This window comes from Oryza sativa, chromosome 3 (assembly GCF_034140825.1).
Source record: "Oryza sativa Japonica Group chromosome 3, ASM3414082v1".
NCBI classification, from domain to species: domain Eukaryota; kingdom Viridiplantae; phylum Streptophyta; class Magnoliopsida; order Poales; family Poaceae; genus Oryza; species Oryza sativa.
Genome location: NC_089037.1, coordinates 33389574 through 33458741, shown reverse-complemented (window position 1 = coordinate 33458741; position 69168 = coordinate 33389574). Strand labels below are relative to the sequence as shown.

The 69168-nt window shown below is 46.3% G+C and overlaps 7 protein-coding genes, 1 long non-coding RNA gene and 4 other non-coding genes across 19 annotated transcripts; 6 read left to right on the top strand and 6 right to left on the bottom strand.

Moving 5' to 3' along the window:
- Positions 1-15038: 15038 nt before the first annotated feature.
- Positions 15039-17060, bottom strand: LOC136355695 (uncharacterized). The gene has a single exon (XM_066308518.1). It carries the CDS (start codon positions 17058-17060, stop codon positions 15039-15041), a length of 2022 nt encoding a protein of 673 aa, XP_066164615.1.
- Positions 17061-18641: 1581 nt separating this feature from the next.
- Positions 18642-18780, top strand: LOC112938391 (small nucleolar RNA Z247). The gene has a single exon (XR_003241590.1). It is a non-coding gene; the product is annotated as a small nucleolar RNA Z247 (small nucleolar RNA).
- A 12363-nt stretch (positions 18781-31143) lies between these two features.
- On the top strand, positions 31144-33651 carry LOC136355710 (uncharacterized). Its single transcript, XR_010739989.1, has 2 exons — positions 31144-33034; positions 33254-33651. It is a non-coding gene; the product is annotated as an uncharacterized lncRNA (long non-coding RNA).
- A 4095-nt stretch (positions 33652-37746) lies between these two features.
- On the bottom strand, positions 37747-43107 carry LOC9266759 (actin-related protein 7). 2 transcript variants are annotated; one of them, NM_001424208.1, is made up of 8 exons: positions 42800-43107; positions 42488-42700; positions 41405-41546; positions 39793-40037; positions 39388-39571; positions 38572-38639; positions 38294-38488; positions 37747-38189 (listed from the first exon to the last, which is right to left on the bottom strand). In NM_001424208.1, the coding sequence occupies exons 1-7, from the start codon at positions 42875-42877 to the stop codon at positions 38336-38338; spliced, it is 1083 nt and encodes a 360-aa protein (NP_001411137.1). In that variant the 5' UTR covers positions 42878-43107; the 3' UTR covers positions 37747-38189; positions 38294-38335. The 2 variants fall into 2 exon arrangements, with proteins under 2 accessions (NP_001411137.1, NP_001411136.1); NM_001424207.1 differs by having other exon boundaries at positions 38298-38488.
- A 146-nt stretch (positions 43108-43253) lies between these two features.
- LOC4334328 (pentatricopeptide repeat-containing protein At5g14080) lies at positions 43254-46362 on the top strand. The gene is made up of 3 exons (XM_015776872.3): positions 43254-44802; positions 44881-45513; positions 45704-46362. The coding sequence occupies exons 1-2, from the start codon at positions 43263-43265 to the stop codon at positions 45186-45188; spliced, it is 1848 nt and encodes a 615-aa protein (XP_015632358.1). The 5' UTR covers positions 43254-43262; the 3' UTR covers positions 45189-45513; positions 45704-46362.
- Positions 46363-46803: 441 nt separating this feature from the next.
- TRNAV-AAC (transfer RNA valine (anticodon AAC)) lies at positions 46804-46877 on the top strand. Its single transcript has one exon. It is a non-coding gene; the product is annotated as a tRNA-Val (tRNA).
- Positions 46878-47738: 861 nt separating this feature from the next.
- Positions 47739-47812, top strand: TRNAV-AAC (transfer RNA valine (anticodon AAC)). Its single transcript has one exon. It is a non-coding gene; the product is annotated as a tRNA-Val (tRNA).
- Positions 47813-48702: 890 nt separating this feature from the next.
- On the top strand, positions 48703-48776 carry TRNAV-AAC (transfer RNA valine (anticodon AAC)). The gene has a single exon. It is a non-coding gene; the product is annotated as a tRNA-Val (tRNA).
- Positions 48777-51402: 2626 nt separating this feature from the next.
- Positions 51403-55265, bottom strand: LOC4334324 (transcription factor PHYTOCHROME INTERACTING FACTOR-LIKE 13-like). 7 transcript variants are annotated; one of them, XR_010740237.1, is made up of 10 exons: positions 54518-55265; positions 54250-54396; positions 54045-54127; positions 53365-53938; positions 53178-53279; positions 53035-53095; positions 52788-52853; positions 52408-52695; positions 52190-52327; positions 51403-51652 (listed from the first exon to the last, which is right to left on the bottom strand). XR_010740237.1 is itself a non-coding variant. In XM_015777833.3 (10 exons), the coding sequence occupies exons 1-9, from the start codon at positions 54794-54796 to the stop codon at positions 52205-52207; spliced, it is 1728 nt and encodes a 575-aa protein (XP_015633319.1). In that variant the 5' UTR covers positions 54797-55265; the 3' UTR covers positions 51403-51652; positions 52190-52204. The 7 variants fall into 7 exon arrangements, 4 of the variants coding, with proteins under 4 accessions (XP_015633319.1, XP_015633324.1, XP_015633322.1 ...); XM_015777833.3 differs by having other exon boundaries at positions 53035-53100; XM_015777838.2 differs by having other exon boundaries at positions 53035-53100; positions 54362-54396; positions 54518-54888.
- Positions 55266-58353: 3088 nt separating this feature from the next.
- Positions 58354-59253, bottom strand: LOC4334323 (vegetative cell wall protein gp1). Its single transcript, XM_015774463.3, has one exon. The coding sequence runs from the start codon at positions 59159-59161 to the stop codon at positions 58676-58678; it is 486 nt and encodes a 161-aa protein (XP_015629949.1). The 5' UTR covers positions 59162-59253; the 3' UTR covers positions 58354-58675.
- Positions 59254-60831: 1578 nt separating this feature from the next.
- On the bottom strand, positions 60832-61619 carry LOC4334322 (uncharacterized). The gene has a single exon (XM_015774491.3). The coding sequence runs from the start codon at positions 61531-61533 to the stop codon at positions 61084-61086; it is 450 nt and encodes a 149-aa protein (XP_015629977.1). The 5' UTR covers positions 61534-61619; the 3' UTR covers positions 60832-61083.
- A 1084-nt stretch (positions 61620-62703) lies between these two features.
- On the bottom strand, positions 62704-64078 carry LOC4334321 (vegetative cell wall protein gp1). The gene has a single exon (XM_015774602.3). The coding sequence runs from the start codon at positions 63904-63906 to the stop codon at positions 63196-63198; it is 711 nt and encodes a 236-aa protein (XP_015630088.1). The 5' UTR covers positions 63907-64078; the 3' UTR covers positions 62704-63195.
- Between the last annotated feature and the right edge of the window lie 5090 nt (positions 64079-69168).

The window sequence follows — 69168 nt, the reverse complement described above, 5'->3', positions numbered from 1 at the left end:
TTATCTTCTACTATTTATGACTCTACATTTAATTTTTTTAATGCTTGTTAAACAGTAAGGCAAACCTGGATATTTATATATATTCCTTTCACACTGTTGGCTTGTTCTATCGGCCACTTCTTTTATAAAAAAAAATCCCAAAAAATCACCTATACAGCATTGACAAATAGTCCGCAATTTTCGGGAGTATGATCTAATCCATCAGGAGCCTTGTTATGAACACATTAGTGCATTGAAGCCTTCCTAGTAGCACCTGTTCGGCCTGGTGATCTGCAATGCACGCACTGGACTTTACGTCTTCGTGGCTTAATTCTCGGTCTGGGGGTACACATACGTGAGCCAAGGGGGTGCCCACATAGTCATTAGGGGGTATTAATCACTAATTTTACTTTCCTAGTCGGGTTCCTAGGAACACCTGGGGACTACATAGCTTTGCCCCTGGACAGCAGGGTGACGTGGTTGCACGCGATCATCGAGCAACACAACGGGCAATTCTACCATGATCAAACAAGGCCTTACAGAAAAAAAAAGTTATTTCGATAATAACGCTTGAATTTTCATCAAATTTAAATTTTTTTAGCAAAATTTGCTACAGTGCATCGAAAAAACGTGTAATTAGCTCATGGACACCGCAAAAATGAGAATTTGCTATCGGGCATAAAAAAAACGTGTAATTAGCTCCTAGACACTCGGACGTTATTTTATTATTTCCTGTGAATTTGCTATCGGGTATAAAAAAACGTGTAATTTGCGATCGCGTCCTCGACGGCTGCTGTCTCTTCCACCGGCCAACCACACCACCCTGATGTGGACCAGGATGCGTTCTGTCCGGCCTACTCCACAAGTTGTGCTATTGACTGATGCACCTGTGCAAGTCCATGAGATATTTCGTTCTTCCTGCGGAGAAAACAATATTAATTAGATGATCAGTAGTTTGCCTGGATGAAAATTTTGAAATTTGTATTCACAGAACATTGGTAAAAAAGAACAAATCTGATTAAATATTTATATTTTGCTGCAAAACTCTTAATCAATTGATAATTTTTCCTAGTCAGAAAATGCATGATGGTCTGCTTCGGATCCACATCCTTTCAACTGATTAATTAGTGTCAAACTAACGAATTTCTCTTAAGTGCTTAGATCTCATGGTCTAACATTTTAATCAGGGGCGGAGGAGTCGGTATGGCGCTCGCCATACCTTGATCTCCCGCCGGACCCCCCCCCCTCCTGCAGCGAATCCCAGGTCCCAGGGCGGTGACTCACATGGCGATGGCGGCATCGCTCCGAGCCGGCGGCGAGGCATCCAACTGCCGATTGCCGAAGCCAATCCTGCCCACAGCCCACGTGCGAACAGGCCAACCAATTAGGCTTTTTTTTGGTGTAAATGGGCCTTTTCACCTGTTGAACATGAAACCCTAACTCCAAAATTCCCCATCCCCCATTCCCCAATCCAATCCGGGCATCCGACTGAGGAGGCAAGCGCCGACGGCCGACGACGACACTGTGACTCTGCGACAGGGAGCTGCGATGGCCGGTGGGGGCTCGGCAGCTGGCGGGGTAGGCGGGTGCGCGGCCACGCTGGGAGGCAGGCAGCAGCTAGCCGGCCAGGGCCAGGCAGCGGCGCGGCGGCGTGGGCGTGCTGCGGTGCGGCCGCGGGAGGCAGGCGGCCAGCGCAGCAGGGCAGCCGGCAACAAGCAGTGAGCCACAGAGCCAGTGAGGCAGGCAGAGGAGAGACCGAGAGAGGATACATATTCTTCAAAAGTTCAAATGGATAGAAAGAGAAAAGGAAAAGCATTGTCTTCACAAAGAGGTACATATTCTTCAAATGCTGACAATTTTAGAACATTTTTGCATTTGTTTCATTTGTTTTGCATATTTGAAGAGTTATTGGACCTGGGGCTCTTGTAGTGCATGCCCAAGTACTCATGGAAGCCAAAATGTTGCAGTAGAGATGGAGGAGGAGGAGGGGCAGATGGAGGAGCATGTTGTCCAAGAGCTTGGGGAAGAACGTGTTGAAGAGAATTTTGAAGGTATAACTAAGTTCAACCCAGATTACATTGGCTGTGTTTAGATCCAAAGTTTGGATCCAAACTTCAGTCCTTTTCCATTACATCAACCTGTCATACACACACAACTTTTCAGTCACATGATCTCCAATTTCAACCAAAATTCAAACTTTGGATCCAACTAAACACAGCCATTATGTCTGATCTGGGGCTTCGCGCTAGTCCATGGGTCACACCGCCATATCTAGATTTTTTTCCATCCTCCGCCACTGATTTTAATAGAGGTACATTCTTCCCACATGGTATATATGTACCATGCGCACTCGTGAAAGAGTCGATGCGATAGCAGTTTTTTAGAGTAATTATCACGTACATTTCTCATAGGAATGCTCCTGATGCCTTCCAGTCCCAAAAATTAACACAAAGCTCTCTATCATTTCCTTCGCTATATTGTTCTATTCATGCAGCTTCATTTTCTATGTTAGTGTGAGTGTGTGCAAATGAAGGGGCAAGGATGCAGCAATTGAGCAGAAAGAATGTACTACTCCGTATATATAGAGGCTGAAACTAGCATTAGTGTTAGAGTTTGTGTCGAACATGTGTACAAAATCGGTTACAGTTTAGGACTTAGAGTTGTACTAGGTATAGGAATAGAGTATGAGTCGGACTATATCCTAGGATCTCTCATAAATAGAGGGGCGTGCCTCTTGTAACCGCATGGCGACTTAGCACAGCGAGAGGGAGCGGCTGCCGGCAGTGACCAGCCGTGAGTCGTTGTAACTCTGATACGCTGTAATATGCTAGATCGGGGAGGAACGCCCGCAATCAGTGACCCAGAGATGTAGGCCTCGGCAGAACTTCGTTATCAAATATCGTGCCTCAGTGTCGTCATCGTATTTGGATCTTCTATGGCGTTTCTTCCGCGTTTGGTTTCCGATGTGATTTGGGGGCCGGTTTTATAACAGAGACTTCAAGTTGGCACCTTTTGGGGAGAAAGTAATTTGGTTTTTGTATGGTGTATTGGTGTACACCATCGTCTTCAAGGGCATTCGTAATTTTCAATCACATTGAAAGCAAGCGAAAAGAAAAAAGAATCTTATTTTCCATGAGTGCGTAATAGTAAGTAAATCGTCAAAAAAAAAACTGGAGCGACCTAAGCACCAAGATTCTAGTTTATCTTATGTTTCCATTCAAAAAAAAAGTTTATTTTATGTTCATGTCTGATGATTTTACCGAAGTTTTTTGCGTATGAACTGCTTGATTGAAGATGTAATTACATCATTTTTCTTTTATGCAGGACCAACTAAATCCCTGTAGCACCCGTTCCGTCGTGGCGCCTAGCGGGAAAATTATCTCTTAAAAACCCTAATTGCGAAATTTGTTTCTTTGCTTGTTGTCTAGTGTCCGTGCCATCTCAAGATCTCAATCCCCGATCTATCGTCGAGTTCAATTCCGAATCCAATTCCTTCCAAATCGAATCCCTCCGCAAAAGTCTAGTTTGCCTCCCCCGGGTTCGATGGGCCGAATTCCGCTCGGCCCATCTCTTCCCCGGCCCCCTCTCTCCCGGGCGCTCCCTCTCTCTCTCTCTCTCGCTTTCCCCGGCGCGTTTCCCCCCCTGCTCGCTGCTCGCGCGTGCGAGAGCCGCGCCGAGCGCCCCCTCCTCTCGCGTGAGCTCCCCGCTCGCAAAGCCGGCCCCGCGCGCCGTCGCTCGCGCGCGCGCCCGCGTGGCTTCCCGCCCGAGACGCGTCGTCTGCGCCGTCCGCGTCGCCCGGTCCCGCTGCCCAGCCGCGCCGCCCGTTGTTTCCCGCGCGCGCGTGCCGAGTGGCCGACCGCCCGGTCGCCGCCGCCGTCACCCTCTGCCGCGCCAGCCCGCGCCTGTCGCCCGTGTCGTCGCGCCGCTCCAAACCGCCCCGCCGTCATCGCCGTCGTCATCGCCCGGCCCCCGCCACTCCGCGCGCTAGCCTCCAAGGGGCGGAGGCAGAGAGCCCCTCTCCCTCTGCCGAGTCGCCCCGCTCCCTCCTTTTCCCGAATCGGCAAAGGGGCGAGCCCCCTTTCTCTCCCTCCTTCTCCTCTTTTTCTCCCCTTTTTCCCCTCTCGCCGGCGTCACCTCCTGTCGCCGCTTTGGACGCTAGCCGGAGCGCCAGCTCGCCGGCTTGACCGCCCATGTCGGTTCCCCTCTCTCAAACCGACATTGCCGCCCTTTTAAACCCGTCTTCCCCCTCCCTTCCTTTCCTCTCCCATTCGCCTCCTCACCGTTGCCGCCGCTCCCGTGCTCTGCCTCGCCTCCGCCGTCCATCGCCAAGCGCCGGGAGAGCCGGTTCGTTCGTGGACGCGGAAGGGGACTCCGGGCGCGCCCTCTTCTTCCTCTTCCTCAGCCCGAGGCCGGAGAGATTACTCCCGCGCCGCCGGCCTCTCGTCACAGCGCCCCTCCTCTTCTCGGTAATGTCTCTCTCCGTTCTTCCTCCTCGCTCCATCTCCTCCCCCTAGCTTTCGGTAGTAGCTTGAGTAGACTCCCCGTAGTTAGCCGGCGCCGCCCCGACCGTTGCCGTCGCTCGCCGTGTGCTCGCCGCCGTCGCCGCCCGAGCTCCGTAGCACCCGCTCGTCGCCGGCCTCGCTCGGCGTAGTTCCGTCCAATCCGACGCTAGCGTCGAGTTCCCGACGCCGCGTAGATGCTCTCACCGCTGGGAATCGACCTCTCGTGACCTCGTCGCCGTTTCCCTCTTCTCCCGCCGCCGGTTGCCGCCGCCGCAATCCGCCGCCGTCGAGCAACCTCCGGCGAATCCGAGCCGTTGGCTCGTCTCCCCTTGTCACGTGCAACCGCCCGGTGTGCACGCTTTTGCCCGTATCGCCGTGGTTCGCTCCGCCGCTCGCCGCCGCCGCCCGCCGTCCATTCGAGGCCGGGTCGTCGTCTACCTCCCGCCGGCCCGCGTGGCAGCCACGTAGGCGCCACGTCGGCGCCAGCTCAGCCAGACCGGGTCGGGCCGACCCCGGTCGGTCCCTCCGCGTGCGCGCGATCCACCGCGAGCCGTGAGGCTGCGCGTGGGCCCGCCGCACCTGCGTCCACCGCGGACCGCGCGCATGCACCGCGTCCCGTCCCCGCCCGCGCGCGTGCGTCGCATGCTCCCTCCGCACGGTGAGCCGAGCCGCTGACAAGCGGGTCCCACCCGGGACCGCGCGTGGTGAGCCCGGTCCACCGGCTCTCTATCTCCTCCCTCCCGCGCGCGCGCGAGTTTGGGCCGCCTTGGGCCAGCCGGCCCATTTAGCTCGGCCGGACCGCTCCATTTCTCTTGGGCCGCGCCCTAGCCGTCCGAGAAAAGTCTATATTCCCTCCCTCCCTTCTTTTCTTTTTTCTTTTTCAAAAAGGATTTAAATAAATCCTTTTTCCTTTAGACCAAAAATCCAATAATCTTAGAAATTCAATATCTTCCCAACCGTAAATCCGATTGACTCCGTTCAACTTCCAAAATTCCTCAAATCTCGAGATCTATCTAATGACACGCTTAGAGGTCATTAATAGGGCTTTATTTTCGCCGTTTGTTGAGTTGTCCTGTTTCGCGTGTAGTTTCGGAGCCCGAAGATCCGCAGTGCGAGGATTTCGAGGATCAAGCTCCGGATCTCGAGCAAGGCAAGCCACCTTTGAACATCTTGAGCCTATATTTGAAATTTAATTATATTGCTTGCGAAATATTATTCATTGATAGGATCACACTTAATCTGTTGTCCCGTCTGCAAGGCAGATTGGCAGACCTACCTAATTTGTTACATTTGATCCTTCCTTTGTTAATTGTTATACCATGTCCCCTTGTAACCACCCAGTTGCACCTCGATATTCGTGCACTCTGTGCGAGTATCGACGGTCGCCTTCGAACTTAAAATCTGAGTAACAACTTGGGTAAAACTGGAGTTTTACAAAAGACTTGGAAAACCCGACACCCGGGTCGGTGCTTGCGAACTAAATGAATTTCCAAAACCGCGGACCGGGGAACGTACGGGGTGTACGGTTTCCCGCTCTCGCACTTAAGGACCGATTCCTTGGAATTTCATCCAAACATAAGACAAGTACAACCACATGGGTGGAATGGGACACCCCTGGCTGAGTAACTAGCTTATCAGGGGAGCCTTGATGCCGAGAGACATGTGGATTCGCCGGGGTGGTGTCGGGGAGGACCCCTGGGCTTCCTGGCACAGTATGGTCTGGGACCTAACCTGTTGTTGGTCTGGGACCCCTCTCGTCGGCATATGGTAAACCTGTATCGGCTTTCGAAATGCCTTGTCATGAAAGCTTGGAGGTCTCCCGACGTGGCTGATCCCCACGGGCTGGGTGACCCGGGTTAGTAATGTCGTGTGGGTAAAGTGTACCCCCTCTGCAGAGGTCATTGAACTGTTCGAACAGCCGTGCCCACGGTCAAGCGCGGATGTGAGGTGATTCCTAGCGTAGTTTTGTTTGACTACTGCTTGTGAAATTGCTGTTGTGAAAAGGGGTTCGATGTTTGAAAAATCTGTAGCTGATGGGATCAGCTAGGCCCGGGTGGCCGTTTGAAAAGTTGTTGGCCCGGGTGGCCGTTTGAAAAGTTGTTGGCCCGGGAGGCCGTTTGAAAAGCTGTTGGCCGGATGCCAGCTGTTGGCCGTTTGTAAAACTCCAGTTGCACCTCGATATTCATGCACTCTGTGCGAGTATCGACGGTCGCCTTCGAACTTAAAATCTGAGTAACAACTTGGGTAAAACTGGAGTTTTACAAAAGACTTGGAAAACCCGACACCCGGGTCGGTGCTTGCGAACTAAATGAATTTCCAAAACCGCGGACCGGGGAACGTACCGGGTGTACGGTTTCCCGCTCTCGCACTTAAGGACCGATTCCTTGGAATTTCATCCGAACATAAGACAAGTACGACCACATGGGTGGAATGGGACACCCCTGGCTGAGTAACTAGCTTATCAGGGGAGCCTTGATGCCGAGAGACATGTGGATTCGCCGGGGTGGTGTCGGGGAGGACCCCTGGGCTTCCTGGCACAGTATGGTCTGGGACCTAACCTGTTGTTGGTCTGGGACCCCTCTCGTCGGCATATGGTAAACCTGTATCGGCTTTCGAAATGCCTTGTCATGAAAGCTTGGAGGTCTCCCGACGTGGCTGATCCCCACGGGCTGGGTGACCCGGGTTAGTAATGTCGTGTGGGTAAAGTGTACCCCCTCTGCAGAGGTCATTGAACTGTTCGAACAGCCGTGCCCACGGTCAAGGGCGGATGTGAGGTGATTCCTAGCGTAGTTTTGTTTGACTACTGCTTGTGAAATTGCTGTTGTGAAAAGGGGTTCGATGTTTGAAAAATCTGTAGCTGATGGGATCAGCTAGGCCCGGGTGGCCGTTTGAAAAGTTGTTGGCCCGGGTGGCCGTTTGAAAAGTTGTTGGCCCGGGAGGCCGTTTGAAAAGCTGTTGGCCGAATGCCAACCCTGTTTCAAGATCTAAAGACTGATACATTGCACATACTCCGACCGGACGAGACGCACTGTCCCATCCGTGTCGTTTGAGAAGCACTCACCTAGTCGTTTTAGAAAAAGAGTTCAAATAAAACCAAATTGCAAAAACAACAGCCTTCCCCTGGCTTGCTGAGTACTCCCGTACTCACCCTTGTTCTATATAAATATCCCCCCCCCAGTTGCTGAAGAAGATGAAGCGGATCCTGCTGACGAGGAGTTCTTCCAGGAGCAAGTCGGCTACGATGAGTTTTAGGGTTTCGGCCTAGTTCCCAAGTCGCGCCTGTGATGATTGGTCCAAGTCCTGGCTTCCGCTTTCCTTTTGTAATGCAGTTGTGAGCTCGGGATCAGTCCGCAGCCCAACATGACTGTACTTCTACTCTATAATAAAGAGACCTCTGTTGCTGTGATACTCTGTCTCCCTGTGATACCAGCATTGTTTCCTGGGACTGGTATCGATTAACAGGTTAATTTGGAGCGTCACGGGCTAGTTCCGGTCGGGACTAGTTCGGGGCGTGACAATCCCTTACACAAGGGTAGGATGGTTGATGGAGTTTAGGAATTTGGTTACCGACAGTTCATGTCAGTACTAGGTGTTTTCAGTTTCCTAGGTCATGTTATGCAGGACCGCGGCACCAGTCGTCTCTCTAGATGAGGTACAAAATGCTTAATTTGTGGCACTAACCAGACACCAGCGCGATATAGATTGATGCTGGACTAGTCGATGGCATGATACAGTCCACACTGACGATCAGACTCAGTTCTTGAATCCAAGCTAGACTCTGGAACAAACGTTTTAGATTCTAAGTTTTTTCATAACTAGACGAGTTGATCAGGATTGGGGATTTGCTGGATTAGACTCGGCCATTTTGGCATTATTGGAAGAAACTACGGTTGAGCAGGATGATCTCGTCGTTGCAAAACTTGTAGCCAGATGAGTAAACATTTGTGGTTGATTGCATAGATAAAGCTAGCATTAACGAATGCTTTTAGGAGTAGAGTTCGTCTCAAATACGAAGAGAAGGATGTACAATTCCTGGAAAAAGAAAAGATTTGCAGTTATTTTGGCAGCGTATTCATATGCAGCTATTCAAGTATTTGAGAAATTAAATAGCATAAAAATGACCAATTAGCCAGGCCCAAAATTGGCCATGTATATTCATCTTATAATGCAAAGGCCGGACGCTGCCCATTATATATATAAAAAAAAGCCAGGCCCAAAAAGAAAACGAGCACAACATAAAAGGAACAAAGGTTGCTGTAATTTCAACAATGCTAGCTCTTTTCTGAAACTTTTTCCATCAATTCGATCCTACCAACTCTGCTTAAACTCTTCTTGGATCTCTGACAACTAACGTGCAGCCAACAGGCCAGCCATCTTCTTTATATATACATGGCCTCATTCATGGCTGCTTCTCACCTCATCCTCTGAATCTGATCCATCAAATACCTTGTCTAATGCCTGATAACTGAGAAGTGACAGAAGAAGACGCTGTCATATTGTACACTGATAGAACAGCTGTGCTTGAGTGTAGCTGGGTGAGAAATGTTTGAGCATTGCATTGGCCTCCTACTAGGAGTGGAAGGCATCCGGATAATTTCTGAGAAAGGTGCTTGATCAATCGTTCTCTACTGAAAAATCAAGTACCACCAAACCACACATAAAACTACTGTCATCAAAGATTCTAGCTTTCTCAGACAATGAGAAGCACCACGAATAATTATATATAGTCTATCCTCTATTTTCTTCGTGATAATTTACTAACTGGGTTCCTTTTTTTTTGAAAAAGAATTTCACTAACTCGGTATGCCTGTAAACTACTTGATTGGAGATATAACATCACTATTTTTGTCTCTTTTTGCAGGAGCTGCACATGGGATGTACGTGGCTATATTGGTACTAGCTATGTTAATAAGTGGGACATGATTTCATCGTCCGGGTTCTCCTCGTAGATTATGTCCTCTACATCAAAGTATTCAAGTCATTGTCGTCGAGGCTCTCATCTCATCCTCGCAGTCGATTTCCGCCTCGTCATCGAAGATTTCATCATCCGGATTCTCCTAGCAGATTCTATCATCTACATCATAGCATTCAATGTCACTTAGGCAACCAATAGGACTGTACGATGCCAAGCGTTGCTAGTTTTATATTAGAGCAATTTTACAGTTATTGAGGAGGTATATACCTGCTAAGGACAGTAAAATTTATTTTTTATATTATATTATAAGTAGGGGAAAAACTTTATATAACCACCCAGGGTGAAGAAAAGAAAAAAAAGGAAAAGGAAAGGCAAAACTACATCAGAACATGCTAGGGCGCATTATCTATAAAAAAAAGGGGGGGAGGGCATGCTAGGGCGCTATTCTCGTTGTCTTTCATGGGGTTGTACGTGTCAAGTTAAATGGTTGGGTAACTAGCAAGCTAGCTGTAAACTATGGCTATGGCTAGTTAACGTATATTCACAGTTAAATTTATTTTTACGTTGTAACCTATAGAAGTTAAATTAGATCTTGCATGTTTGTAGAGTGATTTTCACATATTAATATGTCTTGTTGATTTTCTTTTAAAAAAATTTATAATTATTTAGATGACATGCAAACAACGAGTAAATGTCCTCTCGAAAATTTATAATAGTTTACCAAGTGTGATATTATCTTCACTTTCACTGAAGTAGTTTACGTGTATCTGTGTATGCACGGTTTACTGTTTATTTTTCACGCTGCACAGAACATTACTAAAAAAATAACTAATTTGATTAATTATTCATGTTTTGCTGCAGTATGCTGAATTGCCAATCAATTATTTTTTCTGCTTTGCAAATGAATGGCGGGCTCTCTTTCTTGTATCGTCACCATTCCGGCCGCCATCGCCCACATCCCCTCGCCCCTACCGTCGTCGTCTCCACTCCCACCGCCATCGCTGTCCCCGCCGCCAGCTGCCACCCTACCAGGATCTGGCAGTCACCATCGCCGCTGCACTAGAGGCTCCCCTGGCCGCCCGCGCAGGGAGAGGCGTGAAGCCCAACCGCCGCCGCCGTCCTTGCGGCTACGTGGCTCGGCGGCCACTCGGGCGGCGGCGAGGCGGAGGAGGAAGGTGGGGGAGGGGAGGAGGGGGCGGCCGGGTTCGCCTCCCGAGTCGCCCCTGGGGGAGAGCGACGCACATGAATGCTGTTGAAACCTTATTTATGTTTGTGAGTTGGAGACACAATGGACGAATTGTGACGTTCGGGACTTCGGGGTACGCTGTGCGTGTAGGGGTTGTCAATATTCAGTTTTAAAACTTAAGATTCTATATGGACATTCATCCAAAGTTTAGAGGATGCATGCAATTCTTTTTATTATAGTTATGAATATTACATATCATTGACTGTCTGAGCAAGCAATATATTTGTGTGATTAAGGAGAGAAGGATTAGACTGGCCGACATATGTCAAGAAAGGGGATAATGGGGAGTGGATTCTAATCCCTCGAGGGGACATCCCCTCGTATACCTTTTTCTTTCAAATTTGATACAAATAGTTGTGAAAAATTCTAAAAAAAATTGACAATGTAGAGTATAATGATACCTACTAGTCCACCAAAATTCATGTTCCAATTCGATCTACACATCGAGAAAAAAAAAGACAAATTTAGATATAAACAGTACGCTACTATTCATACGCTGAATTTGTCTTTTTTATATCTCGAAGTGTGAGTTGAGTTTGGACTTAAGATTTTGTGAAGTTGTATATATGTGTTGTATGAATGTTGTCAAATTTTTCCAGAATTTTTCATAACCGTTTAAATGATTTTTGAGCAAACGAGGGAACATCCCCTCGAGGGATTAGAATAGTTTCCCGGGATAATGCGCAACGCTACTTGATGGGGGACAAAACTACAGTAAAAATCGAATCGTTCTTGACTATTTTGGTCTTTTGGAGATGTTCGATCGAGCAACCCAATGATGCAAATCCCATGTAAAAAAAACAAATATAGATTTGTTTTTTTCAAAAAGAAGTTAAAATCTTTGTCTCGTATGTATTGATAAAGCAGGAGAAAAACAAACAAAGTAAGGTGTTATTTACAGGCCTTGCCGGAAAAAAACATCACATTATACTCCCTCCGGTTTTATTTTAATTGACGCTTTGGACAATGACATGCTCTACGAGACATACCTTTGACCTTATTTTTCTATTATAATATATACAATAAATAAATGCATGTTTACTTTTATTATAGTGTTTTGAAAGACAAATCTATATATGTTTTTCTAGTTTCTTTGAACTAAATATTTTTAAAGTTATTGATTGTTAAAGTTATAAAAGTTTAACCTCAATCTTGTCTAAAACTTTAATTAATATAGAACCAGAGGGAGTAATGGATACGAAGATTAAGAACATCACGTTAAAAAGTTCCATTATTTCGAAGCAGATATGTTCCAACTTTTCAACCGAAATGATGGTTCCACAGATGACCTTCTAAAGTCGGTCACCAGTCAGCCAGTAACATGGAAGGAGAATGCTGCTGCTAAGTCTGTAAACAGTAAACTGTTTGAGAGATGATGACACGCCGGTGCAGGTAACTGAACTGCGCAGGGACATTTAGTTGATAACGTGAAGGGAAAAAAAACAGATATTTGTCGTTGTTTGTTCCTGCGGAGTGTGCAATCAAGTAGCCCTCCGTTTTAGGTTATAAGATATTTTGACTTTAGTCAAAGTTAGACTATTTTAAGTTTGACTAAGTTTATAGATAAATATAATAATATTTATAATACTAATTTCATTAAATCAATAATTGAATAAATTTTCATAATAAATTTCTACAAACTTGGTCAAACTTAAGTTGAATATATTTTCATAATAAATTAAATATAATTGATTATAGAAAAAATATTATTACTTTTTTCTACAAACTCGATAACTTAAAGCAGTTTGACTTTGATTAAAGTCAAAACGTCGCATAACCTAAAACGGAGGGAATATTTGTTTTCTATTTTGCAAATGAATGGCGGGCTCTTTCTTGTATGCACACCCTATCTCTTGTTTAAGGTGTCAAACAAAAACATTTCTCTTTAATTAAGATCTCTCACACCCTTAACATTTTAATGGCTACACATTTTTTTCCGCATGAGTTGTGCTTTTCACGCCCACTTCTCTCTATCCAATAGCAATTATCACGTACATTTCTCACAAGAATGCTCCTGCAGATGCCTTCCATCCCTAAGAACCCATGCATAGCTCTCTATCATTTTCTTAACCATATTGTTCTATTCATGCAAAAGCTTAGTGCGAGTGCGTACAACGAAGAGACAAATTAAGTTGCAAGTGGTGAGCAGAAATAATATGTATATAGAGTCCAAAGACAACTAGGCAGGTGCTAGATAAGTAATGGAGAGCCTGTGAATTAGTTGAATAACTGATAGATGCACAACCACGATCAACATTGTGTCGAGACGCAATCGAAATTATGGGGGCAAAACATAAAAGGTCTGACAGCTAACGACCGAAAGTAGGGGTAAAAATGCAGAATAATTCGATAATTAGATGCGGCTGTACATGGGATCGATGTACGTGGCTAAATTGGTACTAGCTAGGTTAATAATAAGTGGGACATGATTTCATCGTCCGGGTTCTCCTTGCAGATTATGTCCTCTGCATCAAAGCATTCAACGTCATCAGCGTCGAGGCTCTCATCATCATCATCATCCAATTCTTCCTCGCAGTCGATTTCCTCATCGTCGTCGAAGATTTCGTCATCGGGGTTCTCCTCACAGATTCCGTCCTCCTCATCAAAGCATTGATCAATGTCATCGTCGGTCTCATCATCCAAGTCCTCCTCGCCGGAGAAGGTCGTGTCCTTGGCGGCGGCGATCTTGGAGTCGACGTGGTCATAGTTGCTCTCTGTCGCGTCAGATATCTCTGCGTTCTCGTGCACGACCGCGAAGCTGCTCTCGCTGCCGTCGTGGAGCTCCACGCTGTCGCCGCCGTCGCTGCCGCTGAGGACGACCCAGTCCTCCATGGCCGGCGTGGCGCTCTCCTCCTCCTCCTCGGCGGCTGCTGCTGCTGCGTGCGTAGATCGAAGTATCGAAGCGATCGTGGTGAAGTCTGGTTGGTGGGGTGGTGATCAGATTTCGCTATGAGGTTCAAAGCGGCGAGGCGCGCTGCATATATAGGGGTGGATACGTTACGGGGGGGTAGGATTCGAACTCGGCGATGTCCGTTTCAGTTTCAGAAGCAAGAATCCGAGTTGAGACGGAAATTCGTCGTTGGGAACACCGCTACGACATGAGACGTGAGTCGGAGTTGGGACCGCGTTTGAGGCTGTGACCGTGACCGAGACCGACATCTACTTTCCTTGAGTATTAAGGACTTGTAACCTGTTTGTGTTTGTGTTTTGGGGTTCGTTGCCGGCTCTCTTTGCTGCTGATGATAAGGAGAACATGTATAGGCCTCACGAGTCCTCTCTTGTTACGTTACTTGGTTCATGCGTTTAGTTATTGTAAGTTGCCATCTTATGTACCAAATCCCCTACAAATCGCGCATTTAAAATTTTGTAACTTGAACACGGAGTAGTGCATAACTCTGATGGGGATGTGGACCACGTTTGGTTGGGCCCAGTTTCAGTGAGTTGGGTTTTTACAATGGGGCAGTATTGCCTCGTTGATATCACCATATGTAAACTATTTTTCTTTCTTTTTAAACGTTATATTAATAGTAGTATTACATTGCCTGATTTTTTTTTGCTTTTTAGAAACTTTCATTGCCAAAATAAGACTAGTAAATATAATGGAATATCAACCCCTGTTTTCTTCGATTGAATCTCGACCAAATTTATTCCGACTAAACCCAATTCAAGGATTTTGTTTGTACTTACTACATATATACAACTTGAGAAATTTCAAGAAAAAACAGCCAAATTAGGAGTGACATATACCTGTTGAGTTGTGATCCAAATTCATTTGCACTTAATAAAGACTAGCTTCTACCGTAGTGGAGCATAGGCCCGTCGCCGGTAGATTTGGGCCGGAGCGTACGGATCGTCATCCCTTTTAGGGTTTCTACCATATATATACCTCTTGTAAGCCGCCGTGCGGCGTTGTAACCTCACCCCAGATATAGTGAAGATATTTTGCTGACTGGTGCCCGTGGTTTTTCTTTCCTGTCTTGGGAGGGTTTTTCACGTTAAATCTCGTGTCTTGATTGATCTATTATTCTTTATCGTTTATTTGTCTATCGTTTCATAACAATACTATCACGATCGATCATATGATTCATATCATATATACTCTCTCTGTCCCTAAATATTTGATGTCATTGACTTTTATAAACATGTTTAACCGTTCGTCTTGTTCAAAAAATTTAAGTAATTATTATCTTTTGATTCATTTTTAAATTTAAGTAATTTAAGTTTTTGAATAATATTCACAATAGTTATAAGACGAACAGTTAAACATATTTAAAGAAATCAACGACGTCAAATATTTAAGGACGGAGGAATTACCATATATATAATAAAAGAACATGATATTTGCAGTACTAAACCACAAACTTTATCAGCATCACTCCCTAATAAATCCTTAATTCTAATTCAATGCGCAGATTCGCAGAAGAAGGTACACGACACCAAAGAGCAGGTAGAAGACTGCAAGCGAAACCACCCCGTCTTGGAGTGCGAGCGTATCAGGGAGGAAGGCCGCCGCCGCCGTGTTGCTCGCGCTAACGTCAACGCCAACGGCGAAGCTGGGCGCGGCCGCCATGGCGCGCAGGCCCGTGGCTCCCTGCGACAGCGCCTCCACGTCCTGCGCCGCCAGCCCGCCGGCGGCGGCCTGCATGTACGAATCGATCGCGTCGGCCGCCCTCACCATCGCCGCTGCAGCCTGGTTCCGAGCCGCCGCTTGTTGCATCGCCTGCTGGAACTGCGACGACGTGGACGCCGGCTCGGCCGCCGCCGCCGCGCTATTCCCGCCTGCCATGTCGGCGCTGTCGCCGTGCGCCTCGCCATCGCCGGCGTCGGGAGCAGTGTCGTGGTCGCTCTCACCGGCGTCAGAGGGCTCCTCCTCGTCGGCGCCGCTTGCGTCTCCACCGATCTCCTCTCCGAGCTGCGTGCCATCGAACTCGTCTCCGGTGATCAGCTGATAGAACTCCTCGCCGTCGATGAGCTCCATGCAGCGGCCACAGACGCACACGTGCTCGCACTCCTCGTCGCAGGAGCTTTCAGTTTCATAGTCGTAGAGCGTGTCGCCATAGAAGAAATCCAGGAACTCATCGTTCAAGCCATGGAAGAAATCCAGGACCTCATCGTCCAAGACGCTTTCCTCCTCACCAAAGCTTTCATTGTCAATGCCACCATCGGCGAGAACCTGCAGGTACTCCTCGAAGTCGTCGCCGTTAAGGCTTTCGTAGTCGATGCCATCGTAGCCGCCACCGGCGAACTCCTCGGGCTCCTCCTCATCATCACTCTGCTCGTCGGAGACGCTCTCCTCCTCATACAAGCTCTCACTGTCAATGTCGTCGTACTTGCCGCCGTCGATCTCCATGTCAGAGTCGGTGTCGATGTCGTTGTAGCTGACAGGGACACCGGTGAACTCCGGCCACTCCTCTTCAGCATCACTCTGCTCCATGCAGCTCTCCTCCTCACCGAAGCTTTCGTTGTCAATGGCGTCGTACTTATTACCACCATGCTCCTCCTCCTCCTCCTCATCGATCTCCTCGTCACAATCGCTCTCCTCCTCGTCGTCAATCTCCTCATCAGAATAGCTGTCCTCCTCGTCGTCGCTCTCCTCCTCGTCAGAGCTTCCGGTGTCCACGGATTCATCGTCCGGGTTCTCCGTGCCGATTTTGTCCTCTTCATCAAAGCATTCAGAGCCATCGTCGTCGAGGCTTTCATCATCATCATCTAGGTCGTCCTCGTCATGGGAAGATTCAGTGCTTTCAGTATCTTCGTCAGAATCGCTTTCCAAGTCAGTGGTATCCTCCTCCTCGTAATCGCTCTCCTCGTCGGTGCTTTCTATATACTCATCGGAATCAGTCTCCAAGTCAGAGCTTCCGATGTCCTCCTCCTCGGGATCGCTCTCCTCCTCTTCGTCGTCGAAGATTTCATCATCGGGGTTCTCCTCGCAGATTCCGTCCTCCTCATCAAAACATTCAATGTCACCGTCGGTCTCATCATCCAAGTCCTCCTCGCCGGAGAAGGTCGTGACCTCGGTGGCGGCGTCGATGTTGGAGTCGACGTGGTCATTGTTGCTCTCTACCACGTCAGATATCTCGGCGTTCTCGTGCTCACCTCCGACGATCACCGGAGACACCTCGGCAATGTCCTCCTCTGCCGCGTCGAGCACCGGAGCGTGAGAAGAAGCTGCGACGTGCTCGGAAGCTATTCCCGAGAACGCCTGGCCGTATGAGACGGTCTTAAAGAACCCCGGCGGCGAAGGCGAAGGTTGCGACGGCACGGCCTCCACGGCGATCGCCGGCGTGTCAGCGGCACGACCGCGGACCTGCACGACCGCGAAGCTGCTCTCGGTGTCGGAGCCACCAACGTCGCTGCCGTCGTGGAGCTCCACGCTGTCGCCGCCGTCGCTGCCGCTGAGGACGACCCAGTCCTCCATGGACGGCGTGGCGCTCTCCTCCTCCTCCTCGGCGGCGGCTGCTGCGTGCGTGAGGTTCTCGGCGGCGGCGCTCGTGCGTAGATCAAAGTATCGAACCGATCGTGGTGAACTCTGGTTGGTGGGGTGGTGATCAGAATTCGCTGTGAGGTTCGAGGCGGCGAGACGCGCTGCGTATATAGGGGTGGAATTATACGGGGGTAGGATTCGAACTCGGCGCTGTCAGCTGTGTCGATGTCCGTTTCAGTTTCAGAAGAAATCCAGAATCGGAAAGCCGGAGTTGCCTCCGATTTCTATCGGCTATGGACAAGCGAACACACACGCACGAAGCACTCGGGCTCGGTACATGCTAGCTGATGGGGTTGTGAATTGTGATCAGTGGCGTGCAAGAAAGTAAACTCATTGGCTTAACCACACTGGAAATTTGGCAAAGACTCACGTTTGCAGTTGCAGGGGCCTTCGATGCATGTGCTTCTGCGGTAGTTTATCAGTTATTGGTCTTCTTGCTCGATCGGATGGTGAAATTGAAATATGGAATTAATGCGAATGTACTGCATATAAACTTGCACGAGTTGGGATACAAATCAGGGGGTTGTGTCAATACAATTAAAGATAAAGAAAATCTCAGCTTTGCTACATTTGCTGTTTCTGAAATTTTTTCCATCATTTGCTATCAAGTCTGCTTACACTCTTCTTCCATCTCTGACAGCTAACAATGTTTTAATTATGGATTTTCATTAGTCCAACCTCTGTATACATAAAAGATATACACAGCCAAAACATACACGTGTTCTCTCTTTATTTTTCGCCGGGATGGCGGAAGAAACGCCGTCCTGTTAGGATTTACGTGAAATATTGTTTCATATGGTTTGGATAGGGTTGTTAGCTCTAAATAGAGTTTGCTGTTATCCCTCCGTATTAGGAGATGAGCTCAACAACCCTGCCGGCTGTATATATGCATGTACTTGTGATCAGCCCGTTTTTGAGGCTTCTGAATTAACACGAAACCACCCACTGAGGTGTTCTCCACGCTTGCATCTCTGTTCTTTACATGGTATCAGAGCAAAAACTCGATCTATATTAGATCTCATGGCGAGTTCCTCCTCCTCCACCGCTTTTGCAAATCCTTTGTTCGGCGTCCAAGTTTCTGAGAAACTCACCAAGCAAAATCACTCCCTCTGGTCGGCACAAGTTCTCACAGCCCTAAGGGGCGCGCGACTGGAGGGCCATGTCCTCGGAACATCCGTTCCACCAGAAGCCGAGCTTGAGCAGAAGGAAGGAGAAAAAGGAGAGAAGACCGTCAGAGTCCCAAACCCGGCGTATGGCGAATGGTTTGCCACGGACCAACAGGTCCTTGGTTTTCTGTTCTCCTCTCTGACCAGGGAGATTCGGTCGCAAGTCGCAGGCGCACCGACGGCAGCCGCGGCATGGAAGACGATCGAGAACACGTTCTCGACACGATCTCACGCAGGCGCGATCAACGTTAGATTGGCTCTCACCACCACTCAGAAGGGCCAATCGACTGTCACCGAGTACGTCAGCAAGATGCGTGCTCTCGGTGACGAAATTGCTGCAACAGGAAAGCCAATAGATGATGAAGAACTTGTTGCTTACATTATTAATGGTCTTGATTCAGAGTTTGATCCAGTGGTGGAAGCACTCATCGCCAAGAATGCATCTGTCACTGTTGCAGAGGTCTACTCACAGCTTCTTGGCTTTGAAAACAGGGTGAAGATCCGAACAGCGTGCGCTGCTACGAGTGGAAACCGTGGCAGCGGAAATCAGGGACGTGGTGGCGGCAACCCTCGCGGCCGCGGCACTGGACGCGGCGGCGGCGGCAGCGGTGGCCGAGGTGGCGGGCACGGCCGTGGCAATGGACGCGGCGGCACTGACAACAGACCTACCTGCCAAGTCTGTCACAAGAAAGGGCATGTGGTGGCGGACTGCTGGCACCGCTACGACGAGAACTACGTCCCCGATGAGAAGCTAGGAGGCGCTGCGACGCACGCTTACGGTGTTGACACCAATTGGTATGTTGACACCGAGGCAACCGACCACATCACCGGGCAGCTGGACAAGCTGACCACACGGGAGAAGTACAAGGGCACCGACCAAATCCACACAGCTAGTGGTGAAGGTATGGATATACAGCATATTGGTCATTCCTATGTACCTACATCTAGCCGTCCCCTCCATCTTAAAAATATTTTGCATGTTCCTAAGGCATCAAAAAATCTTATTTCAGTTCATAGACTTGTTGCTGATAATTATGCATTCCTTGAGATTCATCAAAAGTATTTTTTGATTAAGGACAAGGTCACGAGGAGGACAATTCTTGAAGGACCATGTCGGCGCGATCTCTACCCTTTGCCTGCCGGAGATCCAATAAAACAAGTCTTTGCTGTGATGCCATCGTTCGAGCGATGGCATGGTCGTCTAGGGCATGCCTCAAAGCCCATTGTTCTTAGGGTTATTAATCAAAATAAATTGCCTTGTAGCAATGAGTCTCCTAGTGAGTCTGTTTGTGATGCTTGTCAACAGGGAAAGTCTCATCAGTTGCCATTTCCTAAGTTTTTTAGTGTTTCTAGTAATCCTTTGGAACTTATTCATTCAGATGTATGGGGTCCTGCCTCTGACTCCGTTGGAGCCAAGCGCTATTATGTGAGTTTTATTGATGATTATAGTAAATTTGTGTGGATCTACTTTCTTAAATTTAAGTCTGAAGTTTTTGAGAAATTTAAAGAGTTCCAAAGCATGGTTGAGAGACAATTTAATCGTAAGATTCTAGGCATGCAAACAGATTGGGGAGGAGAGTATCAAAAATTGAATTCCTTCTTTAAGCAAATTGGCATAGCACATCAAGTGTCGTGCCCTCATACCCATCAACAAAATGGTGCCGTTGAACGGAAACACCGTCATATTGTTGAGATTGGGCTATCTCTCCTTGCTCATGCATCTATGCCTTTGAAATTTTGGGACGAAGCTTTTCTTGCAGCCACTTATCTCATTAATCGCTTGCCTAGAAAAGTAATTGACTTTGACACACCTCTTGCACGCCTTTTTCACCAACAACCTGATTATAAATCTCTTCGAACTTTTGGTTGTGCTTGTTGGCCTAATCTTCGTCCCTACAATACTCACAAATTACAATTCCGGTCCAAACAATGTGTCTTTCTCGGTTTTAGCAATTTACATAAGGGGTTTAAGTGCTTAGAAGTGGCAACCGGTCAAGTCTATATTTCCCGTGATGTCACCTTTGATGAACAGGAGTTTCCTTTCTCCAAGCTTCAGCCAAATGCTGGAGCGCGTCTACGTGCTGAAATTTCCCTTCTTCCTGCTGATCTTACATCGCATGCATCTGATCAAGGGGGAGTAGCACATAGCAATGATCATATGCATAATATCCTACCTGTTGTTACTGATTCCTCTTTTGAGAATGATGCTGCAGATGACACAGATGCTAGCGACAGCAATGCAGAAATTAATGCAGAGCAACCTGATGGAATTCATCCTGGTGCATCTACCGGGGTACACACAGCAGAAACAGAAGTGGCGGCAGAATCGCCGTCTCGTACTGATCAGCGGCGCGCCGTGCAGGCCCCTGAGCAACCTGCGACCGTCACCGAACCAGCAGCCGCCACGTCGTCGGCTGTACAGAGCTCCCGCGCGAGTTCCCGCTCCATCGCAAGCCACCACCAGCTCGGAGGTGACACATCGCCAGGGCCTCATCATGATGCGGCAGGATCGTCTGCGGCTCCGGAGGTTATCGCTGCAACAGAGCAAGGTGATATTAATGCTAGACCAAAAACTAGACTCCAAAGTGGGATTAGAAAAAAGAAAATTTATACTGATGGCACAGTCAAATATGGTTGTTTTACATCATCTGGGGAACCACAGAACCTAGCTGAGGCTCTAGGAGATAGGAACTGGAAAGAGGCCATGGACAAAGAATATTATGCATTAATGAAAAATGAAACATGGCATTTAGTTCCTCCTAAAAAGGGAATTAATATTATAGACTGTAAGTGGGTCTATAAAATTAAAAGAAAGGCTGATGGGAGTTTAGATAGATACAAGGGTAGATTGGTTGCAAAGGGTTTCAAGCAGAGGTATGGCATAGATTATGAAGATACCTTTAGCCCAGTTGTTAAAGCTGCAACCATAAGAACTGTTCTATCCTTAGTAGCTTCTAAAGGTTAGAGTCTTCGTCAGTTAGATGTTCAAAATGCCTTCTTGCATGGAGTTCTAGAAGAACAGGTGTATATTAGACAGCCACCAGGATATGTAAAATCTAAGGCACTTAACTATGTGTGCAAACTAGATAAGGCATTGTATGGATTGAAACAGGCACCTAGGGCCTGGTACTCGAGGCTAAGTACAAAGTTGAATGAGCTGGGGTTTGTGTCATCAAAATCAGATACATCTCTGTTTTTCTATGATAAGAATGGAGTTACTATGTTTATGCTTGTATATGTTGATGACATCATTGTGTCTAGCTCTTCCGAAAAGGCCACCTCAGCTCTTCTGCAGGATTTGAATCAGGAGTTTGCACTGAAGGATTTGGGAGATCTTCACTTCTTCCTAGGAATTGAGGTTAAAAAGGTAAATGATGGGCTAGTGCTAACACAGGAAAAGTATGCCTCAGATGTCCTGAGAAGGGTAGGTATGAGTGACTGTAAACCAGTTAATACACCTCTGTCCATCTCTGAAAAGTTGTCAAGTCAAGGGGGAGCTCTCCTTGGTCCCAATGATAGCACTCAGTACCGCAGCATAGTTGGAGCATTGCAGTATTTGACATTGACAAGACCGGATATATCATTTTCAGTAAACAAGGTATGTCAGTATTTACATGCTCCAACTACAGATCATTGGGCAGCGGTAAAAAGGATATTGAGGTATATAAAACATACTGTGAAACTTGGTCTACAGATTAACAAGTCTAGTTCTTTGCTTGTTAGTGCATTTACTGATGCAGATTGGGCAGGCTGTCTTGATGACAGAAGATCCACTAGAGGATTTGATGTTTTTGTAGGACCCAACCTTGTATCTTGGAGTGCACGAAAACAAGCTACAGTTTCTAGATCAAGTACTGAAGCTGAATACAAGGCATTGGCAAATGCAACAGCAGAAATTATGTGGATACAAACATTACTTCAGGAACTTGGTGTAAAAGGGCCTAGAGCCGCTAAGGTATGGTGTGATAATATTTGAGCTAAATACTTAACAGCAAATCCAGTTTTTCATGCCAGAACAAAGCATATAGAGGTGGATTATCATTTTGTTAGAGAACGAGTTGCTCACAAGTTACTTGAGGTGTAACGCTCCGCTTTTTGCGTGACATTAAAAACTAATTCGGCAAAATCCTAATTGCGAAAATTTCGTTCTTTGTGTGCGAGTCTAAGTTGTGCCATGGATCTCAATTCAATCTCCATCGTTGTTCCCTTTCGTCGCCATCAAAATCCACCACCTCAAGATTCCAATTCCGATTCAAGTCTCTGAAATCAACATCCTGAAATCAATCGTCGATTCTTTCGTCCCTATCTCTCTCTCCCTCTCTCTAATCAATCTGCCTACCTACTATCTATCCATCGATCTGTCTATCGATCTTCCTATTCGTTTATCTACCCATCAGCCGATCTATCTGTCTATGTATCGATCTACCTATCTATCTAACTAACCAGCTGTCTATCTATCTATCAATCTATCCGTCCCTCTACCCATCTACCTTTGGAACCTATCCCATACCATTGTCCCAACTCCAAAGATAGGTCTCACTTGAATCCCTCTCATCTAATCCCTCGGACCGCCGAGTATAACTTTGCTCCAAAGAAACACCGAATTCTCGCTTGGGTGCTTCCCCTTGACTCCTCCCTGCTTTGTCAGACCAAGCCTCAAGTTCGAAATCCAAATTCAATTTCCAAATCTCATATCCCTCCGAATCGATTTCCTCGGAAAAAGTCTAATTTACCTCCCTCGGTTGTTGTGGGCCGTTTTTTTTTTCCCTCGGCCCATCTCTCTCCCTCAGCCGCTCCTTCCTCCCTCGCGTGCCTCGCGCGTGCGCCGCTCTGAGCGAGGGCGCTCGCTCTCTCTCCCTCGTCGAACTCCCTCTCACCGGCGCCGATTTCCCGCCGCCGCCGTTCGAAATCCGGCCGCACCCTCGCGTCGCGCGCGCGCTCGCCCGCGCGTGGCCGACTGCCCGGTCGCCGCCGCGTCAGCCCTGGCAGCCTGCGCCACGCAGCCGCCCATGCCGCCCTGCCGCTTGCCCCCACCTCTGTGCGCTTGCGTCCAAAACGTGGAGCCAGAGCTCGCGCTCCCATCCTTCTCTCCCTCCCCAAAATGGCATGGTCGAACCCCTCCTTTCCACCCTGCCCTTTTCCTTTTTCCCTCCCGAGCTGGACCTCCTCTGCCGCCCGTGAGCGCCAGCCGCGTTCTTGACCGCGCCAGCTCGCCATCCTTGCACCCTCAACCGCCCTATGTCGGTTCCTCCCCCAAACCGCCTTCCCCACCCTATAAAACCCAAGCTGAGATCCCTCCCCATCCCAATCAATCGCGTTTTGCTCCTCGCCTCGACCACGCCATTGCCGCCGTCCCACTGTTCTTGCCGTCGCCGTCCGTCGCCAAACACCGAGGGAACCGGTGCGTGCGTGGGCGTGTGACGCAGGACTCCGGGCACCCTCCTTCCTCCCCTTCCCCGGCCTGAGGCCGAAGAGCTCGCCCCGCGCCGTCGGCCATCTCCCAGCGCACGTCCCGACACGGTAGCCTTCCGTTCCCCTTCCTCGCTCCATCTCCTCCCCTTAGCTTCGGGCAGTAGTGCGAGTAGCCTTCCAGTAGCTAGCTGGCGCCGCCCCGACTGCCGCCGCTGCTCGCCGTAGGCTTGCCGCCGTCGCCGCCCGCTCTCGGAGGCCACCGCTCGTCGCCGGACCTCCATGGCGTCGCTCTGCCCCATCCGATGCCAGAAATGGGCTTCCCGACCACCATAGATACTCCCACCGCTTTGAATCGGACTCCCGTTGCCTGTCGACAAATCCCCTCTTTTACCACCGCCGGCGGCCGCCGCCGCAATTCGTCAACGTCGAACTCCCTCCGGCGAATCTGAGCCGTTGGCTCGCTCCTTCTCGATGCCCTCGTCACTCCGGTGTGCTCCCCGAAGACCAAATCCGTCGCGCTTGCTCCAGTGAACACGCCCGCCGTCCGCCGTCCATCTCGGCCTCCCCTTCTTCCTTCTCCCGCCGGCCTGCATGGCTGCCACGTAGGCGCCACGTCGGCGCCACCTCGGCTTTGACCGGGCCAAGCCGGTCAGCCGCCCCCCTCCCTCCGTCTTCCCTCCCGTGCGCGCGGTCCACGGCAAGCCGTGCGGCTGCACGTGGGCCCGCCGCCATCCGTCCACCCGGTGCACCGCTCCTAAGCCACGTGCACCCGAAACCCTAGCGCCGCACCTCGCATGCGCCCATCCCACCGTGGGCCGTGTCACCGACAAGCGGGCCCCACCTGGAACCCGCGAGGTGCACTCGGTCCACCGAACCGCTCCCCCCCTTCCGCGCGCCCTAATGGGCCGCCTTTCCCGTGCCTGCGCCGGCCCAAATGGCTCGGCCGAGCCTCCTTCAACCCTCGGGCCGCGCCCTTGCCGCCCAAAAAAGTCTAATATACATCCCTCGTCCATTTCCTTTTCCATAAATCAATTCTTTATTCCAAAATTCCATGAATCATTTCCCTTGGTCCCGCACGTCCGTGACTGTCAATAATATTCTTGAGAATATTATTTCTATAAATTTCATAAATCAATTTCCCCTTGTTCCACAAATATCTTCCTTTGTCCACAAATTCCAATTAAACTTCCAAAATTCATATCTCCCGATCCGTAACACCGATTGACCCCGTTCCACTTCCAATAATTCCGTAAAATTGAGATCTATCTAATGGAACTATTATTTAGTCTAAATAGGATCTTTCTTTTGGTCTTTTGTTTAGGTTTTTTATTGTTTGCGTATAGTTGCGGTTACCGGATTTTCGTCGATCGCGGGTTTTCTCGAAGATTCGTGAAGCTTCGTGAAGACCTTGAGCAAGGCAAGTCACCCTTTGACCAATTGCTCCTATAATTGAAAAATCATTACTATTTTGTTTGCAACTTGCATTATTAGAATCATACACTCAACTTGCTTGGCCTCGGTTTGCGTGCCAAACCGTCGGACCTACCTAGTAGTCGCACTAATTCCTGTAGGTCGTACTACCCTGATTCCTTGTCGCTCCACCCTTGTGGTACCTCGGTATTCGTTCTCTCTAAGCGCGTATACCAAATATTCCACATACACCATTGTTTGTCGATAATATGGGAAATGGGTTTGAGAAGCCTTTAAAACCCGACCTGTGGTGTCGGCGTGTTTGAAAATAAAATGAATTGTGAAAACTCGCGATGCAGGTGCTGTGCCTGGGTGGCACTGTCCCGTATTCGCATATAAGAACCGATTCCTTTGGGAAACTCATCAAGCATAACAAGTGCAACCACATGGTGGTATGGGACACCCTGGCTAAGTAATTAGCTGCTTTTGGAAAATCTTGTATGTCAATAGAGGCGGAAAGCCGGGATGTGGGGGTAGAGGCATCCTGGGAGTCCGAAACAGAGGAAGGCATCCGGGAGTCCTAAAAGGAAAGCCGGAGTTGGCCCGATGTTGGTCAAGGAGACCCTCTATGTGGCATGAGGTGACCCAAAGTTAGCTTTGGAAAGGCTTTGTCGCAAACCTCTAACACCGGCCAGTGTCTGGAGTAAGTTCGTGTCTTGTGGGTAAAGTGTACCCCTCTGCAGAGGTTAACTAACTGTTCGAACAGCCGTGCCCACGGTCATGGGCGGATGTGAGGTGGTTCCCGATGCGTAGATTTGTTTGCCTGTGCTTTGTGAAAAGTTGTTGTGAATTGGGAATCGTAACCAGAATCAGCCTAAGTGGCAGATGGATGACCTGAGTGGTCAGAAACGAATCTGTGTGATTCGGGATGTCTGCGGGCATCATAGACTAGGCTTCCCGAGTGGAAGCGGATTGCTTTGCTGCTGGGCAGCTGAACTTTGGGAGTCCGCAAAAATGAAAAAGGCTCTGGGAGCCGCTTAATCAAGTGAAATGGCTCTGGGAGCCGATAAGTAATGATCTGACCCGGGGGTCAGTACATTACCATTTGAGTTGTTGAAAAGCATCTCTTAAGTCGAATCGAGACGCAAGTCTCCTCTCGACCCAAACTTAAAAAGAAATAAATCACTTAGTGATTCCAAAATGTTTTCAAACAAAGGATTTGCAAAACAACCTTGCCTCTCTTCCAAGCTTGCATTAAACACCTAAGTTCCCGTGACTTGCTGAGTACGAAAGTACTCATCCTTGCTCTATATAAATATATATATAGTTCCTCCGCCCTGAAGCTGAAGATGAAGTGAAGTGAAGATTAGGGTTTCGTCCTGGTTCCCAGCCATCGCCTGTGGTGTTGGGTGTTAGTTCGTTGGTTCCGCTGCTGCTGCTGTTGCTGGTGTTTTCTCGTCAGTGTCTTCGGTTGTATTCTCAGGCTGTCCTGAGCTGCAACCTAAGTTAAGGTAAATAAGTCCTCTATTTATTTTAAGGATTTTGCAATGAATCATATTTGTCACCGTGGGTACCAGCACTATGTCCTGGGACTGGTACTGTGATCGCGGTTTCGTAGGAAGCGGTTCGCGCCGTTTTTCCTGCGACACGCTCCTATCAGGTGCCGTTGTACGGCGGTGCCGGATTGGGGTGTGACATTGAGGTAGAGTATGTCTCATCTAAAGATCAAGTTGCAGATGGCTTTACCAAAACCTTGACAGTAAGGCAGATGGAGATGTTTAGAAACAATCTGAACCTGGTAGGTTGAGATTGAGGGGGAGTGTTAGGATTTACGTGAAATATTGTTTCATATGGTTTGGATAGGGTTGTTAGCTCTAGATAGAGTTTGCTGTTATCCCTCTGTATTAGGAGATAAGCTCAACAACCCTGCCGGCTGTATATATGCATGTACTTGTGATCAGCCCGTTTTTGAGGCTTCTGAATTAACACGAAACCACCCACCGAGGTGTTCTCCACGCTTGCACCTCTGTTCTTTACACGTCCGATTTTTTATTAAGAAGAAAGGGTGCCTCAATTACATTTGTACAACAAACAAGGTTATTGCGACCTCGACACATACACGAGTTCTCTGACAGCTAACATGCAGCCAGCAGGCCATTCGCCTTCTCTCTATATATACACGGCTGGTTCTAGAGGTCACTGAATTTGATCCATCAATACCAGAGAAGAAGACACTGTCACTTTGTACACTGATAGAGCAACAATGCAGTGTAATGCTCGACTGCAGCTGGTGTGAGAAATGGCTTTGTTTTCAACTGGCCTCCTTAGGAATGCAAGGCATCTGGAGAATCTGTGAGAAAGGTACTTGATCAATTTGTCTCTACTAAATATTGGGTGTCCTTGTCGCCAAACAGCATTTGGAAGTGCATTTCATCATGTTGAAAATTTTGAACTTTCATACATGGTGCAAAAAACTCATTGGAGACTTCGATTTGGCACCTTTTGGGGATGAAGTAATTTGGTTTTTGTATGGTGTATTGGTGTACACCATCATCTTCAAGGGCATTCGTAATTTTCAAGCAACAGCATGCAAAAAGAAAAAAAATTATGTTCCATGAATGGTAATAGTAAGTAGCACGTCAAAAAAACCGGAGCGATCGAAGCACCAAGATTCTAGTTTGTCTTATGTTCATGTCTGATAATTTTACTAAACTTTTTTGCCTATGAACTGTTCGATTGACGATGTAATTACATCATTTTTCTTTTATGCAGGACCAACTAAATCCCTTACACAAGGGTAGGATGGTTGATGGAGTTTAGGAATTTGGTTACCGACCGTTCATGTCAGTACTAGATGTTTTCAGTTTCCTAGGTCATGCTATGCAGGAACGCGGAACCAAACGTCTATCTGAGGTACAAAATGCCTTGTGGCCCTAGCAGGAGGATATAGCATTATAGCTTGATTGATGCTGGGAGTCAATCGCATGATACAGTCCATACTACCGATCAGGTTCAGTTCTTGAATCCAAGCTAGACTCTGGAACAGACGTTTTAGCTTGTTTTTTCATAACTAGACGAGTTGATCAGGATTGGGGATTTGCTGGATTAGACTCGGCCATTTTGGGATTATTGGAAGAAACTACGGTTGAGCAGGATGATCTCGTCGTTGCAAAAACTTGTAGCGAGATGAGTAAACATTTGTGGTTGATTGCACAGATAAAGCTAGCATTAACGAATGTTTTTAGTACTAGAGTTCGTCTCAAATACGAAGAGAAGGATGTACAGTTCTTAGAAAAAGAAAATATTTGCAGTTCTTTTGGCAGAGTATTCATATGCAGCTATTCGGGTGTTTGAGAAATTAAAATAGCATGAAAATGCCCAATTAGCCATGCCCAAAAGGAAAACGAGCACAAAATAAAAGGAGCAACGGTTACTGTAATTTCAACAATGCTAGCTCTTTTCTGAAACTTTTTTCATCAATTCGATCCTATACCAACTCTGCTTAAACTCTTCTTCGATCTCTGACAACTAATGACAACTAACATGCAGCCAACAGGCCAGCCATCTTCTCTATATATACATGGCCTCATTCATGGCTGCTTCTCACCTTATCCTCTGAATCTGATTCATCAAATACCTTGTCTAATGCCTGATAACTGAGAAGTGAGAGAAGAAGACGCTGTCGTGTTGTACACTGATAGAACAACAAGCTGTGATGTGCTTGAGTGTAGCTGGGTGAGAAATGTTTGAGAATTGCATTGCCCTCCTACTAGGAGTGGAAGGCATCCAGATAATTTCTAAGAAAGGTGCTTGATCAATCGTTCTCTACTGAGAACTCGGGTGCCACCAAACCACACATAAAACTACTGTCATCAAATATTCTAGCTTTCTCAGACGATGAGAAGCACCTATATATAGTCTATCATCTAATTTCTTCGTGATAATTTACTAACTGGGTTCCTTTTCTTTTTTGAAAAAGAATTTCACTAACTGGGTATGCCTGTAAACTACTTGATTGGAGATATAACATCACTATTTTTGTCTCTTTTTGCAGGAGCTGCACATGGGATGTACGTGGCTATATTGGTACTAGCTAGGTTAACAAGTGGGACATGATTTCATCGTCCGGGTTCTCCTCTCAAATTATGTCCTCTGCATCGAAGCATTCAATGTCATCGTCGTCAAGGCTCTCATCATCAACCAAACTCAAAAATTTTCCCCAACTAAACAAGGCCACAGTATATATACATAGGGTCCAAAGACAACTAGGCAGGTGCTAGATGTGAAGTTGAATAACTGATAGTATATGCACAACCACGATCAACATTGTGTTGACACGCAATCAAAATTATATGGGGGCAAAACATAAAAGGTAGCGACCCAAAGTAGGGGTAAAATGCAGAATAATTCGATGATTAGATGAGGCTGCACATGGGATCGATGTTACATGGCTATATTGGTACTAGATTTCATCGTCCGGGTTTCCAAACAGATTATGTCTTCTGCATCAAAGCATTCAATGTTATCGTCGTCGAGGCTCTCACAATCATCATCATCATCATCCAGGTCCTCCTCACAGTCGATTTCTTCCTCATCATCGAAGATTTCATCATCTGGGTTCTCCTCGCAGATCTTGTCCTCTACATCATAGCATTCAATGTCATCGTCGTCGAGGCTCTCATCATCATCATCCAATTCTTCCTCGTCGTCAAAGATTTCATCATCGGGGTTCTCACAGATTCCGTCCTCCTCATCAAAGCATTCAATGTCATCGTTGGTCTCATCATCCAAGTCCTCCTCGCCGGAGAAGGTCGTGTCCTCGGCGGCGGCGATGTTGGAGTCGACGTGGTCATTGTTTCTCTCTGCCACGTCAGATATCTCGGCGTTCTCGTGCTCACCTCCGGCGATCGCCGGAGACACCTCGGGTAATGTCCTCCTTGTCCTCTTCGGCTGCGTCGAGCACCGGAGCGTGAGAAGAAGCTGCGACGAGCTCGGAAGCTTTCCCGAGAACGCCTGGCGGTACGAGACGGTCTTAAAGAACCCCGGCGGCGAAGGCGAAGGTTGCAGTGGCACGGCCTCCACGGCGATCGTCGTGTGCGGCAGCGCCGCCGGCGTGTCGGCGCCGACGGCCGCAGCGGCACGGCCGCGGACCTACACGACCGCGAAGCCGCTCTCGCTGTCGGAGCCGCCGACGTCGCTGCCGTCGTGGAGCTCCACGCTGTCGCCGTCGCTGTCGCTGAGAACGACCCAGTCCTCCATGGCCGGCGCTGCGCTCTCCTCCTCCTCAGCGGCGGCTGCTGCGTGCGTGAGCCTGAGTTCTCGGCTGCGGCGCTCGTGCGTAGATCGAAGTATCGAAGCGATCGTGGTGAACTCTGGTTGGTGGGGTGGTGATCAGGTTTCGCTGTGAGGTTCAAGGCGGCGAGGAGCGCTGCGTATATAGGGGGTGGATACGGGTGTAGGATTCGAACTCGATCGGCGCTGTGTGCAGATGTCCGTTTCAGTTTCAGAAGAAAGAATCCGAGTTGATAAGGGAATTTCGTCGTTGAGAACACCGCAACAACATGAGCCGTGAGCGTGAGTCGGAGTTGGGATCGTTTTCCTGTGAGGCTGTGACCGTGACTGACATCTCCTTTTCCTTGAGTATTACTCCAGTTTAAGGACTTGTAACTTGTTTGTGTTTTGGGGATATTCGTTTCGTGTTGACCGTGACTGCAAGTTGTGGGAAGCGCAGGATTTTTATTTAAAAATATAAGTTTAGTTTTCCATCATTAATTTGCCTTTTAAGCTTATGACCGAAGCTAAGTTTATTAGTACATAATTTTGTAGTTAATTTTAGATAATTTTGTACATAATTGACAGAGTACGCATTATGTACTGCAGGTGTTGGAGAAATTAAACGGGCCCCTCCAGGGCCTGAAAATTCCCAGCCCAATTGACTAGGCCCAAAGAGCAAACGAGTCCAAGCGCAGCCCAAAAGGAAAAAAGAAGAAAGGCTCAAGATTTTCTGAAATGCAGGTATTATATATATTTTCTTGGACTAGCATCATATTCGTTCGTTATCGTTGCAACTTATTACATTAAATATGTTATAAGTATGAAATATAAGGTAAATTAATTGATGAATTATTTCTAAATTTATAAAACCTATATACATAATTATATGACACCAACTGACCACCTTCATACACTCATATATATATATATATGCCAAATGACCAACAACTACAAATAAACCCTACAGATAAGATATACAGTCCTATATTATATAGGGCTGAACAATCTACCATCTCATCTCGAACTCTCTAAGATGGGCAAGACAAAATTAAGAATTAAGAGAGCACTCCATCAAACGCCAAGGATCTGAAACTAATACATACATATACACATGCATAATTGCGTAATCAATTGGCATGCATGATCAGTCACTTGAAATCAAGATATAAGACCATGATATCAATCGTACACACAGGTCAGCTCATGCATCTACCATAATCTAACCTCTCCTAATCAGATCAAGATAGAAAACCATGACAACAATTGTATATGCATGCATTTATGTCAGCAGTCAGCACTACCATGCATCAGAAAAAGGTGGCAAACAGTACATGAAACAAACTAGCTAGGCTGTCAATAATTTTTTTCAGAGAAGTTGCTCACCAAGTGACTGCATGCAGATGTGTAATCAACCAGAGAACTATTAGTACACACTATATACACAGGTTTGCTCACTTACTGCAAATCATGACAGCGTCACACACAAGCGAAAAATAAAATGCATGCAATATGTATTAAGCATAACTACTCATCAAACTAATAAGAAACCATAACCAAGCGCATAACTAATTAAAAGAGACTAATTGTAATAAGAACTAATAAGACTACTAAAACTGCAGTATAAACTACCGTATGATCCATGTTTATCAGGTTTAATTAAGCGTGTAATCTTAAGTGAGCACACACAATGAGTCAATGAGAGAGAGATAGAGACAGAGAGAGACGGTCATGCTTGGCTCCTCGCACGCCATCCGCAGTAGAGCCAAACGTACGAACACAATGCCTGAATCTCGCCGGGAGAAGGCAGTTGTTTCAACTGAGTTTGGCAGCTACGCGAGTGGCATACAGGGAGCCAGGCATATCCCCTTTTTTTCACCTCTCTTTTGCTTTTCAGCTTCCAAACCTTCTGCATCCTTGCCAATATGCCATGTATTCCCTTCTTTCAACACTGCAGTGCTCATCTCACACACACACCCCAATGCTAGACTCAAAGCCCAGAACACTTGGAGAAGAGAAGAGAAGACAACAACAACTCCTATATATGTACATCAACACAACTACTACTACTCCACCAAAGCCAAGAGCTCAGCTGGCATGACATTGTGATGGAGATGGCAGCTGGAGAAACAAGAAGAAGAAGAAGAAGAAGAAGAGACAGTACACAACTACACACACACACAGAAAGTAGTACAAGATGAACAATGGCGTTCGTACTACATGTCTGTTTGGTGAGAAGAGAGCTTTGGAGATGTGCAGGATGGGGAGGAAGACAAGCTTCTTGTTGCTCGCCCCTATAAATAGCTGCAGCTGCAGCTGCAAGCAAAGCAAAGCATAGAGAGAGCTCTGCCTCAAAGTGCCCTATTCCCCTCCCGTCCCATCCAATCTCACACAGGCACACATGCGCGCACATTGCACGCTCCTCCAAGCTACTAGCATGCAGCAACTGCTGCTGCCACAAGTAGTAGTAGTAGCAGCTCATCGTTCATCAAGCTAGCGCCACACAGAAGCTCGGCTTCCCGATCCATCCATATATACATGCACAAGCCGCATGGCTACAAGGATTGGAATAAAGCGGCGACGACGCCCCCAAGCATGAGGTGAAAACCCTACACAGTGTGAGCCCTATAGCTGGCACTGTGTCAGGAGGTGAGGCCAAGAGAGGGAGAGACCCTTCTCATTCTCCTTCTCTCTCTTGTCAAATATCTTTGGGATAGCGAAGTGAGCGCAATTAAAATGGTTAGATTTCTTGTGGCAGAACCAATCCACCTAAATTTAAGTTCTAAGGCTGTATTTAGTTGGATCAAAAATTTGGATTTTGGTTAAAATTAGAGATGATGTGACTGAAAAGTTATGTGTGTATGACAGGTTGATGTGATGGAAAAGTACTGAAGTTTGGATCCAAACTTTGGATCTAAACACGCCCTAAATTTGACACATTATTTCAAGTTGTAGACGACGCATCCGTCGATAGCGAGACGCGCTTGGTGACTTCGTCAATCTCAAGATATGCTAGCCCAGTTTTAGATACTCATGGGAGTAGGAAGTAGGATGCACGTGTGTGCATTTATAGAAATGAGTGCCCACGCCCTATCAGCAACTGTGTTTGTATTGTGTTCTAAAAAAATATATATTTGTGCTAGCTTGTGTGGTGATCACCAGTGGGCACGGAAAATGCATATAAAAATGTTGCGTGGATTGTATATATGCATGTATGCTCTCTTGTATGTACGTCGAGAGAAGCTATGGTATGTAAGCTTTTTGTGCGTGATGTGTGCTGCAAAGCCTTGTTGGCTACTAGTACAAAAATTGCGATTGCGTGCAACACATCTGACAACATCTCTGTGTACAGTGTGGCTGGGTTTTTTGCTGCTTTGCGAAGGAGATGGCTTTCTTTGTGAGACGGACGGGAGGGTTTGTCCGGCAGCGCTTGGCCGGGAGCCGGATTCCCCTGTATTCCCCTGTGGTGGACCAAGGCGCTTGGGTGTGGGTCACCTACTGTCTCTCTCTCAATCTCGCTCTCTTTCTCTCCTCGCTGCTGCATGCATGCACCTAGTATATGGCTTGGCTTTTTAACCACACTTCGCTGCATGACCCCCGTGACCATGGGTGCATTTTTTCTTTTTCTTTTTTTACTTTGGAATTGGTTGCATGGATATAGGGTATGTTTGGGGAGCTTTAAATTCTGAGAAGCAGCTGTTTGGTAGTCAGCTTCTAAGAATCTGAAAAAGCTCTGAAACCTAGCTTCTCCAGCTTCTGACTTTTTAGTTTATTTTTCAGAATCTGTAAAGAAGCTGTGGACTGTTTAGGGCAGCTTCTTGCAGAAGCAGTTTTTGATAAAAGCTGTAGCTGGGACAAGCTCCCCTAAACAGTACCAAAGTTTGATACGGCTGCCAATTGGGCAAAACAAACGAGATTTTGTTTTCCTACTCCTAGTGCTGCTTGCAGGCATGCAGCTAGCGGCCGGGCTCAATCTCATTTGGGATTCAAATTTAGATGTGTGGTAGTACACTAGTACTCTCTACATCATACATGTAACCCATTTTATAGTTACTTCATTGGATTGTTTGCTTTGCGTTGCATTGGTTAAACCACTTGTTCGGTTTATTTCTCAAAATATTTAATTTATCATTGTAATCAAATGATAATTTGCAACAGTACTCCAATGACTTTGTTTCAAGTAGATGAAATTGCTACCGAGATGTGTTAATTTAGCTGGGCTAGGCCTTAGAGAAGTTCCGGGTCTTGGAAATTTGATCTCTCAGTGAGGAAAGACCACGCGAAGGACCGTTTCCACCCATTATCTACGCACGATCATTGCGATTTAATTTGCGTTAAAATTTTACGCACTTAACTACACGTCGTGATTGGTGGTGCCCAAATTCGTTTCTTTTGGAGCTGCCCACAATTCCCTTCAACGCAAAGATAAAAAAAAAAAGGGGAGCTCAGCCCTAGAGTAAATTGATGATCTTTCTCTCGGTCTCAATCTCCCCGACACACTAGCCTCTAATCTTGATCAAAAACATGCGCAGGATGAAAAACGTGTGACTGTTGATCAAAAACATGTGCATGATGAAAAACGTGTGACTGTTGGAACGAAAGAATTCGCAGAACATTCCAGCATAAGGAGCTCCCACCGAATGGTCTTGTGACAAAAATCAAGGAAGAGACCAAGACATGGGCCTTAGCAGGCGCGCATCATTTGAAAAATTGGCTTGTTCCTTAGTTGACTAGGGCCAAAGGTCCTGAGTTTTTTTCTTTTCCTTTACACTGTACAGTTTTTTTCTACTATATTTAATGAAATTAGCGGCTCGCCGATTCGTTAAAAAAAGAAAAAGAAAGCGTGTGACTGTTCATGGTGGGTGTAATAAGGCCTTCTTTGATTCAAATAAAAATCCCAACAAAAGATCCTCCTCCCATCCCATGCATGCATATATCCTGCCGAGCCACCGTACGTACGCGCCCACCGCCAACCAGGGGCGCCGCGTAGTACGTACTCCCGCGGTCGCGCGGGGAAGGACCGATCCGGGGTTCAGGTTTAGCCGGCATGTCGCCGTGTTGCGCGCGCGCTGTCTACCTTACTGGCGTACGATCCGATCCGTCGTCGTCGACTCGTCGTGTAGAAGGCAAGGCGCAGCGCGCGGCGCGCGGGGCGCGTAGGTGAGCGAGCCGCGCGCGCGCGGGCGGCGGCATACGTAGCAGAAGCGTATCAACGACACGTACGTACGGGTCGATGGGGGTGTGCGTGGGGCGCCCGTGCACGCACGCACGCACGCCGCTATCGGGCAGATTCGCGGGGCGGTCGCTATCCAACAAACCCAGCGATGCGATGCGATGCGCGGCGCGGATGCTGATTGAGATGGACCGCGATACGGAGCGGAGCGAGCGAGAGAGGCGCGGCCCGTTGCGCTTGTCCCCCTCTGCTCGCCCGTTTCCCCCTTTGCTTCCGCGCTTCAGCGCTTGTCGACCGAGACCCCCTTGTCGACTCCCTGTGGGTATCCATGTTCCCTGCGTCCCTCACCTCGGCTCTGCCTGACACACCAATGTCAGCCCTTTGCATTCCACGCTTTTACCATTTCATTCCAACGGCTATGCACACAGCTTAGGGATATACTTCCTCTTGCCCAGTAGACTGGACGTTCTAGCATAGTTGAGTCAAACTAAGCTTAGATAAAAAATTACCATATAGCTCTAATTGGAGTACTAATCACTTTGAATAACCATGATAAGTAGTCATTTCAAACCAAAAATATACCTGCCGTTCCTGCCACGGTGGAATCATAGATGAGCTTCTGTTCATGATAACCCGATTAGTAAAATTTGAATCGTACACTGCTGCGCCGGCCTCATGTCTACGCTCCTTGCTAAAACGCATTATGAGACAATGGACAGAAAGTAAAACGTCAAATATACTAGAACGGAGGGAGCACTATATATGATTCTTGTTGGTGCCTTTTATGCTTCTCATGCCATAATTAGGGATGCATGATTAATTTAGACTTATGTTATTCAAGCTCTGTAATAACTGGTTGTCTGTTAAAAGCGAAGGACCGGCTTCCCATTATCTAAAATACACATAGCTAATGGGTGTACTTCCTCCATTACAAAATACAATTTCTCCTACCATTTGCATTTTGTTTTGAATTATATCTATTTCTCTACCTACTTTTAATCTCAATCGATCACAATTATTCCTCATTTAATTTCACCTCTCCACTGAAAAGCCCTAAAGATAAATATATTGTGGAATGAAGAGAAAGAATATTAGTTAATTATTGTTACTCGCTGATTAACCATTACATTATTTGCCAAACAGATCTAGCTTAGTTGATCGATTGATATATCATGAATCCCGCATTATTTTTTTTCACGTGAAATTAAGACGTACTCCCTCCGTCCCAAAAAAAGACAAACCCTAGTTTCCGTGTCCAATGTTTGACCGTCCGTCTTATTTGAAAAAAATATAAAAAAATTAAAAAGACAAATCACGCATAAAATATTAATCATGTTTTATCATCTAACAACAATGAAAATACGAATTATAAAAAAATTTCATATAAGACGGACGGTCAAAGTTGGACACGAAAATTCAGGGTTTGTCTTTTTTTGAGACGGAGGGAGTAGGGACTAGCTAGACAGCAATGTCAAACGGGTCACGAGCCAGTTTGTCACACGGCCTTTTTCTATTTTTCCTTTTTTCTTCCTTCGTACGACCTCTGAAATTTGCTTAGCAAATGTTTTGTACCATCGATCAGCACCGTCCTAATGGCTCGATAGCCCGACAGCGACTTAAGACGCATCTTGTTGATAGGACAAAACCCACATGACGAGGCGGGTCTTAATCGCGGAAGAATGACACGGGAGAGCAGCTTAATGGCAAAGGGAACGCTAGCTTCCATTAGAGACAAGATCGACCACTTTCATTGGCCTCTTACCCGCAATCACAAGCGGCCACCCTAATCTGCAAGAATTATTACCAGTACCACCTTTGTTGGACCGTAGGCAGCCTTTGTTGGAGGCCACGTTTGCTACTGTTACCAATCCAAAATCAAAATCCTGATGCAACGACCATGCCTGCAAATTGCAGCATTAGTACAATCCAAGCTAAATAATGCAGCTATATGATGTACTGCATTGTTGTGCCATTACATCACGACATTGGATTGAAAGGTTGTGTAGATCACTTTTAACTTTTATTTTCCCAGCAATCAATCTCAGACTACAGTTGTTCTTTTCATGGTTTGCATGGCGCCAAGGCCCCAAAAGGATAGGTGCGCAAGATTCGTAGCCAACCTTTAAGCTGCATCTTGTCCTTCAGAAAAGTTTTAAAAAAAGAAGACATCCGACAAGGCAGACAGGAATTACTCATAGAACAGCTCAAATTGCCAATCAACTTGGAAGAACAATACCGCTTCTAGCTAAGCTTTGTTTTCTTGTAGTTTGCTACACAGCACTACAGCTACACAGAATTCAGAGAGCAATTGGAAGGGAGAATCACAGAATGAACTGATTTCCGTACGCTCGGTGAACGGACAATCAAACGAATGCAGCCTACGAGCGTTGCCAGGTACAATCCTCTACAACTTGTAATAAATAGATGCCAATGTTAGATTCTACTGCATCCTGAATGGCTAGTAACAAGTGTAACAAACACCATCTAAACTGGACCTGGCAGCCGCGGGCACAACCGAATCTAATGAATTGCTCAGAACCGCAGCTTCAGAGGAAGTTAGTACAGCGAGTTGAAGCACAGGGCAGGCAGGCCCCTACATGCCAGTAAACTGTAGATTCGTGCATCCACGCCCTGAAAGGCAAATCCGGCTTTGAGTTAGGGTCACGCACGTACAACCGTACCAATCACGGGGTGGTGAAAGCACTAAGACTTGACAGCAACAGTAAAGGGCGCACCTACCCGTGCAAGGTGTTCATGCCTCCAAGGCGAGCTGTTATTCAGAAGCACTTCTTGTGAACGATGGATGGACCAGTCTCGTCGTAGTCTCCCTTGGTGACGTGCTGGTTTTGCGGGAAAACGACCTTGGCCAATATTGCACCGCCCAGCCAGGCCGAGTACCTAGCTAGGTTCTCGGGCATATATTCTGGAGGCTGGAGGAACGAGTGTTTGGTTAATGAAGGTCAAACAGAGTTGGACCTGGGGAATTGGGATGAAGGGAGAGGGAGGTGGTTACCTTTACAAGAGATGGGCAGATTGCTGAAGCAGACAGATTTGCTTCTCTCTGGAACCTGTCTTCAAAACCTTGAAAGTGAAAGCATGAGGTTATATACCTTGAAATTGAAACTAAGTTATAAGGCTCTTAACTAAATAATTGGTTTCAAATGGTTTTGGTGACATGAAATGAAAAGCCATTTAAATCAATCTGCAACCAAGCATAAGAAAGCACTAATGAATGCAAAGCTACAGTAGTGCCACCAAACCAAATCGTATACAGACCAAAACATATTTTAAGCAAGTATTCACTAAAATATTGATTATATGCACTGCTGTGACCAGACTGCAGTATCGTAAGACTCTTGACTCTAACCAAACACAAATTTTCCACCACATATTCAGTGTAATATTGACAGCTGACAAAATTCAAAATGACAACAACAGAACAAGAGGTTTCCTAATATAATAAAAGATCCCAGTTTCTCTCCCTCCAAATAAAAGTTCAAGGTCCAACAGCAAGAGTTCTCAAATGGACAAACTACCATAGTGGTCCCATTTCTTTGCTCTGGAACATAGCAAGGAAACAAACAATAGTAATTCTCACATGGATCATAAACCAATAGCATTACAATACTGGCTCAGATAATTGCATCTCCACAAGTCTCATACAGAATGCAAATTTTCATACCGAATGATAATGCTCTTCACATGTATATATATTATCAATGTCAAAATAGCAAGACTAAAAATGCTCAAATAATAGTTGATGTATATGCCTTTTATTTGTGAGGTAAAAGACTGATGAATCCGACAGCGTAAAGTAGCATTAACTAACCAGTCATTGATGCAGTGCCACCACATAACATAGTGTTTTCAAGCAGCTGACGATGGTACTCTGGTGTGACATTCGAGACGCTTGTAACCAGCTGATGAACAATTCCATAATCTTCTAAGCCCAAAATGTGGGGTTGAAATAAAGCTTCACCAACAATGTACCGTTCTTTTTCAATTGTTATAACCTGGGGGAAGAAGTGTTCAGAAATATAGGTTTGCACAGATTCATAGCAATAAGTAGCCAACAAGATATGTGATCAACCAAAACAGATTAAGACATACAGCTATCATGCATTTCATGAAGAGACAGATTGCACATAACACATACAGTTAACAGAAACAAAGTCAATACTGGGCCCTATATTATACATAGAAAAGACCAATATAGAGCAAGTCAATAACCAACCTGCCCATCTGGAAGTGTGTGCCTTTCTGGTCGGCATGAGCTTCCTATAGCTTCAAAGGCCATTTGATCTTCTGCACAGCATGCATACTGCTCTTTCAGCCGCTCAACATCAGAAATATCAATGTTTACCGATGAGTTAGATTTTTTGAGTTCTTCCGCAAATAGGTTTGTCAAGTCAGTTCCTCCAATATCAAATCTCTTTGATGCTATGTGCTGAACAGCACCTTCACAAACTGGAGCAATATCTGTTAAAATAGAAAGGATGTCAATACAACGTTAAGCTCCAAAACGACTGCTGCTTCCCCACCATTATGAAACTAAACGGTGTTTATCAAAACACACCACACAGCCAATGCTGAACAACATAAATACAGTTTACAGATGGAATTGAATTATTTATATACATCCGTTGGGGCCAGCTTTGTATTGCTGTGTCCTGCTCTGATGTGTTACAGAATCTAGTTAATTAAATGGAATCTTTTAACAAATAAAATAAATGTTTATCTATGCCTGCAACAAAAGAGGTTGGAGTTACTCCACAGTTATTCCCATTAAGTTAGTGTGCCAGAAAAATAATAGTAAGATAAAATAGTCTGCCAGAAAATAGCAAGATAAAAATGAATATTTTAAAAAAATCTGAAACAAAATCATGGTAAGTATACTACCTTAATGAGTAGAACAATAATAATGGAAGAAGAGTAACCTAAGCATTTCAATTACACAAGATTTCTGTCACCCTTGTATGATGTTCTGTGTATGCACAAACATCATTAATCACTGGGCGGCACTTGTTGTTGCACATTTTTTGAGCTCAAAAGGAAATCATTCTTTTTTCCCAGCAAGCCTTCGATATGTGCAGCTTTACTCTAAAGTAGATAAATACTCCCTCCATTCCATTATACAAGGCTTAACTGTGTTTTTCAGAAGTTCCAGAATATAGGGCGGCAGATGCAGCGGCACCTCCTTGACTCCGTTATTCTCGTTCATGCGCATGCATGCATTGAAGGCAGCTGCAGCGGCACCTCTTTGAATCATGTAATTCTCATCCATGCACATGCATGCAGTGAACGCTATTCGTTGGCTTGCTTTGGTTGTTTTAAAGCCCCCTAATTCTGTGGCAGTTATAGGAGCTTCCTTGGTTTTTGCATCCAAAGCCTTGTATAGTGGAATGGAGGGAGTAATGTAGAAAGAAGCAAAAGGGATGCAAGCATTACACAAGGAACATAAGATATGCTACACTTGTAAAGTTGTCTTCTCTGTACTTAGAAGCATTCATTAGGTGAATTTGATTCTGTTGTACCTTTTATTTCTGTCAGTATGGAATTATGCCCCCCCCCCTCCATCCTCTCAACACACACAAATACACAATATATAGAGAGAGAAGCATACAAACAGAACAACAAACAACATATGTTGTTTTTTCAATTCATTTTTCCTAAAACAAAAGGTTGGGTCACAGAGAAATTTAGTTTTGCTTATATGGCAAGAGTTCATGCATAAGGAAGTAAAATGCAGAGCAAAGCATGATCTTTAGCCAAATAAAAATAAGCACAAAATTTAAAAGGAAAAACATACTACTATATTGGCTCAAACAAAAGTAGGGTTATATTACCGATTTTCCCATGCCCAATGTCCACTGTACAGCCCGAAATGCGTCCAACTGCATAAAGTGACAATACAGCCTGCTCAGAGTCATAAAAGCCTGAAACATTGAATTTTTCGAACATAAGTTGCGCCAGTTGCTCCCGAAGTGCCTGGAGAGAGCATAACAAAAGATGAGGAAACATGCTGTCAAAATTTGAAACAACAGAATAATAGTTAAATCAACGCATTCACAATAAAAATAATGAGCGAAGTCAAATGAAACAATCTTCGTAAAGTAGTAACAAAGAATTTGAATTGAAGTTCAAAACGGCGAAGCATACTTAGGGTCCCTTTAGCACAGCTTGGCTTTTCGAAACTACTGACATTTATTTGGTCTATGGATTCATGCAACCATCAAGATTACATAGAGCAACACAAGATACAGCACTGCAATCACACACAATCATGAAATGTCTAAATATGCTAGTAAAAGGAGCAAAGGACCCATTCCCGTTCGTGCAATATCAATGTCTGGAAAATATTCACTAGAAGGAATGCAAGATATTCAGGTAGCATATCTATCAGTAAATCGTAATTTTGAAATGATATGCAGGAACAACTGCAGCTTAGCTAACAAACATTGCTTGAGCAGAAGCATGAACAATGGTCAATAGGACATGTTTAAATATTACATGTTTAAATTTTAAATATTTTATAATGCACATAGCACGTTAAAATCGAGTTAGATTTAAACTTTATAACGCAGAGCATATACCGATTTGGTCCAAAACTAGAATTTTCTTTACAATTGAGCTATTCAACAAATAACCAAAAAATAGCACAAGAGTTTGACTGAAACATAAATTTAGGACAAAATCCGACCATATAATGGCAGTTAGCCTAGAGACTATAGCTAGCAAGTTAGACGCAAAGTGTTTAAACTCGCTATGGGCACCTCATAGACATACCAAATGACCCTAAAAATTCGGAGCTTAACATTTCGGCATGTAAAGTAATGAGTGAGTATCAATTTGGACCAGTTATCAGCCAAATCAACAGGTTTACAGCGTAGAACAATGAACACGTTCAAATGAACCACGAAGCCTATCACCTTGGGTGTGAAGAGCGGCTCTGTGAAGAGGATCTGGCCCTCATCCCCAATCTCCCACCCAATGTTGCTGTACAGGACGTAGTTGAGCAGGTCCTCCATGGCGTCCCAGTCCTTGACGAAGCCACGCACCACCGGCTGCACCACCTCCTCCACCACCGCGCCGTCGCCCATCTGACCGTCCTCTACCTCCAACTTCATCTTCGACGGCATCACCTAACCAACCAACCAAAACCAAACCAAACCCAAAAAACCTCAGATAATTCTCAAATAACCAACGGAATCTCAAGAGGAGCGGGAGATCTGGCCGCTCACCAGCGATGGGGACTGGTCGGGCAAGGCGATGCCGGCCTTGAGCAGCTTCGACCCCGCGTCGACGACCACCGCCTCCATGGCGCCCGCGGCGGGGAGCGGGGAGGAGAAACCCTAAGATTCGGAGTCGAGACGAGACCCTGCCTAGGAGCTAGGGGAAGAGGAGGATGTGGATGAGGAATTTATTTTTGAAAATCTCCTCTCCCCGGAAGCGAAGCCGCGGGAAAACGCGAGGGTTTTGGAGAATTTGGAGGCTGCGCGAGGAAGAAGAAGAAGAAGAAGAAGAAGAAGAAGAAGAAAGAGACAAGCGCGTGGGATCTCGAAGCGGCCGCGACCCAGAAAACACAAGCGATATATCATTTACGTAATTTAATTTTACGCCTTCTTGTAGGGTTGGCGTATTCTGTGTTTCCGCTTGAGGACTACTTGGTGGGCATTGCGGGCCCCCTTCTCTCTCGCTGACACCATGGCCCCACCGCCAGCGACCTCGCGCTTCCTCCTCCTCCCGCCGCGACTCGCCGCCGCGCGCGGCATCTCCGGCCAGCCGCCGCCGTCTCCCCACGCCGCCGCGCCCACCTCTACACCGCAGGCCTTCCACGCGCACCTCGCGTCGCTCGCGGCGCCTTCCCGCGCCGCCCACCCGGCCACCCTCCGCTCCATCCTCGCCGCGCTCTCCCGCGCCCGCGCCGCGGGGCTCCCGCTCCTCCCGGCAACCCGCGTCCTCGCTGCCTCCGCGCTGCTCCGACATGGCCGCCTTCCCGACGCCCTCGCGCACTTCGGCCTCGTCCCCGACTCCGCCGCCCTCCCCGCGCCGCTCTGCAACTCGCTGCTCGCGGCGCTCGCGTCCTCCGGGTCACTCGTTTCCGCGCGCAAGGTGTTCGACAGAATGATCGGGAGGGCCGTCGAGCTTGACACGGTTGGTTTCGGGGTGTTCGTCAAAAATGTGGGGAGGAGGCATGGATTGGCCGAGGTTCTGCGGTTGGTGCAGGCAGTGCGCCATCAAGGGGACCGAGTTGATAGGTCAGTTGTTGCAGTAATGGTTGCTGATGGTTTGTGTCGGGAGGGGAGGATTGAGGATGCTTGGCAAGCTTTGGAGGATATGAGGTTTCAAGGGTGGAAGCCAGATTTTGTAGCTTATAGAGTTGTATCAGAGGCGTTTAGGGAAGCAGGGAGGACAGAAGAGGAAGGTAGGATCTTGAAGCAGAAGAGGAAGCTCGGGGTTGCGCCTAGGAAGGAGGACTACAGGGAGTTTATGTTTGCATTGTTGTCCAGCAGGCAGATTGGCGAGGCAAAGGAAATAGCAGAGGCAATTGTTTTAGGGGATTTCCCTATCAATGATGACGTGTTGAATGCACTGATTTGTTCAGTGTCTGAGATTGATGTCGATGCTGCTGTTATGTTCTGCAAGTTCATGATAGGGAAGGAGAGATTTCCAAGCAGCGATATGCTTATACACCTTTGCGAAAGCCTCTGCACGAATGGGAAGGGCGATGATATGTGGGAATTTTTTAGGGTGCTCTTAGATAAGGGGTATTGTACAGATGTGAGGGATTACCATTTGGTAGTATCATTCTTAGGCAAGGCTGGGAAGGTGCGAGAGGCATATGATGTACTAAAGGAGGTGAAAAGAAAGAGACTTGAGCCTGACATTTCATCATACAATTCTCTCATGGAGTCACTCTGCAGAAAAAACCTCCTTAGGCCAGCCAAGAAGCTGTGGGATGAAATGTTTACCAGTGGCTGTAGTCCAAATCTGCAGACTTACAATATACTCATAACAAAATTTGCAGAAATCAATGAAAGTGAACAAGCCCAACAACTGTTTGATCGCATGTTCCAGAAAGGAGTGTCCCCTGATGTCACAACATACACTTCAGTCATCAATATGCTGTGCCAAGAAAAGAAATATGAACAGGCTGTGGAGATCTTTACCAAATGTGTGGTGCAGGATACTGAAGTGGCTAGTTCAGTATTAACTGTGTTTATCCTTGCACTCTGTAAACAAGGTATGATTCTTCAATAATATTAGTGATGTTTTAATTGTTAAATATCTCCTTTAAAATATCATCCATGATATATTTCAGGTAATTTCAAAGGAGCACTGAGTGTTTTATCTTGTATTCCATCTAATGTTGAGAGTGTGAATTCACACGTCATTTTGTTGAAGTGTCTAATAGATGTTGGGGAAGTAGATTTGGCCATTGAGCACATAAAATCGATCAGGAGTAACTTCAGCTCAAGTTTCCAGAATATAATCAATGAGCTCATGGCCTCTCTTTCCACTTCTGCTAGTCTTCAACCTGTCACAAGGTTGATTTCTTATTTGAATTCTCAGGGGATTGTTCACGATGTTGGCCCATGGATGGGGTTGATGGAGCACAATTATGCTTGAAACAAAGTTTTCAATGTTGTGCTGTCGTAAGTTGTAACATGATGGAGTATTTGACACTATTATGAGGTCAGGCCGCAGCTTATTTCAGAAAGGGTGATAGTGATATTTCTTTTGGACACAAAGGGTCAGAATGTTACTAGAGGGAGCAGCAAGTGGAGAGAAATTGCACAGGCAATTCAGAAGAACGAGTCAGGAGTTATCTGGAATCAGAAAAGGAGCAACCAGTGCTCTCAGTTCTCAGTATTCACCAAGTACAGATGGCTGGATATTTTTTATGAAAATCGCGTTGGTGATCATTTTCTTCCAAGAACCAGAAATTGGTTAGGTAATATCTGTTATCAATTTTTTTTATCTCCTTTTATGATCTTATCACCTGTAATTCCATGCCATAGCATATGTACCCCTTTTTTCCCACAAGGATCAGGGAAACCAATGAATTTTATTGTTAGGTGTACATCATAAGTTCATAACGTGTAGGCATGGTTAATCTCAGACCCAGTTTCTTCTAATTGCAGGTGATGTGCTGCGCAGCAGTTCTATCTCTATGTTCCTGTTGCAAGATTTTGCACAGTGTTTGCTGGTCACTAACAACTGATCCATGTGTCAGTTATGCTTATGCCTGTGAGCACTCAGCAAGGCAGCAAACAAGTTACTCTATCCAAGAAAGCAGATCGTGACTATTATTCTGCTTAGTTCTCACAAAAAGAAAAAAGACTATGATTCTGCTTCTATACTGGGATTTGGCACTGGCAGTGATGGTGAATCAGAATGATTTTTTTTATCAGTTTTGTGGAATGTTAGTCCATTCTGTACTGATCAGTGATCAGAGTGTTGTGTTATAGAGGGCCATCGAAGCAATTCCCTCCGTCCCTGCAGAAAGATGAAAAATGAAAGCTCTCTGAGGGATGCATCACTGTGAACAGGTAGTCGGCATCACCCCGCCATGCCCATGCACATGCACGGACGCTCATAAGTTTGGATTAGGACGCCATTCGCAGGTGTTTTTTTCTTCTTCTTTTTTTCCTTTTTTTGCGAGGGCACAGATTCTTTGGTATTCTGGTTCAGGTACTACAGATGTGTATGATTTCATAAGTAAAAGTTTGTATTACAGCTTAACCTTGTTGTATCGTCTCGAATGAATGAAGCTCCTGCTAAAAACATTTTTCTTGAAAAAGGTTAAGCTGTCTTTTTTTTTTTTTTTGCTATCTCTAGAATCTTTGAACAAATGACAGGAAATTAGGATCCGTACACGTATTTTGAGCCCATCTGAAATATTCAGATGGGAAACATCAGAAATAACAGTTGTAGTATCATATACTTTTCTGCAAGGCCGAAATGCGTCGGGAAGGTGGAAGAGGAAGCAGAGGAGAGGCAAGAATCACTTGTACAATGCAGAGAGCTTGGCGTGTTTCTTCGGCCTGGCCGACCCATCCAAGAGAGGCCACATCCTAATTTCGTTTCATTTTTCTATCAACAGATCCTTAATTTCTTTCTCTTCGGAGGATTTATATAGTCTTATAAACATGCAAAATTGGTCTTATGTTTATATGTAAATTTCGTTCAAATGGGGAATTTGTTATATATGGAGTTCTTACGGTAAAATCGCGAGCATCATGGTTTCGTGGTGTAGTTGGTTATCACGTCAGTCTAACACACTGAAGGTCTCCGGTTCGAGTCCGGGCGAAGCCAATTTTTTTAAATTCGTTTCAGAAAAATTTTTCATAATACTCAGTTTTTTTTTTGGCGTAATGGTCGTTTCAATTTTATTTTTAAATTGCTTTCAGAAATATTTTATTTCATAATACTCAGATTTTATGCGTAACGCTCGGATAAAAAAAAATCCACTTTTACGATGTCTCATGGTAATGAACCTCATTTCGTTTTGTCTCATGGTTGATGTCATATTTCAACTTTTTTTCCCGAGTTATTTTCACATGTAGGAAAGAAAATTTTCCTTTGGTTTTCCTCTACTTCTAATCCTACAAAACAAATGACACTCATAGACATTAATCCCTAAAAGTCCAAATCCTTAAATTATTATTTCCTCCAAAACGAACAAACCCTTAGAGAAGGACAATAAGAGGTCGGCACTTGGGCTTGAGCAGGATGAACTCCTCACTTTCTTCTCAGTCCTCACTACCGGCGCCATCCATATGACTACCCACAGGCTATTAAAAGCAGGAAGACAAGGGCATTATGTTCCATAACAAAATACGGTAGAAAAAGGAGATTCAAAATGTATTTCAAGCGTGTACTGTGACATGATCCAATTTTAGCATTGTTGTCATGGCATAATTTCAAGTACATGAATAACAGTGGTAGATTTTAAAACCGTAAAAATTATAATGGCATAATTTTAATTAAACCCATGTCCACCTAATTTTAGTGGGTTATCTAAAACTATAAAACTAAATAAGCAACAGTCAACAGAGTAATTAACTCCAGCTGATCTTATTTTATTCTATATATCCAAATCATGTGTTGCACTGTCATACTCATAGGCACAAAATGATCCGTTTATTATAGTTAATTTGGGCTTGGCTGCAACTTGGTTTCGTGGTGTAGTTGGTTATCACGTCAATCTAACACACTGAAGGTCTCCGGTTCGAGTCCGGGCAAAGCCAAATCTTTTTAATTTTTTCCATTTTTACTTTGTCGTTCACAAGTTTGAACTTACACTTTGATGAAAACTGCGTCTTTATGTACTTTCTGACTCACAAGTTTGAATTTATACGTTGACATCTGATACTTCTCGAACATTTTTACTTTGTCGTTCACAAGTTTGAACTTACACTTTGATGAAAACTGCGTCTTTATGTACTTTCTGACTCACAAGTTTGAATTTATACGTTGACATCTGATACTTCTCGAACATGTCATTACAGCCATGCACCCCATAACTGATGTAGCTATTTATATTATTACTAAAAATAACATATTTAAAAATTGATGGAGGTCAAATGGCATATTCTTACTACCTGAAATATTCTGTTTACACTTGTATTTCTTCTACCCTGACGAACAATCACATTTCAATAGGCGGCTGTTTGATATGTGCCTTGTCAAATTTTGGTTGTTTGACAGGGCACCAAAGTTGTGATTTCAACCATCTGACCCCTATTTTTATAATTTTCTATTAAAATAGTATTGTCTCTAAAAAATTCGTTAAAACAGGGAGACAGAAGGGCATTCTGTTCCATAAAAAGTATGGTAGAAAAAATATTTAACACAGGTCTCAAGCTAATAGTGTGATATGGATTCGATTTTAGGCTTGTCATGGTGATATGGTTCCAATTACATGAATATAGTGGTAGATTTTAAAAACCATAAAATTTACAATTGCATGGATTTAATTAATTAAACCTTCAAGTAATAGTGTACATTTGCAATGATAAAACTAAATAAGAAATAGAGTAGTTATGTCGAGCTAATCTATTTTATTACATCTAAAGCATGTGTTGTACTGGCCCATAGGGATAATTTATTTAAAGTAATTTGGACTTACCAGCAGCTTGGTTTTGTGGTGTAGTTGGTTATCACGTCAGTCTAACACACTGAAGGTCTCCGGTTCGAGTCCGGGCGAAGCCAATTTTTTTTCTATCAAATACTGTGTTCATCCATATTTTCTCTATCAAATCATTTTTTTTTCTTTTTGTATATACTATGTTCATCCATATTTTCTCTATCAAATAAATAACGTGTTCGTTAATCGTTATCCAAAGAAAAAGGAATTAAAATGAACGCTGATCGTGACATCTATATTGTTGTTCCTACTGTGTCCTTTGACATCTACGAGTTTATAGTTCTTCCATATTTTCTCAATCAAATAAATAATGTGTTCTCTATCCAAGGAAAAAAATAAAATATAAATAACTAAAATTAACGTTGATCGTTGGATTTATTATTAAGGTAACTCAAATAAGAGTCACCAAGTTTGCTTAGAAATTCTCACATTAATTTTAGAAAAAAAAATGACCATTGTCATAATGGGTTTAAAATATAGCGGTGTAAATTGGTTGGTGGTATCTATAAAACGAGAAGTTAAGAGATGTATATCTAATTCCACTTTTAAAAGTATGGTGTATACAAACTACAGGTAACAGAAAAGAAATTAAAAGTTGTATATGACATCCAATTCTATTTTCTATTTCAAGAGTTGTATATGAAATCTGACTCTATTTCTAGTTTTATATAGAAATCATAATTGCATTTTTTTTATAGAAGTACTCCCTCCATTCCATAATGTAAAGCACACACATATTTCAAGATTTAACTTTCAAAATATCTCACTAACGATTAGTATAATATAAATTGAATTTTATTTGTTGAAAATAATATTATTGGATTGATATTTCAATATACTTTGATATGGTTATAATTTTGTTGCTACAAATTTTATAGTATATAAGAAATTATAAGTCAAAAAATAGTTTTGTATACTGTGCCGAGTTTGACCATACCTTACATTATGGAATAGAGGTAGTAGAAAATAAGAATTGTATATAGATCCACTCGTTTTTCCTTTAAAATGCCCAAGCTCGTATAATTCAGCAAGCAGTTAGCCCTATATTTATCACAACAAAAGAAATATCAATCAGTTCTCTTGCTCTGCAGTCTGCACTATTAGCATGGAACAACAGTACTAACACAACTTGAGAGGACTGGGTCAACAAGAGATAATAGATGCAACCAACTTGGACATGAACTCCAAATCTCCACCTATAAATGTGAAACAGGATACGATCCCAGATTCTAGTGCTCGTAGATGGTGACTGAAGTAGAACCCTAATAAACACAAGATGCTGACATGAACATCAACGAGTCTACTTTTTTCATCTAAAATGATGTAGGAGATATTCATGTTATTATGGAACAAAACATCAATGTTCTTAAGGGAAGCTTACGGCAATATGGCCTTTTGGGAGCGCATATTACACGGCACACTTAATTCCTTTCAGACTATTCACCGGATTATTTGCACCATGCTTTGAAAAATATGTTTTATCAAAAAAAAATCTACAAGATTGCTTAACCACTTGTTTTAAGTTATCTGTTATATCAAAATGATTAATTATCCCTATAATAAAGTAGATAATCTACAGCAACAATCCGTTCAATAATCTATTTTAAAAATCTATTTTAAACTGAGCCTGAGTTGTTTCCCCCCTTCCACTTCGAAGTCAATGTACGGTTGATCCAACGGCTCAAAGCAGTGATCGCAAACTGTTTATCTCGCAGCTGATTGCGAAATAGGACTTCCATAAGCTGGCCATATATTGGCTTTGCCAACTAGGTGAAAAGAAGTAACTACAGCAGTAAAACGCCACAGCAAAGTGTTTTACACCACCTCTACTGTACATGTTCCGGCAATACAAGCCAGAGGTTGCATTTACATGGACATCACTGTCCAGGCTCAGCAAGTGCCCCCGGCTGCATCATCCTCCTCCTCCTCCTCTTACGCTGCAATGACGCAGGCGACAATCTGTTCAATCCCGAAGAATAACGGAAAGGCGAAAGCAACAGCGGCGAGGCGTGGAGCAAGGAGTGCCAGGGGATCCCATTGTGGTAGACAGGAAAAAAAAAGCTCAGGAGATAGTAGATATGATCCTATGAACCAGTTGCAATGTGCAGGGACCCCCCATAGCATGTGCAGGTAGGACCATGTAATAACCTGCACTTGAGTGCTGTAACATCAGGCAAAAAAAGAAATTGGCAACTCCTGTATACCTTCAGGTTTCTGCTGGGATGATGGCAATTTGCAATGGTGGTAGGGTTCCCAGACATAATCCTCAGGCTCTCCCAGTTGTTGTTCCTGCTGCTGCTGCATGAGTCACAAAGAACCAGAATGCTGAAGATTTTGGCAATAAGTGTGTCGGCTCGTTTGTGCAACAGTCAGACACAATCAGACAATCAGTGTTCACCAAATCTTTCCACAAACAGAAAGTCGTGTTAGGCTAAAGCATAGATAAGATATGTATCATATGCTGGTTGCCCACCAGCAGTAGCACTGGCCGAAAAGACGAGCTCTGATTGAGCTGTACTTTGGATTTAAAGAACAGGAACAGTGTCAGTTTGTTATCCAATGAGTTCATGTAGGACCTGGCTTCTTTTGTGCCTTCCTGTTGCTTGCATGGTTGTCATTTAACAAGTATTTCAACATTTCCTCTTTCCTCCCAGAAAAGGAAAGACATTTCTAAGAATTTAGAGAGGATGATAAAGAAGGGCAAAGATTGCCACTGGCACTTCATATTATAAGGATTATTAGTACATACACTGGGAATTAGCATCTTAGGGAAGGGGGGAAATGCTATGTGCATTTACAGACACTTGTAGCATTTATGTCAGACAGATACTGATTGAGATACATAACAGCAATATGGATGCAATCTGTTCATCATGTCAATATTTTCAGCTATCTCCAGAAAGACGACCCTTTGTGCAAAGCCTACATTGAATTCCTTATCCTGTAATATCAAGAAAATGAAGATCATAAATAATAGTTCTGAAGTTATCCACCAGCAACTCTTTGCTATCATGTGGTCTATTTGATGCAACAGCGTGACGCTGAAATAGACATACAACCGTTAATTTTCATGGACAGTGCTAGAAGATGTCAAAAACCAAAAAGATTGGAGCCACCGACTAGTCCATCATATGACAGGTCAGATGAAAACAACTGGTTAGCTTGCATGAACTAACAGGTTACTGTGAAAGTTTAAGCTGGACGATGATGGCTTCATATTCTATGCATCTAGTCATGCATTTCGAGCTCAACAAACAGACTACAGATGATATGGGTAAGTCCATAGGTCCTCATGTTACCTAGTTGCTCTGAAAGCTTAAGCTGACAAAAAGTGACGGCACAAATTGCCGATCGTGTTCAATACAGATATATTGGCTGAAAACAATAGTAATACATACAAGTAGCGATACGCAGCTCTAGTTATCTCAACATCATTTGAAGTAAATAGGCAGATGTACTGATTGGTGCAAGTGCTTACATGTTTCTGGTCATTCTAAATTCCATCAGAGGTTGGTGGTTGTTCAGCCCCAGAATTTGGCAGAACAGTGCTAGCTGACGCTTTCGGTATCTGGTTTTGCTGTGCTACTTGAGGCCCAGAAGCATATGGTCCTGATACCTGCAAATGACCAATGCCTAATCTAGGTGAACAATCAAAGAGGCCTGAAAATTCCCTTTGTCAGTATGGTATTTTTGTACCTGTGGTGGCACTGTTTGCCAGCCATCTGGGTGAAGGAAGGGATTGCTTGCCTCTCTCAGTTGAATGTTCTGCATCTGGTTTGCAACATTCATTGGGTTCATAGCTGGAGATGAATTTAGAGGGATGTGATTTGGCATAGAATGGTTCATGTATGGCAATCTTGACATGTGACTTAGGCCTTGTGCCGCAGGCATGCACGCAGAATTCATGCCCACGGCCATTGGTGGCATGAACTGGTGAGCACCAGGGAACATCATTGGTGCCATCCCAGTAGTCATCCACATGATCTGAGGCACAGATTCGACAATCTCAATCTGTGCTAGTAATTGGCCTCATGTAGGACCATGTAAGTTCAGATACAAGAAACAGTAGTTCAAACCTGAACTTGCATTTGGAGTGACTTCAGATACTCGATTGCTTCATCTAATATAGATGCCTTGTCGGTCTAATTGAAAAATATATAGATAACTGCAGTTAGTAAAGTAAACCCAAAAGGTTTGAATAAAAAAGAGAATCATATCAACAAAGGATAGATCAGATATGCCACCACTCACCAACATAGCTGTATCAGTCCATGGACTTGCACCTGATCAGAAAAAAGATGCATATATAATAATGTTTCTTACCTTGTTGCAATGAGGTATGAGTTCTTGCAATGCGCGCATCTTCTCGTTGATCCGATCCCTTCTTCTCTACATCAGTATCATCTTTTAGGATGACTACTAAAAATTTATCTCTTAAGATCAGTAGCTGTATTTGATGATCTCACCCTCTCTGACAGGTTATGAACTTCAGCTGCACGAGTTCTCCTCTTTGATCCATATCGCCGCGACGACGATTTGGTCTCTTCGGTTGCCTCGCATTCAGCATCCTGAAATTTCTCATCAGTTTCATTCAAGAATTCATCTCAAGCATAGCAAGTTGCAGGTTACAGCCAACGAAAAAAAAAAGATCACCTCACTGCGACTGTCTGAATCTTCTCTGCCTTTCCTCTTGTGGGCACTGGCGCTCTCGCTGGGCAAGCCGGAAGCGCCGAAGTTGCTGCCGGAGCCGCCCGACGACGACGTGCCGGCGCCGTCGTGGGTGCTCGACCGGCGCGGCCGCTCCGGCGGCAATGCCGCGCCGGCGTCCCGGCAGCGCTGCGCCGCCGTCTCCGGGATGTGGTTGCTGCCGCAGAAGGCCGAACAGATGTCGCCGGTCCAGCTCGACCCGATGCCGCTCCTCATCGGCGGCCTCGCCGCCGGGGGCGGCAAGTCCGGCGGCGGAGCGTGGTGAGAGCTCGGCCCCGCCGCCGCGGCCGCCGGGAACGCGTCGCCGGTGACGCTGCGCCAGAGCTGCGTGTAGAGGTCCTTCTCCAGCGCGTCGTCGAGGGTGTCCGGGAACCACGCGGCGGTCTCCGTGTCGTCGCCGGTGAGCACGCTGGCGCTCTGGCCGCGGCCGGAGGAGGAGACGACCCTCGCCTGCGCCGCCTGCGGCTGCGCCACGACGCCGCCGTTGTGCCATAGCAGCTCCACCAGCTCGTTGTCCGTGCTGCAAATCGCCATTGGAGCAAATGCACACAGAGTCAGGTCAGGTCACTACCATTCGGCAACAACACAAGACGAATCCGTTCTTGGGTTTCAGATGAAATCTCTACACGATTTGCTTCGTCTGATTCGCCGCCGATCTCGCATTGCCATCCATCCCACGATTCTTGTGTCCCCCCAAGAAATTCACAACCTGCATAAACCACATAGAAAAAGAAAAAAAAAGAAGCATTAAGCATCAAGTATAACTGCACAAGTTGGTTGAAACAAACAAGAACAGCAAGCACAACCAAGACAAGGAGACAAACTTTACACCTTAAAATAGAAGGAAAACCAACAAGATAAGCCGCAAAGTGATGCAAGAAACCTTGGAACAAACAGAAAAAAAAATAAAAAATAAAAGGAGAGCAAAGCTGAGCTACCCAACCTAGCTATTCCTCCTTCTTCTAGTAGCTCCCCAACCTGCACAACCATAGCCCACCACCACATCATCATCAGCTTCTCAGAAAGGGCAAAACCAAAAGAGAATCCTTTTCTGCACAAGCAACTAGCCACGCCAACAGCTATTGTTGACCTCTCTCACCTGAACCAAACCAAACAGTAGCAACTCTTGCTGCAAAGTCTCCTCTTCTTGCTCAGCTTTAGGCGCGGCAGTGCAGCAGCAGCAGAGGCGAGTATACGAACTCTTGCTGCCGCGAGTGTCCCGCAAAGCGTACTTGGAGGTGGTGAGAAGGGAACAAGGCCCGTGGGCTGCGTCCGGTTGGATTGTTGCCGGGGTGGAAATAATGGAGATGGAGGAGGAGGAGGAGGAGTTCCGATGAGGAGGAGATGGAGATGCAAGCAAGCTGCTTGGGTTGGGCATCGTTGTCGGATCTCCTTGGAGTGGGATATATGTCGGCCCTCGGAATTGCCAACTTGGATTTGCAGGAATGGATACATCGCTCTCCCACTTCTCTGCTACTTCTGCTGCTGCTGCTGCTGCAAGCTTAGGGCTCTGTAAACTAATGGTTTCTGCTTCTGTACTTTCTTCTCCTATCTAGGCCTGTTTAACTTCACACCAAACTTCCCCAAACTACCAACTTTTCATCGTATCCAAAACTTTTCTACTCACATAAACTCCTAACTTTTTTTTCAAACTACCAACTTTCTCCAAACTTCTCCCCAATTTTAGAAACTAAACACAGCCTAAGAGTATGTAACTGATGTTGTAAGCCTGTATCACTGTATGCATCAATGCATCATATGCATGTTGATGTCGTAGTAATATACTTTATTCATACTGGATTATAATTTGACTGATGTGGATCTAGCTGGGGTAGTTAATTCTTTGCAAAAAAATGATCAAGATGATCTATTAAACAGGTAGCTAATTATCTGCACCAGCCTGTTGATTCCATTGGTTATCTTTGGTCAAATTCAGACCCCTACACAGGAAGCATTGGAAAAATGCTAGTAAGTAATTTTTGGAGGTATTTGTTGATGCCATAGAGTCTGGTTTATTTGGGAACATTGTTGTGCATCAATGCCATGTAAACAGATTGGACAGGAAATCTTCTCTCCTTTCTGATGTTGGTCCCATCTCACTGTTGCGATAAACATATAATTGATGACTCTGAACTGAGTTTGCTCCAAGCCATAAATTTAGTTTTTCGATAGTTTCTCTACAGAAAGAGACCTCAATAGGACTATTCATCACATTGCCCATCCTGGCATGTTTTTGACAGCCTGAGGTAGAGTGTTTTTTTGTTCTTTGGGGATTTTTTTTCTTAGTCAAGGTATCTTCCCAAAATATTGTTGGAATTTCCCGAGGAGTTTTACTAAACCATAAACAAATCTTGAAGAAATATTTACAAAACATTATATATTAGGATCTCCCATGTCTTTTTACTTTTTAATAACAAGGCATTGTATACTTTTTTTAAGACAATGGATTAAATCCGACCTCTACGCAGGCCTTGTATACCAGCTCCACCTTAGCTAATTTTGTATGTTGTCTAGCTATATAGTTTCGGTGAAGCATAGGAACGATCCTTAGATAAAATGTTCTTTGAAACCTTTTTGAGAGTCAAAGCATATTTTTAGTGTTTGTTTTAGAAAGGTAGTATGTAGTTGATAAATATGTTTTTATGAAAATTGATGAGCAATGGTGCTTGATGCCTTGATGGATACCATGCCAAGTATTGCCCACCACTAGCATTGGAGATACGCATAAAATTCTTTCTATGGGGGGCAGGGCAATGACCAGAAATGATTCTCCCTTCTTCAATTCAGCTTACTTCATCATATGAGACCAAACTCACCAACAGTGACCCTGACGGTTCTGTTTCTGAAATCACCCAAAAAAAAACATGTCATCACTCTCATGATTGTATTGGTTAAGTGCAAGTTTTAATTTGACAAGAAGTGGTTAGTTTTGTTCCCTTGGAATCGGCTGCAAAATCATTCCAATCATACCAGTTCAAAGAATCTGAAAACGGTGCGCCAAAAAACCAAAATTTCTTTATTTCTGAAACGAAACACAGGAGCATACGATTCCTTTGGAGCAATGCGAAGTTAGCATCTCTTTCAAGACAGTAATATTTCGGAATAATTTGAAACGACATGTGCTCTACTTGCATCTGGGCATAATCTGAAAACGAAATGTGCCCCCAACATCCAAAGCCATAGGAAAGCAACTGTGGGATTTGGATCATTGCTAGCTCGGCTTGGGGTTATCTAGCTACTACTACTAGTCTAGCCCCTCTGGATCATTCCATTCTGACGTTTTCCATTCCCTGTTCCTTTCTGCAGTTTTGTGATCTTGTGATGAGAAAAAAAAAGAAGTTTTCTTTTTCTTCTTGGGATGCAGGCTGTGCTGTTGTGATCTTGAGCCAGGTGAGTTTGAGCCAATGGGAGCTCAGATGTAGATTACAGGGCAGTGCCTTCTCATCTTCAGAGAAGATCTGCAGGGTGTCCCCATTCTTGTGAAGACAAAGAACTAAGATAGCTTAAGCTCTTTGCTGACAGCAACATCTCATCCATAGGATGTGGTCACTAAGGTCCAAAGAAAATTTTGCTTGCAAATTTTATTTTATTAAGATTTGGCTCTAGTTTTACTATATAATATTGGAAATAAATTCAAATGTCACACTAAGTAATCATATTACAATTTATCTCCCATTTAACCATACACTCAATTTATACTGATTTGGTTGAGGAGTTGATGATGCTCAAACTATGGGTCAAATAAAGAAATGGATCATATATATTGGAGTAGATATGATAATTACTATAATATAAAAATGGTATTTTCCGTTAGAACAGGGTAGATTTTGGAAACGGTTGACATAATCACATAATATCAATATCGTTTCCGTTTCTATTTCCATTTTTTTATCATTTTTATTCAATTTTATCGGTATAATCATTTCTACATGGCTCGGTCCATAAAAAACAGAAATGAACTTCAGGCAGTCAGGTATTTCCATTACCGTTTTCACAGTATTAGTTTATGCCAATTTATGTGTTTAAAGCAGTCAAACCGGTAGATTATCTTCCTTTCTTTTAGAAGGGGACCAAGGCCAACTAGCAGTGCGATCCAGTTGTTGGGCTATAATATCAGTTTCCTTTCGTTAATGGGCCGGGAAATGGAAAACGGCCTTCGGCGGCAGCCCAACTTTTCTCACAGACAAAAAGAGTGTCTTCTGGAAGTACTTCTAACAGTTAAAAATATTTTTTTAGAAGTAAAAACAATTTGTAACACAAGCAGACGTTAATATACACGGAGACATACTCACCCCTATAAACATATATACATACCGATATGTCTCTATGTACACCTCTAAAATTTCTCATTTTCACATGAACTTTTCTAGGCAAGCCTCTATTTTCATCAAATTCTCAAACTATACTACCGGGACTAAATTCAGGGTCTGTTTGGCACAACTTCAACTCCAGCTCCACCCCTCCTGGAGCGGGAGCTCAGCCAAACAGTTTCAGCTCCACCAAAACTGAGAGTGGAGTTGGGTGGAGCTCTCTCACAAAATGTACTAGAGTTGTGGAGCTGGGTTAAGGCAGCTCCACAACTCCACTTCAGACTCAACTCCCGGAGCAATATTTAGGAGTTGGAGCTGTACCAAACAGGCTTTCATAGTCAAATTCGACTACGCGAATAGAAAAAAAAACAATCCAACTACACAAGAACGCCGCAAGCTTTTTAGTTAAATTTGTTTTTTTTAGTCGTTTCAGTTCCTTAGACCGTCAAGGCTGCAGCGCTGCATTTTGCTGCACCGGATTATGTGACCTGCGTCAGGAACTGAAAAGTGGAGTACTTTTTTTTTCCATGTCATATTCTCTGCGTAGCTGCCGCCCACGAGATTACATCAAAGTTCCAAAATGTTCAAACATGAAAGTACAATTGTGAACTTTAAAAATGAAATGTAGTAAAGTAACATATATATAATCTCTGAAAGTATGAAAGTAAAAACAAATACATAAACCGTACGTACACGTACACGTAAAACACAATGGCACGACCTCAACACATGCGTTGAGACCGTGCGTACCCAAAATATAATGTACACTAATTAACCAGCAACAGAGTCATCACATGCATAAAATTCAAACTCAAGTATGAAATTAAATCAACACACTCACACAAACATTGAGAAATTTCACATGAAAAATCTCTCAGTTTACCTACTGGCGCCGGCAACCGCCGCCGCCGCCGCCGTGGACGTACACGGCGAGTTCGCCGCGCTGCCTACGCCGATGGAGGCGGCGCCTGGAACGGCATGGGCACGTTCACGGTCGGGATGGACGGCATCGGCGGCAGCGTCACCGCCGGCACGGCGGGGATGCCGGCGGGCATCGGCGGCAGCGTCACCGCCGGCACGGCGGGCATCGGTGGCAACGACACCTTCGGCACCGCCGGGATGGCCGGGACAGCGGGCATCGGCGGCAGCGCCGCCGCGTTAGGGACGACCGCGGGCACGGTGGGCACGGCGGGCATCGGCGGCAGCGCCGCCTGTGGCACGGCCGGGATGGCCGGCATGGGCGGCAGAGTGGTGGGCAGCGCCGGCACGGCGGGGAGGACAGGGAGGGCGGCGGGAGGCGCGGCCGCCGCCGCCGCCGTCGCCGGCGTGTCGGCCAACATGCGGGCGGCGTAGCACGTTCTGCTGCTGCTGGCGGCGAGCAGAACGCACGCCATCGCCATGGCCGTGGCCATGAAGCTCACACTAGAAGCCATTGCAGCAAGACTAGCTTGTGTGTGTGTGTGTGTGTTTTTTTTTCTTAATCTGTTCTTGCAGTGAGTGCGAAGAACACGAGCCAATCTGTGCGCAATTTATAAGGCTAATTAAGTGAATATATATCCGGTTAGATCGGTGGTTGGCCAGAACGGTGTGTCGTTGCAGCTGCAACAAATTTGTTCTTTAATCGCCCATGTTTGGTAATCAGAACTCATATATGCTTGGCTGCTTGCTAGGATGTTCATCGATCGATCCCAAAAGGAATAATAACAAAAGGATAAATTCTGAAATTGTGTGGCCAAGGCAGGAGATTTAGTTGTAGCGATCGGCCAAATATATTGTCGACGAGGTTGTTTTTGTTTTGATTATTTGTTAGTGCATACTCCGTACCATCCGTGGATCGAAATTTCTTTGTTTAGGTGCAGCTTCAATCTGTTGAACCGTTTTGTTCGTGTCAGCTTTTTCTAAAGGAGTATTTTCGTCAGTTTTATCGACGACGTAAGCATATGCAGAATTTTTTTAAAATTTTTTATTAAAATATTTACAAAACTAATTTTGTGTTTCAAAAATTTACAAAATTAGTCACCCGCCGCTCTTTGAGAGGACGATTTTTAGAAATAGCCCTCCCAAATAGCGATTTTCGTGTTGTGGCAGATGGCCGTTGGCTCATGCCTAGCGGCCGGCTGTAGGGGGCTGCCATTTTGCAGGCGGCCCCCTTCCATCCTCAGGAAGGGCGGTTTAACACTATGCAGGGGGCCGCTTGTAAAAGAGCAACGAGGGCCCTGGAAACACATTTTGGAGACGGCACCCCGCACAGTGTTAAACCGCCTCTCTAAGGGTGGGAAGGGGGCCGCCTACAAAAAGGGCGGCAAGGGCGGCCTGGCTTTTTTTGCAGGCGGCCTCTTGCACAGTGTTAAACCACCCTCTCTCTATGGGTGGCAAGGGGGCCGCCTGCAAAATGGCATGCCCCCTTTGTTGGCCGTTACTTGTGAGGCGACGGCCGTCTGCCACGTCATTAAAATCGCTCCCTCCCAGATCAGAGGGTGGTGGGCAACTACTATTGTAAATTTTTGAAACATGGAATTAGTTTTGTAAATATTTTAATAAAAAATTAAAAAAAATCAGCATATGCATGGTTGTTTGTTTTGGCCCGAAAAATTGCTGCATAGGCAAAGCCCAACATTTGTTTTGGGCCGTAAATTTCAGGCCGGTTTGCCCGGAATGCTCTAGGCCCCCAAAATTAACAGTCACATATAAGCACGCATGATTTTCTTTTTTTTTTTTGGAGGAAACAGGGACCACTTTATTCAATCAAAGCATCGACACAAACAAAGTTGTGCGATAGCAGTACAGCTATTGTCCGGCCAGAAATGAGTAGTTCCTCAACTCGGCCTTTACTAACTAAAACATGACTAATATGATTTTCATTCCTATGCACCTTAGCAAGACTAATATCCCAACAAAAATAGACACGTATGATTCAAAGTTCAAACAGTGATAAAATAGTGGGTTACACAAGATTAAATTAAAACCTATAATATTCGACGTATAATTAATTCGTGCATTAAGCACATTAAATTTTGCGAGCACTCAGAGATTGGGTGACGCGACCCACACGTACGTACCTGGTCTGCACTGCACAGTGCACATCATACACACACGATTCATCAGTACACAAATTACCAACTTAACGTAACAACACACGGTAACACATGTACTCTTACCATCCAAGAAAAAATCAACTTCTAACTACGTCTATAAATTCATAGAGAAGTTAATTTTTTTTAGACAGGAGGAGTACTTAATTAACACACAGTAAGGAGGCACGTTATATTAAGCCGCCGGAGTACACACATCGCGGCGGCGTGAGCAACGGTATAACTTAACGACGGCATGGTGGCTCGCCGGAGTTGATTAACACCTATGGCACGGGTGGAACGACGGACGGCATCGGCGGCTGTGGGTCTTCCTGCACGGTGGTCGACGACGCCGGCGGCACGCCGGGGAATCCGGCGCCGGCGCCGGGATCAATCGGCGGCACAAATGGCGGCACTGGCAGGGTTGTCATGCCGGCGATCATCGGCACGCCGGGGATGATCGGCACGATCACCGGCACGCCGGGGATCACCGGCACGAACGGGATCCCGGGGCCAACCACCGGCACTCCGGGCACGCCGGGGATCACCGGGATCCCGGGGCCGACCGCCGGCACTCCGGGGACGCCGGGGATCGCCGGGATGGCGGCGGTGGGGAGTTCTTCGTCGAGGAGGCGCGCCGCCTGGGTGGACGTGGCGGTGGCACCCAGGAGGAGGAGGACGACGGCCACCATCGCTGCCGCGGCGAGCGAGCTCGAGGTGGAAGACGACGCCATGGGTGCGTGCTAGCTTAGCTAGCTAGCTAGCTAGGGTTTGATTTGGTTACTGGTATACTAGCTGTGTGGAGTTTGGAGGGCTATATATAAGGAGTTTGCAGAAGAGGGAAGCCGGGCATGCAATGCATTACGCATGTTGCTTCATCGCTTGCATTTTGCAGTTGCAGATCATCGCACGCATTTTGTGGTGGAAAGAATTACAGTCCATCAGTTGAACAATATATACTCAGGAATTAATGATGCATGACCATCCAAACATAAGAGACAATGCAACATAGGCCAGAAACGAGCATTCTAGCAATAAGCTAAATTTTCAACTGGTTAGCTAATTAATGGCATACTATATATCAATATATGATCAAGAATAATTTATACAAGCATACAATATTACAATCTCATCAGAAAATAACTTATCCCTCGATTTAACATATTGTGCAAGATATTTCACAGGCCAAGCAGGGGCAGATTTACCCATTAGGTAGGCTCGGTCGATCGACAAAGGTCAGCCCATAAAGTTCCAATCGAATCGCATGAGACTTTGTTTGTGACTTGTTTTTTTCACTTTCTTCATTCATTCCTCGCATGCATGGTCTCTGAAGAGGAGCTTTTAACAAGAGCGAAACTATGGGTGCAATCTATGGAGATGGAGGGACAATCTGAATCACTGCCGCTGGCTGAGGGCGAGAAAGGCTATTGAGTCCGAATGCATGCCTGATGGGAAAAGTGTCATTGGTAATAAGTTCAGAACCAAGGTATCGTAGGATTGTATAGTGGAACTTCGAATTTGATTGACGGATGAGCAACAAGTGATCAGTTGGTTATTTCCTTCGATTTTTTTATTTAAGATTTGAGTAGTTTTTTACTATTTACGGCTCAAAGATTAGGTACCATCTTAAATATTCATGTTTGTTTAATTTATTGATTATATTATACTTTTTTATGTGATTATAATATAAATGTTGTGTTCGATTATCCTTATAGAATGAGCATCAAACACATTCTTTTTTTCTATAGCTACGTCCGCCACTAAGTCCAAGTATATATGGGCTTTCATTTCTCACATGATTATATGTAAATTTTGAAATAAGTGGCGCATATGTCATCCCAAACAATATTGTTAAGGGGCACTTTTACTAAGATTGCATGCGTGGTAATTTGCCAACAAAGATATACACAATTAAAACGGTGATAGAAATATATATTTGTTAACATGACACGTATAATTTAAGCAACACGTTAAGCTTTTGCACACGTACGTATACAGAGCGTGACGCATTTGTCGCCACTCGCCACAAACACATACTGCACCTGGTCTGCACACACACACGTTCATTACACAAATACTATACCAACTTGACGTAACAACGTACATGCAAGTCATCTTAATTTGTACTCTCTCTGTTTTACAATGTAAGTCATTTTAGCATTTCCCACATATATATTTATCTAGATTCTTTAACATCAATATGAATATGAAAAATGCTAGAATGATTTATATTGTGAAACGGAGGAAGTACTTACTACTTAACACACGTACGTAATTAATCTGTAGATGGCTGCCGGCGCCGGCGGCCAATGCATGGCGCACACGGTCAATGCCACGTACACGTCAGCTGGCCGGAGTAATTAATTAACGACGGCACGGGGCTCGCCGGAGTTGACCTAAGGCACGGGCGGGACGACGGACGGCACCGGCGGCAGAGGGACGCCGGGCACCTCCGGCAGCGGGACTCCCGGCACGGCGGGCAACGGCGGCACCGGCAGGGTCGGCACGACACCCCCCGCGGCTCCGGGGATCGGCGGCACCGGCAGAGCTGGCACGGCGGGCACGACGGCTCCGGGATTCACCGGCGGCAATGGCACCTTCGGGATCGTCGGCACCACGCCTCCGGGATTTACCGGCAGCTCCGGCACTCCCGGCACCGTCGGGATCGTCGGCACGCCGGGGATGGTCGGGATAGTCGGGCCGACCGCCGGCACGCCGGGGATCGTCGGGATGGTCGGAATGGTGGAACCGACCGCCGGCACGCCGGGGATCGTCGGGATGGTCGGGATGGTCGGGATGGTGGGGCCGACCGCCGGCACGCCGGGGATCGTCGGGATGGCCGGGATGGTGGGACCGACCGCCGGAACTCCGGGGATCGTCGGAACGGTGGGGATGGTCGGGATGGTGGGGCCGACCGCCGGAACGCCGGGGATCGTCGGGATGGCCGGGATGGTGGGGCCGACCGCCGGTACACCGGGGATCGTCGGCATCGGAATGCCGGGGACGAGTTCGTCGAGGAGGCGCGCCGCCTGGGTGGTGGCACCCAGGAGGAGGACGACGGCCACCATTGTTGCCACGGCGAGCGAGCTCGAGGTTGAAGACGCCATGTGTGCTAAGCTAGCTCGTCTATGTAATTAAGCTAGGTTGATTAATTGGTTACTGCTATACTCTGTGTGCACTGTGGAGGGCTATGCCTATATATAAGCAGTTAGGAAGATGCCGATGCATTTATACGCACATTGTTGCGTTCATATCACTCTGCATTTTGCAGTTGCAGATTGCACGCATTTTTGTGGCGGAAAAGAATGGATGAAATGCATGGCGACTTATAGTCCATTAGTCCATCAGTTCAACACACAATACTGATCAACAATATGCACCGGTTGATTCATGCATGGCCACCCAAACATATGACAATGCAACATAGGCCAGAAACTGGCAACCTAATGTTTTTTTATCGGTTAACTGATGGCATATATTCAATGTAGGTATATATGCACCACATTGTACATGGTTTTTTTTTTCTTTTCTGTGGTTAGTACCTCACCTTCGCTAGAGCTGGTCTACATTAATGATGCAAAGTGCCAAAGTTAGAGCCCGGTGTTGTTGGAGACGAGATTTGGGTGGCCATGGCTGCTTAAACCTCCATGATTTCGGCATTGTCTGTATGGCTCGTAGTAGGGAATGCGGCCTTGGCTTCTCTTGTGGTGGTTGGTATACTGGTATATATGGGCCATGCTGCCGGATAGGCTTTTGAACGGTGCCATTGGGCCACGTCACAGCAGTCGGGGGAGATGGGGGCTCCGGGCCACGCGACGCCCAAGCTATGCTTCTGCTCGGTCATCCCGGTGGTCCAACGGCGTCGTCGCAAACTGACAAACGTCGTTGAAAAATTGAGGAATGCGGCGCTCCGTTTTTTTTCTTTTTTTTTCACGAAACGGCGCTTAGAATTGTGCTAATTTAATTGAATATAATGGGATTATGGGAGTAAAAAAAATATTACATAAGTATGAAGAAGTGTACAACAGTAAAATTTAGTTGCAGTCGTGAATGGCATAAAAAAATACTATGCTTGGCGTAATGGCGACGCTGTGAGGGCAGTCTCAACCCATAGTGTCCATAAGCAGTGTCTATGGTGCCATGTCAATAAGACATCACAATAAAAACTACACTCTACAACCCATGATTTCTTAAAGTGGCCCAGTAATAAATACATCATCTCTCTTCTCTACCAATCATATTTATTCTTCATATATTATGAAGACACTATTATCTCCCAACGCAAAACTTGATAGTGTCTAGTGCATAGGTTCTCGCGTTGAAGCTGTGTCTTGCATGAGACCTAGTTTCTTCCTCTCTTCACTCTCTCTCTTAATTAATATAGTGCCACATAAGTTAAAAGTCCTACATGTCAATGTAGTTAATGCTATAGATACCATCCTAAGTGGAGGGTTGGGACTGTCCTGAGAGTGAACGGCATGGTTTCCTCCGTATCCTCTCTCCTTTCTTTCCTCATCTCGATCTCCTCTTCCTTATGCGCTCTAAGCATGTGTAATGTTGCTACATACTTCCTTCCTCCTATTGATTAAGACACAGTCAAACTTATTACGGTTTTTAAAACTAGTTTTTGGCTTTAAATTTCTTGAATAATACGATTGTTTGTAGCAATAAAACCACAATTATACGAGAGTAAATTCAAATGTCATCTATCAAATAAAATTTAATTTAAAATAAAATATTATCGGTAAAATATTTAGAGAGTTGAGTCTTAAATACGCGCGCGTCTTACTGCATGTTGGAACACGTCGGCCGGCGCCACTTCCTGCCTCAAACTCTAGGCTGATCACCAGTTCACCACAAGCCTACCCACAAACTATCGTAGCGCGTTGGCAGACCAAGCCACAACGAGATATTGGTTTCTGCTACTAGTAGCTGTGAGGCTGTGGAGGGCAACATATAAGCAGGCAGCTAGTGAAGCTGGTCAGGCTTCACTTCAACACTTGCATATCGACAGAATAGCAGGTAGCAATAACCTGTATATCTATCGGCAAAAAGGTAAGCAGCATGCCCCCGCGCCCGCCGCCGGTGTCGGCACTCCAGCTGACGCCGCCCACGTGTATCCTCTGACGCCCAGCTAGCTTTTTCGCCGCCTCCTGGCCGTCGTCCCAGCGCTCCGCAAGCTCCTCCCAGCCACGCCAGTTCTCCGCAAGTGTCCTCCAGCCGTGCCCGAAGTCCCCGCCTCCGCCCAGATTTGGGCGTCCCCCTTCGGCCTCCGTCGCCTCGATGGTAGCAGAGACGCCAGATCCGCCACCTGCTGCCGCTCGCCGGTCCTTCGCTGATGCTGTCCGTGGTCAGGGCTTCCCAAATTCAAATTTGGGCACCAGCCGCACGCGCTCTCCGCCACGCCCCCTATTCAAGTTGGCTTTTACCTCCACTGTCCGGCGCAACAACCGCTCTGCTCGAGAGGTCACTCCGCCGCGGAGGAGTACTCCCTACGTCACTAGCCTTCCTCACCGTCACGTCGCCGAGCAGAAGATGGATGGCCATATCTCCGGGGATTCGCCTTAGATTCCGGTGCGTCGCAAGCGCTGGTGGCGTAGAGAAGAGCATTCATCCGCCTCCCGCCTACCTCCGCCTTCAAGTCGACAGCGCCCCATTTACTCCTCTTCGTATCGTGCGTTCTGGGCTCAAACAAGTGGGAAATGCTTCATTTGCCTCAGCAGAGAGCACCACGCTGCGCAGTACAGGGACCCGGTCTGCTGCTTCAACTGCCGTCGTTCCGGACATCGCGCGCGTGACTGCCGGCACCGTCGCGCCGTGCGTGCGTTCTCTCGGTCCCCGCTTCGGCGCGCGCGGTTGGGCGCTCGCACGCCCCCGCGGTCGCGTCCTCGCTCGTCGTCACCGCGTCGCCTGCGCAAGAGTCCGTCTCCCCGTCATCGCGTGCGCGAGCTGCAGACAAGCAATCGCCCGGCCTTTCCGCTCCAGCTTTCGCCGCCCCCGCCGAGAACGCGGGCAACCAGGATGACGCAGCTCGGCGACCCGGCCACGCGCCCGGAGGAAGACACCATCTTCATCCCCACCTCGTACGCCATTGATGAGGAGCTGCGCGAGTGGAATGAGACCGCGGCTGTTTCCTGGGCCGCGCGCGCGCCTCCGTCGACGGGGCCGCAAGACGTCGAGCAGGCGTTCTTGGACGAGTTCAAGCTTTGCCGCGGTGATGTGGCTGTCTCGCTCCACCATCCCCAAGCTTTCCTCATCAAGTTCCAACATCGCCGCCATTGCGAGGAAGCCATTGCGAAGGGCTACGTCAAGCGTCGCGGGATTGAAATCCACTTCATCAAGTGGCGCAGCCTGCAAAGCGCTCTCGGCGTCGCGTTGATGTTCCGTGTGTGGCTCTGCCTTGATGGCGTCCCTATGCACGCCTGGGCAGCGGACATCGCCGAGCGCCTCATTGGGCACACCTGTGCCTTGGAACAGATCGAGACCGACCTCGTCCACCCGATGGAGTCTGGCAACACTCGCTCCATCGATCTGTGGGCGTGGACGGCGAACCCCAGTACCATCCCGAAGCGGATGTGGCTTGGCTTCACCAACCGCGCGAAGGACCAGCAGCTGGCCCCCCTGCTCGTGGCGGAAAATCCGCCGGAGTACTGGCAGCGGGGAGTGCGTCATCCGGTGCTTTTCCATTTGGAGGAAATCCATGACTACACGGCGGCGATCATCGACCTAGAGGCGCAAGGCTCCTTCCAGCCGACGAAGCGGCGCTTGCCGCTGTGGACCCTGGAGGTGTTGGATGGCGAGCAGGCACCCGGGCGAGTCTTCGAGGACTTCCCACACCACCTACAGCCGCCGCGCTCTGTTCACGACCGCCTGGGCGACCACGATCGGGAGGACGAGCTCCGTGGATCGCGTCGCCCTGAGCGCGGAGAGCGGGGAAACAGGGGTGACGACGGCGCACATCACGGCGGTCGTGCGCGGGTGCGTGATCGGTCTCGCCGCGGATGCGCGGCGTGCATCGAGCAAGACCAAGATGAAGAAGAAGACGGCCGCGGCGATGATGATCGTGACGCCCCGGCCGACCATGACGACCGTGCCCGCGGCGGGAGAAGAGGCCGCCGGGGGCACAACAACGACCACCCCAGGGCTAATCAAAACTGGCGGAGCAGGGATCGAGATGACGACGATCGGGACGAACGGGGACGAGACTTCGGGCGTGGCCGCGGCGAACAACGTGCGATTGATCAAGATTACCGCCGTGAACGCACACGCTCCCCGCGCCAGTGCGACAGGGGAGGGCACAGTCGCCATGGCGGCCGGCGTCATCACGCTGGTGCAACTGACGTGGACAACGTCACCGACCCTGTCCACCCTGAGCCACACCTGGCAGAGATCTCTCTGCCTTCCCGCCAGCAGGAGCTTCACACCGAGGTTTGCAAATTTCGATTGCTGCATGCTTTGCACACTTCCCCGTTCAGGACGTAGGAAATCCCGGCGAGCCCTCCGACTTTAACTGGTGATCAGCTGCTTCGCCTCACGCTTGTCGCTGATAAGGCCATGACTGCGCCACCTCCGACGGCGACAGAGGACCTGGCCATCCGGTCTTTTACTGGGACTGAAGCCTGGTTCGGCAGCACGGCATGGAAGCCGGTGCCTGTTGCGCGCGTCTTTGGCCGCATCAGGGAGGCCTTGCCGGCCACGCCAGCGGTCGACACACTGACAACCTGCCAGCAAATTGAGGAGGCGCTGATGCGCCTTGAGCTGGCTGTCGCTGCAGCTCGCACCCCAGGCGATGACACTCTCCTACCACAGCCCATGTCACCGGCACCTCTCGCAGCGTCCCCGCCTCGCCGCTTGGAAGATCTGGCCAGCGACGCTGCGGCCGACAAGATTCTGCCGGCGCTGCTCCCCGGGGCGCTGCTTCCCCAAGAGATGACCCCGATGCCAGCCACCCCGCCCCCGTCAGCGCTGGAGCCAGGCTCGCTGCCGGAACGTGCATCCTCGCCATGTGCCATCGCGGGACTGTTCACCTCGCCTCCGCCGGCTATCATTGCGTCGCCGCCGCGCTTGACGCTTCTATGTCTGCGGCCGGTCGTCCTCTGTCACACCCTGTAGTTCTCCTCCTAAGCCTAAAATTGAATTTATAAATCACCCTAAGAAAATGCCGCTGCAAATCAAGAGAAAACCTTAATAAATTAATGCAAATAATAATCAGAATTGGCATGTGGAATTTTTCTTGAGTTCTACATGTCGAAATACGCTAACAAGATTTTTAGTGGAATTTTCAGAGCCCTAGAAATAATTTTAACCAATTGAAATTGAGCAAGCAATATTTTAATTCCAGGGAAAATCCTTTTCTTCCCTTTTTTTTC

Excerpts from the sequence above, each read along its gene's own strand:
- LOC4334322 (XM_015774491.3), bottom strand. The coding sequence starts at position 61,533 with ATGGCGTCGTCTTCCACCTCGAGCTCGCTCGCCGCGGCAGCGATGGTG.
- LOC4334328 (XM_015776872.3), top strand. The coding sequence starts at position 43,263 with ATGGCCCCACCGCCAGCGACCTCGCGCTTCCTCCTCCTCCCGCCGCGA. Across the intron at positions 44,803-44,880 it reads CCTTGCACTCTGTAAACAAG|GTAATTTCAAAGGAGCACTG; the intron begins GTATGATTCTTC and ends GATATATTTCAG.
- LOC9266759 (NM_001424208.1), bottom strand. The coding sequence starts at position 42,877 with ATGGAGGCGGTGGTCGTCGACGCGGGGTCGAAGCTGCTCAAGGCCGGC. Across the intron at positions 40,038-41,404 it reads CATTGGGCATGGGAAAATCG|ATATTGCTCCAGTTTGTGAA; the intron begins GTAATATAACCC and ends CTATTTTAACAG. Across the intron at positions 38,489-38,571 it reads TCTGCCCATCTCTTGTAAAG|CCTCCAGAATATATGCCCGA; the intron begins GTAACCACCTCC and ends TCGTTCCTCCAG.
- LOC4334321 (XM_015774602.3), bottom strand. The coding sequence starts at position 63,906 with ATGGCGTCTTCAACCTCGAGCTCGCTCGCCGTGGCAACAATGGTGGCC.
- LOC4334324 (XM_015777833.3), bottom strand. The coding sequence starts at position 54,796 with ATGCCCAACCCAAGCAGCTTGCTTGCATCTCCATCTCCTCCTCATCGG. Across the intron at positions 54,128-54,249 it reads GGTTTTCCTTCTATTTTAAG|GTTGTGAATTTCTTGGGGGG; the intron begins GTGTAAAGTTTG and ends TGGTTTATGCAG. Across the intron at positions 53,280-53,364 it reads ATTCAGACAGTCGCAGTGAG|GATGCTGAATGCGAGGCAAC; the intron begins GTGATCTTTTTT and ends GAGAAATTTCAG.
- LOC136355695 (XM_066308518.1), bottom strand. The coding sequence starts at position 17,060 with ATGGAGGACTGGGTCGTCCTCAGCGGCAGCGACGGCGGCGACAGCGTG.
- LOC4334323 (XM_015774463.3), bottom strand. The coding sequence starts at position 59,161 with ATGGCTTCTAGTGTGAGCTTCATGGCCACGGCCATGGCGATGGCGTGC.